General features: G+C 36.3%; 6 protein-coding genes, 1 long non-coding RNA gene and 1 pseudogene across 17 annotated transcripts in view; 5 read left to right on the top strand and 3 right to left on the bottom strand.

Annotated features, from left to right (window-relative positions):
• Positions 1 to 13,858: 13,858 nt before the first annotated feature.
• LOC121239981 lies at positions 13,859 to 36,837 on the bottom strand. Its single transcript, XR_005935423.1, has 3 exons — positions 36,706 to 36,837; positions 29,505 to 29,507; positions 13,859 to 13,869 (listed from the first exon to the last, which is right to left on the bottom strand). It is a non-coding gene; the product is annotated as an uncharacterized LOC121239981 (long non-coding RNA).
• On the top strand, positions 19,129 to 25,214 carry LOC121239977 (putative disease resistance RPP13-like protein 1). Of its 8 annotated transcripts, XR_005935422.1 has the most exons (5): positions 19,129 to 19,669; positions 23,664 to 23,726; positions 23,817 to 23,874; positions 24,119 to 24,269; positions 24,304 to 24,506. XR_005935422.1 is itself a non-coding variant. In XM_041137395.1 (4 exons), the coding sequence occupies exons 1-3, from the start codon at positions 19,352 to 19,354 to the stop codon at positions 24,266 to 24,268; spliced, it is 531 nt and encodes a 176-aa protein (XP_040993329.1). In that variant the 5' UTR covers positions 19,148 to 19,351; the 3' UTR covers position 24,269; positions 24,304 to 24,506. The 8 variants fall into 8 exon arrangements, 1 of the variants encoding a protein (XP_040993329.1); XR_005935421.1 differs by lacking the exons at positions 23,817 to 23,874; positions 24,304 to 24,506 and adding an exon at positions 21,632 to 23,133 and having other exon boundaries at positions 19,139 to 20,568; positions 23,328 to 23,726; positions 24,119 to 24,250; XM_041137395.1 differs by lacking the exon at positions 23,817 to 23,874 and having other exon boundaries at positions 19,148 to 19,669.
• LOC121239980 lies at positions 34,754 to 37,295 on the top strand. The gene is made up of 2 exons (XM_041137399.1): positions 34,754 to 35,228; positions 36,895 to 37,295. Exons 1-2 carry the CDS (start codon positions 34,883 to 34,885, stop codon positions 37,215 to 37,217), a joined length of 669 nt encoding a protein of 222 aa, XP_040993333.1. The 5' UTR covers positions 34,754 to 34,882; the 3' UTR covers positions 37,218 to 37,295.
• Positions 37,296 to 37,429: 134 nt separating this feature from the next.
• On the bottom strand, positions 37,430 to 42,591 carry LOC121239978 (protein EMSY-LIKE 3-like). 3 transcript variants are annotated; one of them, XM_041137396.1, is made up of 10 exons: positions 42,145 to 42,589; positions 40,270 to 40,475; positions 40,075 to 40,184; positions 39,729 to 39,969; positions 39,441 to 39,626; positions 39,291 to 39,359; positions 38,571 to 38,816; positions 38,423 to 38,491; positions 38,280 to 38,343; positions 37,430 to 37,818 (listed from the first exon to the last, which is right to left on the bottom strand). In XM_041137396.1, exons 1-10 carry the CDS (start codon positions 42,170 to 42,172, stop codon positions 37,694 to 37,696), a joined length of 1,344 nt encoding a protein of 447 aa, XP_040993330.1. In that variant the 5' UTR covers positions 42,173 to 42,589; the 3' UTR covers positions 37,430 to 37,693. The 3 variants fall into 3 exon arrangements, with proteins under 3 accessions (XP_040993330.1, XP_040993331.1, XP_040993332.1); XM_041137397.1 differs by having other exon boundaries at positions 37,430 to 37,815; positions 42,145 to 42,586; XM_041137398.1 differs by lacking the exon at positions 39,291 to 39,359 and having other exon boundaries at positions 42,145 to 42,591.
• Positions 42,592 to 48,945: 6,354 nt separating this feature from the next.
• On the top strand, positions 48,946 to 55,307 carry LOC121239281 (annotated as a pseudogene).
• A 482-nt stretch (positions 55,308 to 55,789) lies between these two features.
• On the bottom strand, positions 55,790 to 56,385 carry LOC121239883. The gene is made up of 2 exons (XM_041137239.1): positions 56,128 to 56,385; positions 55,790 to 56,000 (listed from the first exon to the last, which is right to left on the bottom strand). The coding sequence occupies exons 1-2, from the start codon at positions 56,368 to 56,370 to the stop codon at positions 55,791 to 55,793; spliced, it is 453 nt and encodes a 150-aa protein (XP_040993173.1). The 5' UTR covers positions 56,371 to 56,385; the 3' UTR covers position 55,790.
• Positions 56,386 to 56,531: 146 nt separating this feature from the next.
• Positions 56,532 to 58,818, top strand: LOC121239882 (octanoyltransferase LIP2, mitochondrial). Of its 2 annotated transcripts, none has more exons than XM_041137238.1 (2): positions 56,532 to 56,856; positions 57,528 to 58,818. In XM_041137238.1, exon 2 carries the CDS (start codon positions 57,531 to 57,533, stop codon positions 58,215 to 58,217), a length of 687 nt encoding a protein of 228 aa, XP_040993172.1. In that variant the 5' UTR covers positions 56,532 to 56,856; positions 57,528 to 57,530; the 3' UTR covers positions 58,218 to 58,818. The 2 variants fall into 2 exon arrangements, with proteins under 2 accessions (XP_040993172.1, XP_040993171.1); XM_041137237.1 differs by having other exon boundaries at positions 56,532 to 56,913.
• A 4,614-nt stretch (positions 58,819 to 63,432) lies between these two features.
• LOC121239207 (G-type lectin S-receptor-like serine/threonine-protein kinase RLK1) overlaps positions 63,433 to 65,498 on the top strand; it is a 2,724-nt gene continuing 658 nt past the window's right edge. The window contains 2 exon segments of the mRNA XM_041136371.1: positions 63,433 to 64,540; positions 64,543 to 65,498. The exon segment at positions 64,543 to 65,498 is cut by the window's right edge and continues 658 nt beyond it. Coding sequence (XP_040992305.1) covers positions 63,448 to 64,540; positions 64,543 to 65,498 — 2,049 coding nt within the window. The 5' untranslated portion in view covers positions 63,433 to 63,447.

Below are 65,498 nucleotides of genomic sequence, written 5' to 3'. Positions count from 1 at the left end.
GTTATCACTAAGATAAATAGAGTAGCCAGAGGTAGAACGGCGAGTGTCGGGACAACCAGCCCAATCAGCATCAGAGTAAGCAACGAGGGCACCAAAGGCAGCAGAAGGGTGAAAAGTAAGACAAAAGTGAAGTGTGCCCTTGACATAACGTAAGATGCGCTTGACAGCAAGAAAGTGATCTGTAGTAGGGGCTTGCAGAAACTGACTGATAGAGTTAACAACATGAGCAATGTCAGGGCGAGTGATAGTTAAGTATTGAAGGGCACCGACTAGAGATCTGTAGAGAGTGGGGTCCAAAAAAGCAGGACCATCGCCAGTTAGATGCTGAGAGACGACCATAGGAGTGTGAACAGGCTTGCTGTCAAGTAATTGTGCTCGAGTCAGAATATCCCGGGCATATTTCAGTTGACTGATGAAGAGACCATTAGTAGTGTAAGTAGCTTCCAGACCAATAAAGGAGCTGAGAGACCCCAAATCCTTGGTGGCAAACTCAGAATTAAGCTTATGAGTGAAGTTGTCAAGAAGAGAAGAGTTATTGCCATTAATGATAATATCATCAACATACAAGAGCAGATAGATAGTATCAGATTGCTGATGGAAGATAGAGAGAGAGGTATATGCACGGCTGCAAGAAAACCCAAGGGTGAGAAGAAAGGAATTGAAACGCTGAAACCAGGCACGAGGAGCTTGTTTAATGCCATAGAGAGCTTTCTTCAACTGACAAACATGATTCAGGTACCGAGGATTAATGTACCTAGGAGGCTGTTCCATATAGACATTTTCAGTGAGAGTGCCATTGAGAAAATCATTCTTCACATCAAGTTGGCGGAGGGGCCACCTGTTGGTGATAGCAAGAGAGAGCACAACACGAACAATAGTAGCCTTAATAACAAGACTGAAAGTGTCAGTGTAATCAAGACCAGGAACCTGAGTATAGCCTTTGGCCACAAGACGAGCCTTGAGGCGCTCAATGAATCCATCAGGCAGGTATTTGGTCTGAAACACCCATTTGGAACGGACAATATTGGTGTTGGCAGGTTGAGAGACCAAAACCGAGGTGCCATTATGTTGCAGAGCTTGAACTTCTTCATCCATGACAGCAAGCCATACAGGATTCTTAGTAGCAGACTTGAATCTTTTAGGCTCAGTAGAGGCAAGAAGAGCAGAGAGAAGTCTAGAGGATCCCAAAAAATGAGGTTCGTCGGATGACGAGTCTTGAAAATGCCAGCTTTAGCTTGTGTGAGCATAGGATGAGAACCCAACGGAGGAGCCGGAGCAGGAGTAACATTAGAATCAATATGAGGTGGTCGAGGCTCCTGAGGCGGTGAAGAGGGGCCTGCAAGAGAGTCAGTAACCTGCAAAGACTCGTCCATTGGGTCAACGCAAATAACACACGGGTTAGACCTAGATGGAGTAATATGCGGAGAATGGTGCAGAGGAGACAGTGGAGGTGGGTTGGTATTGAGCATGCTTGGTTCAAGGAAATTCGAAAAATGAAGAGTTGAAGGGGCTGAGCCTGAGAGCTATCTTTGGAGGAAAAGTGGTTTTCATCAAATTGGGCATGACGGGTAATATAAAGCTTGGAGGTAGTGGGATCAAGGCAGGGAAATCCTTTATGGGAAGGGCTGTATCATAGAAAAATGCAAGGGATGCTGCAAGGAGAAAATTTGTGAGACATATAAGCACACAAACAACGATAAACACGACAACCAAAAGGATGAAAATTCTCATAATTTAGTGAAAAACCATAGAGAAGCTCAAAGGGAGACATACCTCCAAGAAGCGGTGTGGGCAAATGGTTGATGATGTAGGCTTTAGTGCTGAAGGCATCAACCCAAAAATGAGGAGAAATATGGGAATGGAAAAGGATTGCCAGTCCTGTTTCGGTCACATGTCGGTGTTTTTGTTCAGCACGGCCATTTTGGGCGGGTGTATTTGGGCAATGGAGTTGATGATGAATACCCGAGGTGCTAAGGTGCACTTTGAAGTTATTGCTTGTAAACTCAGCACCACTATCACTTTAAAAAATTTTGATGCGGGTGGAATGTTGGTTTTTCACAAAATTTTGGAAGTGAATAAAAGGTCATAAAATTCAGATTTTAATTTCAAAGGATAAAGCTAAGTGAAACGAGAATTATCATCAATGAATAACACATAATAAATAAATCCTAAATTTGACTTGACTGGGAAGGACCCCAAATATCGCAATGAATAAGATCCAACACATGAGACGAACGAAGTTCATTACGAGAATAAGGCAAGCGATGATTTTTTACAATTTGACATGTGTCACATAATGATGGAGAAGACAATAATGAGGTAAGATAGAGATAACCCATTTTTATTTAAAGAAGAAATAATAGAGTGGCTCACATGTCCAAGACGAGTATGCCATAAGTCATATGAGGCATGAAGAACCTTATTTTTAAGAATAGAAATAAAAGCGGAATTTCGACACTCCAACACATATAAGCCGCCATCTCTTTTACCGGTTGCCACCACCCTTCCCGTTTGACGATTCTGGATAGAGAAAATGTTATTAGTAAATGTAACAGAGAGAGGAAAATCAGATGTTAATTTACTAATTGACATGATATTTTTGGTTAGACAAGGAACAACTAGGACATCCAACAAATTTAGTGTTGGGGTAGGAGAGATTGTACCAGTATGGTTAATGGGTAGGGATGCACCATTCCCTACAATTACACGATCCTTACCCATAAAATTACTTGCGTGATCCAAGTGGGAGAGGTTCGGTGTCATATGGGCTGAAGCCCTTATGTCCAGGTACTAATCATTGGGCTCCTGCCCATTAGGAAAATAGGAGGCGTTAAAGGCCTCAGCAAGATGGGCTGTGTTGCCAACAACATCTCCTCCCCGTGCATACCTTTGGTTACACTTGTCGGCATAGTGCCCTTCCTGCTGACAGATTTGGCAGCGCCGTGGACGGCGTCCCTGCCCTTTGTTGGAATGGCCATTGCCACGGTTGGAAGAGGATCCTCGTCCCTGTTGATGGCAATCAGGATTTCTGGAATTGGAGTGATGGTGGCCACGATTTGTGGTTGTGAAAGCGGCAAGTGATGAACCAGAAGATTCAAGGGACTTCTGGAAAAGGTTGAAACTTTCAGCCTTGGAGACTAGATCAGTAAAGGAAGGCAGGGGAGTTTGAGCCATTTGGGCGGTGAAAAAGCTAGTGAACTCCGAACCCAGTCCTCAGAGGAACCAGTGAACTTTATCAGTGCCATCGACAGGTCTTCCGATGGCGTGGAGTTGATTGCAAAGGGCCTTGAACGCCCGAGCATATTTGGTTACCGAACGCGTCCCACGTTTCATCAACTGTAAATCGTCATTGAGACGAATTTCTCTGGCTTTCGATATGTGACTGAAGGTATTTTCGAGGGCTAACCAGACTTCCCGTGAGGTGGAGAGGCCTAGAACCTCGGCCATGGCTTCCTCTGTGAGGGAGGAGAGCAATAGGCTCATGTGGCGCCCCGACTCCCACGTATAAAAAATACGGGAATCGTGACGTCAGGATGATGACAACACGGTCACACATCCCAACGAAATGTCCTCAAGTGTGTGCAACAAGCAAAAGTGCACAACAACAGTCGTAGCGGATAAATTAAGCAAGTCAACTAAATACTAGAATTTTTAATACAAATACATAATAAAAAGATTAAAAGAGTTATATAGTCATCCCAAATAAAATATAATACAAGTCTCAAACCATAAACGAGTGATCCCAATCACTCCTTGGGTGGAGTCGAATCCTCCGGCTCATCCTCATCCTCCTCTGCATCAAAATCTGTGTTACCATAGAACGGTACCGCAGGTAAGTATAAACAAACAATCACGAGATAAAGACATATTGATGCAACCAACATGCATGCATATGATGAAATATGCATTAAATCCAAAATATCATTTTCTCCGAAAATGGATATTTTCCAACACATACCAAAATTCCATTTTGGCCCAAAAATAATAATCCGTCATTTTTTCAGAAAATGACCCAAATTAATAACACATCATTTTCCAAAAAAATGAATCATATAAAAATCCTTTTATTCAACACACACTATTTTCTCAGAAAATAGCCTATCAATCCATTAACCATATGCACGTTCTGGCTTCGTAGGGACCATCCGCACGTTCTGGCTTCGTAGCGATGCCCAGTTCCGCACCCAGCGCGTTCGTGGCCAAGCATCCTCTAGCCTCCACCAACAGAGGGTCCACGGAGTCGGCACGAGACCATCTCGTCCGATCTCAATCCAGGGGACGTCACTCAGTATATTCCGCTCCCGAGTGACCAGAGGAGCTCCACAGAGATAATACCTCATCTCGGCTTGGGGTCGTGATACACACGCACCCAAAAATCCTTTTAACACAAGAAAACCCAGTTTTCAATCAACACATGAACATGAATGCATTTACATGAAAACCCAGTTTCATTTATAAACATGATCATGCATGCAAATATGCCATGTACATGAACAACGCCATAACCAATAACCAACAACTCACAATGCAAACCAAAAACACAACAACTCCGTCCACAATCCATCCGACCCCCGAAATCCTCGGACTCAGTCTAACATAACCAACCGGATTACAATAATATGAGTTGGTGAAAAAATATATTTAAATCACGATAGTTCTTTGGAAAAATACTTACAGTGCTATATAATAATTTTCGAAGGATCATGGAGGTGCAAAAGGTGGCGACACAGCAAGGTAACAGTGTAAAATACACTGTGGCTGTGGGTTTTAAAAACCCTCTTTTGAACGGAGACAAACCAAGACCCGAAATTGATAGGGTAGAGTTTAGAGATGTCGGTGAAGCTAGTGGTGGTGGTGGTTTGCCGTGGGTGGCGGTGTAGGAGGCGGTTTTAGGTCAAAAATGCCCAAAATGGAAATGGAGTTAGATGTACTTCACCGGTGACGGATCAGGGTTAAGGATGGGTGCTTTAGGTTGCTAAGAGGTCGAGGATGATGTGGTGAAGAAATGGTGGCCGGAGGTGGCACGACGGCGGCGCGCGAGCTCAAGAGGTGCTGCGGCTTGGTGAAGGGTGTGGGAGGAGCTGGGGATGGAGGAGGGTGGTCGCCGGCCGGTGGGGAAGCGAACGGCAGGGGCGGTGCGGCACACGACGGCGGGCGGCGGTGGCTGGGTGGAGAAGGAGAAATCGCACGGGGAAGAGGGAAGGGAGGCTATCGCGCGCTGGGGGGAAAAGCAGGGGAAAGAAAGGAAAGAAAAGGGGAAGAAAGAAAAGAAAGGGAAAAGAAAAAGAGAAAAAGAAAAGTGAGGGAAAGAAATGAGGTCCAATCCTCACATCTTGGGTTACAAAAATGATCCAACGAAAATGATTTCAAAACAGTAAGTTAAATAAAATAATTTAAACGTAATGATAAAATGAAGATAAAATAATTAAATCCAACAATCAATTAATTTAAAATAAAGATAAATTTAAATGCATCACAATAATAAATATTAAGAAAACATAACAAATTAATTTTCACAATTTAAAGATCATAAAATAAACCATTTAAAATATTCGATAATTTTAAAACAAGAGAATAAATTTTTGAATTAATAAAAATAATCTTTCAATAAAATACACTAAAATACGGGATGTTACAGCTCAAGAGTCGCTGGTCAGTATTCTTCCATGCCAAGTGTTTGATGCTTGGCGTCTGAGAGCCAATAGGGTCAAACCGTGGAGGGAGTGCAAGAGTTCCATCCACACGTCCGGGTAGTTCTTGGCTTTCAAGGAGAGGAAGAAGCTGACTCTTCCATAGGAGATAATTGGAGGAGGATAGTTTGTTGGTTACCATGTGAATCATGGTGTTGAAAGGGAAAAGGGTGGGTGAGGTGTTTTCGGCAGCCATTGAAGCAATGGGGATCGATGGAGGTTAATCCAAGAGGGCTACTGATACCATGTGAATGTTTGAGCAAAGTCACCACCTCAATCGTAGTGAGTATTTCTTCTATATATATTGTCAATTAGAATAATTACAAATCAAAGGTATAAAGACTCATTACAATAGAAATGGAAAGAATTGATTTGTACAAATAATCTCCTAAGATTAAGGACAATAGATCAAGCTAAGGATTACGTTGGTAACGTATCCTTGACACATGATTCATTTCACACCAAACATTACAAATGTTTTTCAGACCAGATGGCTTGTGCAATACATTCTGGGAAAGATCCCACCACACACAAATATCATCTATATTCCAAGCAAATTTTGCTAATTTATGGGCAGCCTCATTGCCCTCACGAATAGTATGTTGGATAGTGCAGCTGTGAAACATCTTCATTAGATCCTAATTAATCTCCATTATGAGGTTTCCTAAGAGAGATATAGAGCATCGTGCAGCTTTTATAGCATTAACTATCAATAAAGAATCACTTTGTAGAATAAGATCATCTTAGATTCCTTGATGAGCACAAAATTTCAGGCCTCTAAATATTGCCAAAAGTTCAATATCAGTAGGATCATTCACTTCATTTTCTCTCTTACTTGCTGCCATAAATATTATTTCTAAGATTTAGTACACATGCAAAGCAGCTAATTTAATCGACCAATCTCGATGGGGATCTCACCACTTATATTAATTATTTGCGAGGCATATATATATATATATATATATATATATATATTGATGGGATCCAGTTGGAGATCGATCGAGAGAATTGTATTGAAGGTTCCTTGGGAATTTACCTGAAATTAATGATCGAGATTTTCGGACAAGTCTAATTAATATAGACGAGTACTTCTCTTGGAAGGCTGGCTGGTTGACATGAACCAACCTGGAATTGAGCCAGTACTGATAATTTGTTGGAGATATATTTTTCAAAATAATTAATTATATATTATATTTATTATTTAAATTTTTTGGGATTTATTTTGGAAGTCATACTAGAAAGATTATAAACTTATGCTTGGGGTTATTTAATAAATAATTGGCCGTCCACATACGTAATTAACGTACATGATAAGCCAGTGATGGATGCATGGATTAGTGGAAGTGATACCCACCCACTTTTGACCCACATGATGACATTAATTAATTGACTTTTTAATTTTACTTATTAAGAAGGATCATCTGCAGCTAGCGCCATCCCATGCCATTGGGTGGTGGAGCTGCATGGCGGTTCCCGGCCCACTCCTCCTCAGCGCTCGGATTCTGGAACAAAATGGAAGGATTAATGGCTATTTCCTCCTAGCTAGTACTTAATTGTATTTGGTCTTGTAAAAACTTCCAAACCATTGATCTCGATCTCATGCATGCTGCATGTACTTCAACTCTCAAACAAGAAAAGGAGTATAATATCTTTTATTCCATATATATATATATTGATCTGATCACTCCCAAACAAATCAAATTTTCCTGTTTTATATGCTTCTCTTTGGTTAAAGTCAAATTTTCTTTCTCCTCCGCTATTATAAACCTTTATAAAATCCAAATTAACGCATAGCTATAGCTAGGTCACTTGACTGGCAATATATATATATATATATACATAAAAAATAATCGTTAATCAAATATTAATAATATATCCGCAGCTAATTATCTCAGGAAAAATAAAGCAATCAAATGAATCATTTAATGGATTGACTATTAATCCTCGATCGGAACTAGTGATTTTCTGCATTAATCCATTTTATATATAGACTAATCTCACTACAAGGAAATTGTTTATTTGTGATTAGTTATTTGCTGTTAAAATAAGTCTATTCACGTCATAAAAAGTCATTCTCATTACAAATAACTTGTCATAAATATTCATTTTCCTTGTAGCTAGTATTCAACTCGTAACAAACAATAGTAATAATTCACAAAGTAAAAATTCGATACCTTAGTATAATTAAAACATTCATGATTGAGGAAGTCGGGATTTATAAGGGTAATAATTAATGAAGAGATCAATAGAAGTTGACGAAGAGTTCTCCAAATTTCTTAGAACAGTAGTACTGCCATTAATTGAATTGATGCTAAATCAACAACAAAACCTAAAGAGACAAATTAAAATTATTTATCAAAGAAGAAGACCTCTGCATCATGCATACAGGCCTAGTTTGCTTTTAGAGGTGAAACATAAAATTTTAAAAACTTTTTTAAGTTTTGTACGGTCAAATACTTTTTGAAAACAAATACCAATTTTTTTATTTTAATTTAATTTTATTCTATCTCATTTTATTTCTTATTATTTATATCACTATTCATTAACTATCCTATACATAGAAAAAGCTGCCAATGGAGCCCGTCCTTTCTCACTCTCGGGTTCATCTTATGGTAGTAAATACCGTTTATGAGTGGATCTCAGTGATAATCATTAGTAGGTCCCAACAGCAGATACTCATTTCTCTCTCGCGTGTTCATCTTTTGACAACATATATACACAAAAAGCTGCCAGTGGATCCTAATTTTTCAAATTCTATTTCATAAAATAATAATAAGAAAACACAATTATTAGTTTTTCAAATACGATTTCATAAAATATTAATAAAAAACACACAATTATTAGTGAGTCCCAATTTTTCTTCTTCATCAAATACAACAAAAAAATTCAAAATATTTTCATCTCATTTTTATAAACAAACACACACATTTTAACAAAACTATCTCAACTCACATATTTCAACACTATTCACACATATTTTAAAAAATATTATTTCACCTCATCTCATCTACGAAAACAAACGAGGCCTAATTCGCACACTACGAATTATAGCATTGATCTGTCCTTTTGCAATCTCGCTAAAGATAAAGTTTTTTTTTTTTTTTTTTGATATGAAATCTGAAAATTCATTAATCAAAAGAGTTTATAGACATTTATCAAGCCAAATAGTCTGGATAACATTCATTCCACATGGAGATGTCCTCCATGTTCCAAGCATAACGAGCAAGAATATGAGCCGCCCGATTACCTTCTCGATAGACATGTTGAAACTTGCATTCCACAAACACTCTAAGCAACTTTCGTATTTCACTCAATAATGGGTCCAACCTTGCATCAGAAGGAACTTCATATTGAGTACTTGCATAACCATCAAGCAATCTGATTCCAGAATCAAACTGTGAATTCCCATACTAGCACAGAGTTGTAAGGCATGAAAAATAGCCAGCGATTGAACAACTTCAGCATTAATCACTTCCAATTCTACCATGCTTGCTGCCAACAACACCTTACCTTTTTCATTTCTGAGCATCATCCCCACCCCAACCTTATGAAGGTCACCGAAAACAGCACCATCCACATTAAGTTTCAACCAACCCGAAGGTGGGGGCTTCCAGTCATAGAACTCTCGAACTTTCCTCCTGGACAATTGCTTCAGATCCGTATAAGATTGCATAACAGATAGTGCATGATCAATAACATGTTGTACTGCAGGACATTTCTGATCATGAACCATTTGATTTCTTCTCCACCAAACTCCCCAAGCGATAGCAAAGAAAGTCACTAGCTCTTCCTCCTTTCCCTGATTTAAAATTGCCAAGGCTACTTGCTGCACTGGTAAGTTAACTTCTAACTGTTGAATGAGAGGAAAATAAGAAAGCCAGCTTGAATAAATATTAGGACAATATAATAAAGCATGAGAAATGTCCTTGGATTGTTGATTGCAAAAACAACAGGATCCTTCGATATTGATGTGCTTTTTAAGAAGATTTTGTTGGGAAGGAAGAATCTCCTTGCATGCCCGCCAAGCAAAGACCTTTATCTTATTAGGAACTCTCATTTTCCACAAGGCCTTCCACAAAGATTGTTGCTGTCTGTCATTGAGCATTCCCCTCTGCCACCCTGAGATTGTAACATAAAAAATCTGTAGCAGCTTTTCACACTGAAATTTCCACTCCTTTCATGGGACCAAATCCTCTTATCAAATTGCTCATTTGGATAGATCATTACTTTCAAAATATCTGTAACCAAGCTTGGATTGAAGAGAGCTCGAAGCTGAACTAAATCCCAACCTTACGAAACTGGATCAATTAACCTATCAACAAAGGCATCTCTATACTCATCCGAAATTAAAATAGCTTCCTTCATCAAAGATTCATGGCCTGGAATCCAAGGATCCCTCTAGAGCTTAGCAAGTCTACCATCTCCTATCCTCCATGACCACCATTGACTCATCAACTTCTTTGCCTCCCAAATGCCTCGCCAGGTAAAAGAAGGCCTCTTACCTAATCCAGCATCTAAGAACATTCCTTGAGGGAAGTATTTTGCCTTGAATACCTTATGGATCAAAGAATTTGTCTTCTGCATAATCCTCCACGCTTGTTTAGCTAGTAAAGACAGGTTGAATACATGTAGATCCTTGAATCCGAGTCCCCCTTTCCCTTTCTGATCACACATTTTTTTCTAGCTCATCCAATGGATTCTCTTTTCATCTTTCTTTTGACCCCACCAAAACATTGCCATCATTGATTCCAATTCTGAACATAGACTAATTGGGAGGAGAAAACAGCTCATAGAATAAGTTGGGAGTGAAAGTGCTACTGCCTTGATTAGTACGTCCTTACCACATTGAGATAACATATTCTCTTTCCAACCTTGAAACTTTTTCCAGACCTTTTGTTTCAACTCAGAGAAAACCTTTGATTTTGAGTGACCAATAACAGGCGGAAGACCCAAATACTTCCTATAACTTTGCACCTCAGAGACACCCAAAATTGCTGTAACTCTTCCTAACTGTCCATTGTAACATTGCCACTAAAAATCATTGCAGTTTTCTCCATGTTAATTTTCTAACCAGATACATGTTCATACTTTTTCAGCAAAGCTTGAATCTTTAAATTTTCACCCACATCTGTTTTATAGAAAATGATGCTATCATCCGCAAATAATAAGTGATTAATGCAATGGGCATTTCTACAAATCTTAATACTTGAGATCTCATGTTGACTGGCTGCATCTTTCAAAAGAGCAATTAAACCTTCAGTAACTAGTAGAAAAAGATAAGGGGACAATGGATCCCCTTGTCTAATCCCCCTACTTGGCAAAATATAACCCTTAGGCTTCCCATTAACTAAGACAGAAAAAGATGCAGACTGAATACAATTCATAATCAACTCAATCAACCGATCCTCAAACCCCAATATGCTCATAACTTCCTTCAAAAATCCCCATTCTACCCGGTCATAAGCTTTACTTATATCGAGTTTGAGGGACATAAAGCCTTTTTTACCAGTTCTCTTCAGTTTCAAAAAATGGACTAACTCATAAGCTATTAAAACATTGTCAGTAATGAGTTGTCCAAGGACAAAAGCACACTGAGAATCTGAGATGATACATGGCAATATCATCTTAATCCTATTAGCAATGACCTTTGAAATTAATTTATAAATTACATTGCAAAGACTAATAGGTCGAAAATAAGCCACCATCACAGGGGACTTCTTCTTGGGAATCAAAGAAATAGAAGTGTGATTCATAGAGGCGGGAATAATACCAGAATTCAAGACTTCCAGAATAGCACAAGACACTGACTTACCTAGGATATGCCAATAATGTTGAAAGAACAAAGGTGCCATGCCATCGGGTCTTGGTGCTGATGCTGATTCCATCTGCTTCAAAGCGGCAAACACCTCAGCTTCCGTATAAGGCTTGCTCAAATCAGCATTCATCTCCTCAGTTACTCTGCCAGCCAAGGACACCAAAAAATCACAATTTCCTTGTTGCGTTGTTGCTGAAAACATACTCTTGAAATAATCAACAATCAATTGATCTCTGAGTTCACCTTCCTTCCATTCACCCGCCTCATTCTGTAACTTTCCAATTGAGTTCTTTTTCAGTCTGTGATTAGCCTTAGTATGGAAAAATTTTGAATTATGATCTCCTTCTCTCAACCACAAGGCTTTAGCTCGCTGCCTCCACATAATCTCCTCCCTCTCTAATCATTTATGAACCTCCTCCCTAGCAAATTGCAATTCCTCGCTTCTCAGCCCCATCGGATCACAATCTTGCAACAACTTGAATCAATCTTTAACCTTCTGTAATTGTCTTTGGACATTACCAAAATCTGCATGATTCCACACTTGAAGCCTTTTACCACATCGCCCAATCCTTACCATCAAATCTTCCATTGTAGTGCTTTCATTAGCAAAATTCCATGTAGTCTCCACAATGTTATCACAACCTGGCTTCAAATCTAAATAATCGATCATTCCTCTTCTCAGCTTGCGCACCTTCAGTTTCCAACAAAATCGGGGTATGATCTGAATAAGCCACAAATCCATGAATAACTTCAGCTTGTGGAAATAAATTCCACTATTGAGGATTACCAAAGAATCTATCCAGCCGTTCACTTACTCTAGAACCAGCCTCCCTCCCATTACACCATGTAAATTTAGGACCCTTAAAACCAATATTTCTCAGTAAACAATCATCAACAGTTTTCCAGAAAGCTTCCATCTGACTCTGCATTCGTTCTCTTCCTCCCAATTTCTCATGATTAAATAGAACTTCATTAAAATCCCCAAAAATCAGCCACCCCTCATCCTCATTTCTTCTTAACGAGTGAATTAGATCCCAGGATCTATTTCTTTATCTAGAATTAGGATGACCATAAAATCCAGTATTGAAAAACTTTAAAGCTCTACACCCCTCCGCTTTCACACAAGCATCAATATGAGATTTCGAATAACTCAAAATCGATAAATTAACATCCCTCCCCCATAACATTGCAAGTCCCCCACTTTTTCCTTCACTATCAACCGCTAAACAATTTACAAAACCAAACATAAATTTGCATCTCTCAAAATCGCGTACCTTCAAACGTGTTTCCTGAAGAAACACTATATCGGGAACTTCCTTCTTGATGAGATCCCGAAGGATCCGAATGCCTCGTGGGTTCTCAAGTCCACGGGCATTCCAGCTGAGGCATTTCATGGCTCTCAGCGGTGCTGGGATCCAGCCACCGTCGATGAACAATTGTGAGATTTTTCCGCGTCTTCATTTAGAGGAGGGGACACCACCTTCCTCCGTGAAGCTCGAGTCTCAACTTCCTTCTCAACCAACAGCTCTTTCCGTTTGCGGGTTGAAGACCTCCGCTGTGGGGAGACTAAAACAGGAGTCTGTTGTGTGTTCAAGAGGGATAACCTTTTCCATTTATGACCCTCAAGTAAGTTGGGTTTAATAAGCTTTTGTCCAACCAGGCATTTTTGGGCTTCCTTATTTGTGATTACTGGGCCATCAACTTGGCCTTTGGTCCCCGTGTCGAAATCTTCTTCTAAATTTACGAAGCCCATTTGAACACCATTTGGCAACTCCGAAATTCCCTCATCCACCTTCATCAATTCTTGCGAAACATTTGCATCAGTTTCCTTATCACCTCATTTCTCACGTTCAACCATCTTTGCTGGAATCTCGGAATTCAACGGCTGCGTGTCTTGTAAAACCGTCTCCTTTAATGTCGTTGTATCTCCAAAAATAGCTCCATGATTCTCGCCTTGAGCTATGTTGGAAGCACCTTCCTTCCTCGTGGATTCCACCAGGCAAATCACTGGATTACTACTAGCAACCTCTGGTTGCCTCTCCCGACGAGCCCAACGATTCAGTATATGAACACCAGCATGCAACCAAACTACCATAAGGGATCTCTTCTGACCCATAACTACTTTGGTGTCCCTGCCTTTTTCCACACTCCAAATGGACATAGTTCAAGAGTCCACAACAATAACAAAAGTTGGGTCATCGTTCATAAGAAAAACGAGTCCACATAGGATCCGCAAGACCAATATTCACCATCTCTCCATGTAACAAAGGTTTGGAAATATCAATGGAAACCCGTACACCCAAAAACTCCCCCCAAGCCATTTCACCTTTCTCAATGTCCACTTCAATGATCCTTCCAATCGTACTCCCAATCAGATTTCCAACATACTCATTTCTTGCTATAAGTGGCAGGTCATGCAACCTGACCCAGAAATGCACCTCTGAGAACTTGATCTGATGGACTTGTTGATGGCTTTCTACTTCTTTGACCAACACCAAGTGTTTATCAAAGGACTAGGGCCCATCTTTAAGCACACGACTCTTATCACGTTCATCCTCAAATTCGATTAGCATGAGCACCGAATTCAACTCCCTAAATTGGATATCCCTCATTGGTCTCCAAGCTCTTTTCATCATAGATTTGAAAGCCTTCTGGTTGCAGTGACGTTCAGTAAAGAGTTTGACCAGCAGGCATTTCCCACCACAAAGAACACCATCTTGAAGCCTCTAGACATCTACTTGAATCTCTTCAGACTCCGTCGCCGTGAGAGATAACTTCTTGTGCATATCTTCCAGATTCACCTCCATTATAACTGATATCACCCACCCAACTACACAAACCAAGGTAGAAAAGAAAAAGACACAGTGCCTGTACTACGCCAGGAAAGAAAACCTTTACACAGAGAAACCCTAGGAGAGGGAACTTGTTAGGCTAAACTGATAATATCATCACCAAAGATAAAGTTAGTGTCACATAGAGTCCATCTTTTTTTTTTTTTTTTGATAAAAAACATACTGTATTCATTAATAACGGACATTACAACTTGACCTGAAACATACATTACAAGCCAATTTCAAACAATAATAGCTCCCTAGTCCACACTGTGACTGACATGGTCTAGTCTAAGTTGTAAACCTCTCCAAACTTAAAGCATGAGAGACAACAGAACTCTGTCCAAGATGGAGTTAACCAAGCCCCTACTCAGTCGGAGTAGGGTGCACCAAACCTCACTCTCCATCTAAGACGGAGTTGAGGAAACACACTTCGGACAAAAGTCCAAGAGACTATGTATTTTTTGATTTTTTATTTTTCTAAAAAACGAAAGACATTGTAGAAATTAAAAATATATGAGAAAATAATGAATTCCATCTTGGAAAGATATAAATCTGCATTTACAACTTTGGATGAAAAAAATACATAAAAACAGCAGTTGTGATGGCGCTGAGGGCCATGCGCCACCCTGAAAGTATGGAGGATAGTCAGATCTGAAGTCGCCGGTAGCCCTGGACCCAAAAAGGCCATGCATGGCAGCCAAATGGCGATCTGAGTGGTGGCGTGTGGGATACACGTGCTCTCTTTGGGCCGCGCGTGTGTCTCACGTGCCGCTCCATTTGGCAAAATTTTCGCCCGTCTGAAGGATCAGTGCCTTGGGGAGCCCGTGGTGGGGTGCGCAGTGGTCACCGGACGCCGGAGAGTAGCAGATCAGCCTTCCTCCATACTTTGCCCTGAAAAACACCTAGAAAAAGAGAAATAAAATGAGAAAAACTAGAAAGAAAAGGAAGGAGAGAAGATGGAGGGAGATCAGAGAAGGGAGGGAGCTCCCCTTATGATGTTTCTGATTTGAAGGTTTCTAGAGAGAAGGATGAGCCTCTTTCTGTAAAAACTAGGGCCGGCATCTCTGGTGAAGTTCATAGAGTCCATCTTTTAAGTTATCTAGGAATCCAAAAGATGCAACTCTCCAATTATTGTTCAAAGCCAAAGGACCGTACACACTCCCCAAAATCCTCATGTAATGAAACCATGCATGGAACAGTAAGTCCAATATCTTTCTTGACTTCAATGTACTTGTCTTTGTCGTTGCCGATGGTAGTACGGCCACATTCATCGTTTTGATCTAGACCCTTTTGTTTGGTAACGGAGCGGACAACATGTCTTGCTATATTATGTTAGGGAGACAGTACTGCAATTGTTGCTGGAGACGAGACTACCTAACGCAGTTTGGTATATCCAAAGCACACCAAAAAGCAAAACTAGTTGTCAAATCAAAAGCAACCGAGTTTTCTTTATGAAATAGCCAAGTTTGATTGTCGTTCTAGTTGGAACTGTAGGACAATTGTTTGTAAAAAGTACACTCTTAGCTAGAAAGCACACTCAAAGGCGTAATTAATAGTTATATTTATCAAGTTTGGCTTTTAAGAATTCAGTTCTAAACAATACATATTTAAAACTTGTTTTGAGCATCAATGCATGCACCAGTACTCAATACATACTCCAATATTATAAAAAAAAAAAGGCCTAAATTCTGCTCCATTGTATCCTTGAACCAAAGGTACTTGTCCAATTGGACATATTTGAGTTGTAGCCATATTTCTTGGGAGAAATCCTAGATAATCGTGTCTTGAAAGTTCATACTTGCATGAGGACATGATTTCCTCTTGGTTATAATATCCTCTAATATTCCAAATTAGATTCCAAAAATTGTAGTGATTCAAAGAAAGTGAAGATAATATATATAGTTTGTTTAGTACTATATAAAAAATAAAAAAATAAAACGTTGATGTTTGAAGGCTACCGGATATAGTGATGAAGGGTAAAGATTACAAGGGCAATTAATTAGCACTTGCAAAATGAGATATAATATAAAAATCCTATTTCATTTAATAGTGATTATTAATAGCATAAAATTTCTTAAAATGAAATCAACTGAAATGAAAAGAGGAAAAGTAAAGTGCAAGGGTTAGTACCTATATGGATGACATGGAAAAAATGGATTGGAACTATCGGGTCCACTAACTTACATATATAGATGAAGTTACACTTGACCAAATTTCGTGTTTGACAATCACTAAATTAAGATCATTATATTATAAAGAACATATATAAATTTAAAGTGTGTTGAGACTTGTAATTGTAAATGTTCATTTTCTTGTCGAGGTTGACCATTTTTATGTCTTGTCTTTCTTTTAGCACAAGGGGCAGGGCCAGCTCTTCCATTGGCCCCTAATGGAAGAAGGCTCCTAAAAAATATATATATAAAGTAAATTTTTTAAAAAAAATTATATATCCAATAAAAATTTTTAATTAACTCAATGAGAATGAGAATATAAATAAAATTAAATAGATATTGTATCAAGAATTTTTAATTAATTATGAAACACAAAGTTCTACACTTCTCAAACTTCCTGTAATTGCATGAAACATTGCTTTCCAAAGAATTCCATATGATTCTACCATCTTTAGGCTTCCCATATATTGACACTACATATTCATGAAACAAATCTCTTTAGCGACGCTCTTTGACAAAAGCTCATTGAAACTTTTCATATTGCTTTTGAAACTTCAAAAAATTTAGTATATATATTTGTTGCTTGTATCAACAGAGGTGTTGCAATCTTAACTTATGGCAACTTTTGCCTGAAATTGTACTCTGCGTTTAACATTGAGTAACCTTTCAAGATGCATGAAGAAACAATATTATGATTTGATTATAAATAATCCTTCAGGTTAGAATTCAAACTTTCACTCAATTGTGTGGAAATCATTCATGCAAAAATGACATCTTTGCATATGCTTTTGCCCATTTTTCTTCCAATTCAAACAAAAGTTGTAGCAAGAATTGTCACTGCATTGTACTTACTGGTTCTTCTTCTTCATGCAAGCAAGTGGTTAAGGAGAAAAAACAATGGATTTTTATGAGCATATGTCAAAACAAAGTGTTCTGAATGCGTTCAGTGGCCGGCATATAATGGGTTGTTACATGACTTTTTACATTTTCGCACCACAAAAAAAGAAAAAAAAAATATTTTGCACGACATTCATTTGGTTAAAAAATTGTGATTATTGGCCATTGAATTTTAATCGGAGATGTCGTTTTACTTTTATGACAGGAGACAAGTCGGACCACTTATTTTTTATCTACAGTAGAGACATTCTATCTTCCTAATTTTTGGCCTAGCGTATAAAAATCTTCAACTCAACCTATTGTACTTTTGATGAGTTCTTTAAGTCATTATTCCTACATTATACATTTATTAAAGAAAAAATAAAAATATTAAAAATAAAATAGATGTGTGATATAGGATTATATATATTAAATAATCTTTATCGTTAATGACAGTGCAATGGAGAATGCCTTTCTGCAAAGACGCGTGGATGGAATTGTCTAGTCATGGTTAGGTAAGACCATATTGCATGTACCAACGGTAAATGGCAAGTTGAAAGGTGGACGACAAGTGTTATATTTATGCATGTATGTGTATATACGTCAATAATTATTATACACTATAAGAAAAATAAATTTTTATAATCATTTAATTGCAGTAAAAAGATCAGTTGTAATAAAAATAGACTCATTTTAACTATAAATAATCATTTCGTTAGAATTAACTAGTCACAAATAAATAATTTTCTTGTAATGACAAATCGTTTCGGTGGAGTTTGGTTTACATCTTGTTTAAATTTCACTATATACGTCAAGTTTAAAAAATGAATAATAGATAAGATTGCTATAAGTAGAAAAATAATTTTATTTTTTTATTAAATTTTTTAAAAAAATAATATTTATAATCATAGAGTGTACAAACATCACATATTTTTTTAAAAAAAGAGTAAATATGAGACTTGTATAAAAATAAATTAAATTTTTAATAGTAAAACTCACTCTTTAAAAAAAAAAATGAGTATCCAACGCTTATACATCTATAATTGTTTCTTATTGTAAATAAAAAAAAAATCTATAACTATATTTAAAATTATTGATCTTTTAATCTTATTCATTTACTTTTAAGTAACAGTTACAAAGATGGAGGTCTGCTGGAAGGGTTTTACTTGAAAAAGTCGATTATATCAAATTTAGTTGTAAAATACAAGGCACGGTTTTATGTGGCAAAGGATTCTCTGAGGACATCATGGTATCATATGACTTCGACTAGGTTTTTTCTTTCATATTCCTTCATCCAATTTACAATGAGCGGAACATTTTACGGCCCCTTTGAAGAAGAATTGAGGAGGAATTTATGTTGAAACTGCTAAGTCATATCTTGAAAAGTCAGTTACAAAGATGGAGTCAGAAAATTGCATCAGTGCTTTCAACCTTGAGGACAAATACATGCCAAATTACAATGATGGAATGGGACACACCAGGCCATATGCTGTGTTAGACATTGAAAATCAAAAGTAATGTGGTGGTAGACAGCCCTGACCCCACAACGCCAAAACCACAAACTGGGTTTCGTCTAATTGTTAGGAAGTCAAGTTTGGTATGCTGTAAAGTAACATTACAAACAAAGAAAGAAAGATGTAATTAGCCCTTCCCTCTTGTCGTTATTATGATTCCTCTACTTTCTTTGTTGTTTGATTCCTTTGTTGAGTCACGTGGCAAGGGTCCACAAAGAAATGAGATGATCTCCACCGACACAACGCCTCTCATTCCAAGTAATAATACTTTAGCCGTGTAGGTCCATCACTTCCCTCTATGCGCTTTCCTGTATGGCCAATATAGACCAGTATTTTACCACACCGTATAAGCATAGAACAGACCATACCATCTGACTTTGCTCTGCTCTTTTCGATCTCTTCCTTCTTTCGTTTCCTTTGATTTCTGCTATTTCAACTCAACCCAGAAAATATGGCCGAGGTTGCAGGCCTACTTCTCTCCCCCTTCCTCCAAGTACTCTTCGAAAGAGTTGCTTCCCGCGAGTTCGTTGACTTCTTTCGAAGCCGAAAACTTGACAGTGGACTCTTAAAGAGGTTGGAGATAGTGTTGCTGTCTGCGCATGCGGTGCTCGAAGATGCAGAGGAATTGCAATTTACAAAGGATGCGGTGAAAAAGTGGCTTGATGAGCTGAAAGATGCCGTCTATGATGCAGAAGATATCCTTGATGAGATTCATACCGAAGTCTTGCGATGCAAGTTGGATGCTGAATTTCAAACTACTTCAACTAAGGTACTAAAAACCATCTCTACTTCTCTTGATCCTTTTGTCAGGGAGATAGAACTAAAGATAAAAGGTGTACTCGAGACATTGGATCATCTAGTACAACAGAAAGATGCTATAGGTTTGAAAGAAGGTGTTGGAGGGAAATCAACCGGAAGATTGCCCACTACTTCTTTGGTTACAGAATCTGATATTTTTGGCAGGACTGATGATAAGGAGGCAATAATTAATTTGTTGCTGTCAGATAACGTAAGTGGCAATTTTGAGTGGTGTGTTATTGCTATTATTGGTATGGGGGGACTTGGGAAGACAACCCTTGCTCAACTTGTTTATAATGACAACAGGATGGAGAGGCCGCATTTTGATCTTAAAGTGTGGGTTTGTGTTTCGGATGATTTTGATGTGTTGAAAATGACGAAAACAATGTTAGAGAAACTTGGATTGTCAACTAACATTGATGGTAAGAGTCTAGATTGGCTTCAAGTTACACTACAACAAAATCTGACTGGAAAGAAATTTCTTCTTGTTTTAGATGATGTTTGGAATAAGGATTATTCACAATGGAAGACCTTAAGCAACCCCTTTAATTCATGTGCAAAAGGAAGTAGGGTGATTGTAACCACACGAGAGGAACGTGTTGCATCAAGTATGCGCTCTACTACAACTACTAAAATTTACCAGCTAAAACATTTACAAGAAGAGGATTGTTGGTCACTATTTTCAAAACGTGCATTTCATTCTGGCAACTCTGATGCTCATCCGAAGTTGGAAGTAATTGGTAGACAGATTGTGAAAAGGTGTGGAGGCCTACCCTTGGCAGTCGAGAAAATTGGAGCTCTCTTGTGCTCTGAACTGGATGTTACCGAGTGGAATAAGATACTGGGGAGCGAAATATGGGACTTGCCGAGTGATATTATTCCTGCTCTAAGATTAAGCTACAAATATTTGCCCTTACATCTTAAGCGTTGCTTTGCTTACTGTTCAATATTTCCTAAAGACCGTTATTTCGAAAAAGAATATTTAATCTTATTGTGGATGGCAGAAGGTTTGTTGCCACAAGTGAAAGGCAAAACGATGGAACAAATTGGTGACGATTACTTCGTTGATCTTGTATCAAGATCATTGTTCCAACAATCAAGTATAACATCTTTGTTCGGAATGCATGATCTTGTCAATGACTTAGCAAGATTTGTGTCAGGACAATTTACCTTCATACTAGAGGGTGAAAATTCTCTTGAAATTGAGAATAAGACACGCCATTTGTCATTTGCCAAAATAACGGTTGATACTACTAAGAAGTTTGGGGCGCTTTATGAGGCTAAGGGGTTGCGTACTTTCCTACCTATACATTCTTACAATGAAATCTTACGTAAAGAACACGTGCATGATTTGCAGCCAATGCTACGATGCTTACGAGTTCTTAAGTTATCTAATTCTAAAATTTTGACCGAATTGCCTGATTCAATTGGCAAAATGAAACATCTACGGCATTTGGATGTTTCTTGGACTCCAATTAAGAAACTACCTGATTCCATATGCAAGTTGTGCAATTTGCAGACCTTGAAAATATCGTGGTGTATGAGTCTTGCTGTATTGCCAAGAGATATTTATAAACTCATTAGTTTGCGTCATCTTGATTTTAGTGATTGCACATATATAAAGGAGCTGCCAGTACGATTGGGTAATTTGCGTCATCTTCAAACTTTGACTGAATTTATTGTTAGTAAACAAAGTAGAGGTGGCATAGAAGAGTTGGGGGAACTTGCAAATCTTGGAGGAAAGCTCTGTATTTCGAATCTCCAAAATGTTGTATCTCCTAAACATGCTTTGGCTGCCAGGTTGAAAGATAAAGAGTATCTGGAGGAGTTGAAGTTGGAATGGAATGACGAAAATAATATTTCAGAAAGTCAAAGGGCGGTATTGGACAATCTCCAACTCCATGCAAACTTGAAAAGTCTCTCGATCATCGGCTATGGAGGTAAAAGTTTTCCAGATTGGATCGGACATCACTCATTTTCTAATATAGCATCTCTCCATCTAATTAATTGCAAGTATTGCTCTGTCTTGCCACCACTCGGACAGCTACCTTCTCTGCAGTCCCTTTCTATTGTTCAGTTTGATGGAATCGATGCAGTGGGTCGAGACTTTTATGGCAATTGTTCTTCTTCAATGAAACCATTTGGAGCCTTGAAAGTTTTGAATTTTAGAGACATGTCGAAGTTGGAGAAATGGATTGCTTTTGGTGCCGAAAATGAAGGTGGAGCTTTTACTCATCTTGAACAGCTTGAGATTGTTAACTGCCCCAAGTTAACAGGAGAGTTGCCCATCCATCCTTCTTCTTTATCCAGACTTGTGATAGTAAAATGTCCGTTGTTGGTGACTTCACTTCCAAGTGTTACTACTCTACGTCAACTCAAAATTGGAGGGTTTGATGCGCTAGAGTCCATACCGGAGAGATTGATGGACTTCAACAGTAGTTGTCTTGAGGAGTTAGAAATTAGTGGTTGCCACTCCCTTACATCTCTGTCCAATGCTGGTCTACCTTCTACATTAAAACTCCTTGAGATCAAAGATTGTAGCAAGTTAGAGCTTCCAATGCACGGGAACTATTCATCCCTTGAAACATTGCGGCTTCAAAATAGTTGTGATTCTCTGCAGTCCTTTCCATTAGACTTATTTCCAAATCTGGAATCCATCAAACTAATTGGATGTAGGAATCTGAATTCTGTTAATGTTTCACAAGAACATGAGATTGATTTATTGGCCTTGTTATCAATAAAAATAAAAGATTGCCCTAATTTCGTTTCATTTCCGAATGGAGGATTGCGTGCCCCAAAACTTTCGACGTTTCAAGTCGTCAATTGTCAGAGTCTGACGTCACTACCTGACAAGATGCACATACTCCATCCGTCTCTTCGAGAATTGTATTTAGAGAAGTGTCCAGAAGTTGAGTCATTCCCTGAAGGAGGCTTGCCTTCCAAACTAGGTTATATTTCCATCATAGACTGTGACAAACTCTTCGCCAATAGAAGGGATTGGGGATTGCAAAATCTGCCCTCCATCCGATTTATTTCTATCAAAGGCAATTGTAAAGACGTGGATTCCTTTCCGGAGGCGGGGTTACTTCCCCCTAATTTGTTCGCTCTTTCCATCGATAATTTTCCAAATATGAAATCTTTGGACTATGAGGCCCTTCGACACCTCACCTCTCTTGATACTTTGAGGATCACTTCCTGCCCTAAGTTGAAGTTTATGCATGAAGAAGGGTTGCCTGCCTTCATTCCTACTCTATTTATCAACGAATGTGCTTTGTTGGAGAAACAGTTGCAAAGCAGAAAAGGAAAAGCATGGCGTAAGATTGCTCACATCCCCTCATTTATATTAATGGCGAATTGATTTGACCAAACTACAAGTCTAGAAAGAGTGCCCAATTTCAATTATATGATCTACGACACATATGGACGAGGACAAAGGTATGTGCAGCTTTAATCAGCTAATTCCTCACTATGATTTTCCATTCCTGTTTACGGTTTGCTTTAAAACTATCTCGAGTGAAACAGAATGCTTTTCCGATTGTTCCTAATTCTCCCTCGAATTGATTATTTCAGAAACAATTATTGAAGTTTGTGGAGTCTCTATCATGCCACCACAAGATATTAATGTCAAGTTTGTTCCGGTGATACGTGTTTCTACACATCTCCTTTCGGATGCTCTTCCTTAATTCCTTTCGAGGTTTTTTAATAGAGAAACGCTTTATGTGCTTCGAATCAAATTGTTGTGTCCCATATCCATTCCCAAGCTCATCTGAAGCTCTCCTGCAATGCTCTGCTTTGCATCAGCAGTATCTGAAGCTCTGGCTTGTAGTTGCAACAAAATCTTGGAAAGGCTTGGTGATTGTGCAACTTCTTTTGTAGCTTCTCTTGTTCTTATGTAACCTTGTTTTTGACCAACCACTACATTTGATTGTTACTTGTTCCAATCAAGACTCTTGCCATTTGTACAGGATCTACCTATGCATGCCATGCCAAGAAACAGGGCTACTTTTCAGTCGACATGGGGTGATCAGGTACATTAATTGTACATTTGTTTTCTGCTTTTGTTATGTTTGGAAATTCTCATATGGTTTTACATCTAACATTAAACATCACGAATTTAGATTTCGACAAGATTTAAAATTCATTCGCAAGCTGAGTTAAGAGGAAAAGCAAGGCAAGTTGGAATATATTATCCATCATATAACTTCTCTATAATTATTGAAACAGTTATAAATTATGTTTCTGCAATGCTTTCCTTTAAGTTTTAGCATCTCTACCAATTGGGTGACATTTACTCTTCCTCTTCCTCCTACCAAAAATCCACGAAAAAAGTTTGTTCATGTTTTTAGTATGTTTGATTGAATGAGTAATTAAATAACTACCTAATATTTGGTTGGAGCTAATGATTTAGTGGATCTTGCAGCAAACAATGAAAGAAAGAAGGCTTCCATCAAGATGGCTTGGTTATCGAAATGATTACTTTAGGAGTCATGGAAACATTATTGTTGGGACATTTGGGGAGATGATTAATGTGAGAAACAACATGATTTCCAAAGTCGGACACATGTGGTAATGTTTAAGAGCCAGCGCTGCTATTGTTGGTCCTATCCCATCTTCTTCAGGCTTGCATGCTCATGGACATGGCTAGGAATCTTGCATCAGCTGCTTCTATACCATTCTCATTACTCGGTTGATATTTGTAAATTGTAATCTTTGATAAGGAGAGGCTAGATTTCTCTAACTTTTGCAGCCAATTAGATTTCTCTAAGTTTTCTTATAATTAAGCTGGTTTGGTAAAATTTGAACTCAAATGAAATGTTCCGTCCTCTTTAAAAAAAAAAAAATCAAATGAAGGGAAAGCTTTTCTTAAGGTCAATTAAAGAAGAGTTTGGACAGACTAAAAAACTAATTTCTTGCTTCACTCACACTTGTAACTATCTATCCTTTTTGTGTAGCAGGCCACAAAGATTTACATCCTTGGAAAAAATGATTCATCTGAATCGATGTGAGAAAACTACATTGCATTTTAAAAATAACACATAGAATAGAGTAGGTGATAATATCGCAACTATGTGGAAGCAAAGTCCAAATAAAAAGAATAATGCAGCCACACAATAATCCATCGAACTACTTGGGTGTAGGAATCTAAGTCTGTTAATGGAAGATTGCGTGCCCAAAAACTTGGTCTATTTCATATCATCAATCGTTAAGAGTCTAATGTTACTACCAGACAAGATGCACGTACTCTATTCGTGACTCCGTCTATTTGGTGGGTGCGTTCATAGGAGTGTCCAGAAGTAGTCATTCCCTGAAGGAGGCTTGCATTCCAACCTAGCTTACATTTTCATCATAGATTGTGACAAACTCTTCTAGCAAGAGTCCCCAATTATATGATCTACACCACAGATGGACGACGACAATGGTATATGCAGCTTTAACAATATTCTTTCTTCCCAATTATCTAATTCCTCAAGATGATTTTCCATTCCTATTTAAGGTTTGCTTTAACACTATCTCGAGTGAAACAAAATGTTTTTCCGATTGCTCCCAATTCTCCCTCGAATTGATATTTTAGAAACAATTATTGAAGTAATTTGTTGAGTCTTTCTCATGCCACAGCAAGATATTAATGTGAAGTTCGTATAAAGCTGCAGGTTTGTTCTGGGGATACATTTTTCTACACATCTTCTTTTGGATCATATTCTTCCTTAATTCCGTAAGGTCGGGGTTTTTTTAACACGGTAAGCTGAATTCCATTGGCGATAATTGGCGTTATGTGCTTCAAATCAAATTGTCTATCGTCGTTTGCTTCTCTAACACCCGGGACTAGTACCAAGCCTGCATTCTACAAATTTTTAGATTTATACGTATGAGAAATCCACTTGAGATTAATGAGTAATTTTGGAATAGATTACAGGCCCAAATTTATTTTAGCATATATCGAATTTTTATTGGATTTGCTAATTAAGTTAAAATTATTAAATATTTTTAGATTAGGTGGAATCCTTTTAAGGGCTTAGAAATTTGTGAGACAAGTTGGATTATTATAGAAGTTGAGTCGAGACCCATTAGTATTGATCAAATACCTGACCCATGGAAATATTGTTAAACTAAAAAGATTATTAGGACTACGCTAACTAGTCCAACCCATTTATTAATTCCATACACTATCTAAGTTGTGGGCCTAAATGCTAGTCCAACCCATTTCAGACCTCACGCCATCCATGCCATGCACGTCTCTTCTTCTCTAGGTCACACAACATGGCCGCAGCTCGATCGTGCTATTCCTTGGACCACCGTATGTAAGTCCCTCTCTCTCACCACGTTCTCTCTCTCAGTGTCATGCCGCTGCGCTGACCACCTTCAACCGCCACCCAAACCTTGCTCCGTCGCACACTTTCTTCTCTCTCAATATGGAACTCTACTCTCTATGGCACAGATTGGTCCGGAGAGTTTGTAATTGCAGAAGTTTTATTTTTAAATTGCAGCCCCTTCCAAAGAGCCTATACATGTTTTGTTCAATTCCTAGAATACCCTTGTCATTAGGCTGGTTCTACGTTGGCCACGATTGTTCTTTATATATTAAACTCACTTTGTGTGGGCTTTGTTTTACATACAAGAATTTATAAAGAACATAAATAAGGATTTAAATTTTATTATTTGGTATTAAATTATATTTAATAAATTGAATTTTAGAAGCAAATAATAAGTGTTTAGTTTTATTTTGAACACTTTATAAGTCTATTTTATTAAACAAAATCGTTGCTAGTACTTATATTAAGTGAATATCGATTTATTTGAAAAATGATTATTAAATATACGAGAATCTTACATTTTTAGGAAAAAAATAAGTTACCCTAGTATTTTAGGCTTTAATATCAAAATACGTGTCTAGTTATGGATTAAGTATGTTACGTATCTATTTTATAGGAGGTGATTAATAGTCGTTCAACACGGTTGTGGAAAAATTCAGAGAAGATAGATTGTTCAAGTAAGCAGGATTCATATGCTAAACTTTACATAAAACGATTGGACTGAGGTTGATTTTATAAAAAAAAAAAAAAATATGCATATTTTGTTATAAAAAGAAAAACTTGAAAACAACCTTGATCATTTTATCTGTATAAAAGAAAAAAATATTTTCTATCATGACTGATATAGACATGAGCTATTTTTGACATTTTATTTCTTAACTGTGCAACAAGGAGCGAATATGAAAATTTGTGCATAATTATATGACTATGATCTGATTCTGTTGTGTTCTGAATATGTTATGTACTTTGATACGATATGATGTGACCTTTGAAAACTTCTAGTATGACATTTTATTTATGTTCCGTTCTAACCTTACCACGGGTGTAGAACTGTGGTCTCTGTTCGAGTTGGTACTAACTTTTTTGTTTTCGGAGCACCCACTTTAGAAGTAAAGTGATTTTCTGCATGGTGTTTCTTATGTGCATACTCGGGACTCCGAGAATAATAAGAGAAAGATTTCACATTCTGTTTCTGCTCGATTGACCGTCGGAGTTTGCACAACCCTACCACGGCGGTTAAACATGGAATTATGTTCTGGTGTAATGTTTCAGTTATGCTATGCCAAAAACATTTTGAATACGAATCTTTCTGAACTTTTACTCCGATATTTTTGATAACATGTTCTGATTCTGTATTTTGAAAATATAAATATTTTGTTCTGTATTCTAAATTCCGTAAATGCTCATGTTTACATATTAGTATATGTTCTCTACTTACTAAGTTGTTGATAACTCACCCCTTATCTACACAATATTTTTCAGATAATTTTAATAGTTCAATTGGAAATTAAGAGTATGAAGTATTAGCAAGATTTGATGATCGTAGAGGAATATGTGCCAAAGGGTACAAATAATTATTAGAGTCCTATTTAGTAGTTTTTTTTTCTATTATTTTAGGTATTTTGATACATGGATATTTTTTAGTCTTTATGGAATTCTTAATTTGTTATTTTGAGATATTTATTTGAGTGTCCCTGTGGAAGAACATATATATTCGTATTGAACAAATAAGTTTATAGTTTATGAAATCTTTAGAATATATATAATTGTATTATGGAAGATGATTTTTAGTAATAAGAACTAATTTCTTGGATCTCCTGGACCAGGGCATTACAGCTTCTCTCTTAAAAAGAGTCCAGTCCTTTTGTCATTGGACACAGACTTTCATAATAAATTTCCCGTAACTTTAACCAGCTGTTGGTAGAACAGAGAGACGGAGACAAGCAAGTGAATGATTGGCCTCGCCTTGGGTAGTAACTTCTTTGCAATATATTTTTTATGACTCAAAGATTATTTTTTTTTATCAATCCTTGGCTTGATTTTTATTTCAAAATTGCATAAGTTTCTCACATATGATATAATCAAACCCTTCAAAATTCAATATTCCTAACAAAATATGAAGCATAAACACCCATCCATCCCTTTTAAATTTTCAGCCAAGATATATCTTTGCTACCATTGACTTTAGAAATGCATGTACGTTATGAGCTGCATGTTGCATGTCGGCCTTCTTCATATAGTAGGCTGGTTAGCATTGGTGAACAACTTTTAAGCTATACATATGCTCACTAAACAGGTAGCTTAAGCGCTTTAACACTTTTAAGCCATACAGGGTTTTAGGGCTGAGCAGCTGCTAAAATTTTAAAATAAAACAATATTGAAATAAAAATAAAAAGGGAGAAAAAATCTCAGAAAAGGGAACAAAGGTGAATCTCAGAAAATCCCAAGTATACATAAGCATGGCGATGAATCAGCCTTTGAGCAAAGCACAAGTTCATCATAATAGTACCAATGGAGAATCTCTCTATGCAGCTAGCATGTGAACTCATTCACCAAAAATCGACAGGAAATCACTCCACCCATCCGACACAGAGAATCTTTCTACCTGGTCAATGCGTGGAACACCTCCACCAACACATAATAAAGGACACCCCACTTGATCAACAAGAGATTCTCTCTACATGTGATATCAAATGTAGCCAATATGGAAACGTACCATCCTAGTCATCATGGGAAATCCCTCTACTTGTATGAAACTCGTGACAAAATGCAGTTGGAATGGTATGAGGATTCCTCAACCCGATCCCATGATTTATTGAATGCCCTGGAAGCTCATCATTTTTAATCACATCATCTCACATCACATCTTAAAATCACAACTTAAAGATAACCAATAAATATAATGGAGAAAGGATACACTTTCATGTAAGAAAGATGCGAGAGACAAATGCAAATATTGAACATTCTCACAAACATTTACCTCACTTTTCTAGTATAGTTGTAAAAGTGAGCCTACCTAATAGTATTTCTAATACTATGCACCGGTGCCGATTCCTCAATTGTGAAGCTCCTAAGTTCCTTGATTCCTTAAAGACTTTGAATAAAAGAAACATAAATACTTTATGATCTCAAAAGTGAGATATTGACTCTTGTCCAATGCTTTTTATACGGCGAGACTGTCAATTACAATCATGAAGTTCTTCTTACCTCTGTCTTGCTTAAATGAGAGACTTTCGATCTTGGCCGTCCATTTGCCCTCTGGACTTGAAGAATCGTAGAGGCCAAGTGACTAATGTGACAAAGTGTGCACGTCCCTGTAGCTTGCATTGGGTTCAATCATGTAGTCCTTCCCTTAGTGAAAGTCTCCCATGTGACATTGATCTATACCTCTAAGGCCAAACGATATATCCTTCAGTCCGTATTCCTTTTTCCCCAAGCATATTCCAGATATGATGTCTCTGATAGAGCATCGGCCGTAGGTACGACACTTGTTACCCTCTAAGCACCTTTGAGTTATCTCAGAAAGCTTTACAGCTCTACATCGAGCTTATCCTCACACTTTGATCACCTTTGTATGATTAGCACATCCTTTGTTCGCCTGGTGTCAGGTAAACCTTCCTTCGTCGCCTTGTGATGTATTGTATCTGCCAGGCTCACTACAACGTGTTGTTCATCTTATTTTTTGCTTGGCTGCATGTTGCCCGCCGGTTGCCTCTTTGTTGCCAGTATTTTGCTCGCGAGAAGGGATCCCTTCCCTGGGCTAGGTTTGGAGCAATCCTCACACATAGGTTCCGAGCCGACTTCAACTCCAATAAAACGGATAAGAGTCAATGCGAAGTTGGATTTGGACTTTTTTTCTACATATTTAGTCCATTTTTAAACAAGACTTCACATATAAAGATCATTTTTTGTGGGCTTTCAAGTTTCAAGTTTACTAAAAACATTTAAGAAAGAAACGAATTTTAGATATGAAAAAAAATATATATAACTAAGAGTATTTCATATGCCATGCTAACCTGAAAAAAAAAAGAAAGAAAAAGAAATTAAAAATATACAATAAGCCCTTTAGACTATTCTCGATACTCTATCATTCATAATTTCATATTAGAATCTTAGACTCTCAAATGAACTAAAAACAATAAAATGATTGTTAAACCATCTAGTCAGGGCCCAAGCTAACAATCAAGGCCCAGTAATAACCAACATGTAAGAGCAATCATGAGTCATATTGGTCCAATAGCAATGTCCATCATCCAATCATACCACTATTGAGTAAATTACAAATAAGAAACATAACCAACCACGAAAATACAAGCCAAATATTGTTCCCAACTATAACACCAACCAACAATACTAAAACACCACAAATTGAAATCAATTACATGACCAACATGATAAAAACAAATATTAGCCAACCTTTCTTGTTCCCATTCCAAGTTATACCTGAAAAAATGTAGTTACACAATTTCACTAATGCATGTCAAACCTCAATCATCTTCATGTAGTATACTCATCATATTGGTAGTTAATTCTACATTAAGATATTAAAATATAATAATTTAGTATCACAAAATGACAAAATTAAGATATATAACAAAAATTAATTAAAAAAATATAAATATATTAGCTGAGTCTAACTTGTGTGAGTGGGCTTTAACCAATTTTGTGTACACACAAGAGCCTTTACAATTCAAGAAGACAAAGAACTCCAAAGCAGATTCAGGACACAGCCTCATGTGTGAAATGTTGACTTAGATGATACAGTGGTGATCAAAATGGTCAAAATATCTCTTGCTATTAGAGTAAGAACAAGATATTTGTTAACCCTCCACCACATTAATATATCGAAACTCTCCGTAGGAATCTCATCATCCTCTAACAAATACAAACTCCAACTAAAAAAGAAAAATCTGACTATGACTCCCAAATTGCAGAGTCGAAATTAGATTTTCAAATTTTTGCACAACATTAGCTTTATGCTGACAGCACCAAACTAAGGGCATGTTTAGAAATTAGAGTATCTCATAATTTCTTGAATGACAGTGAAATGGTTTAAGTGAAGAAGTTTTATTGAATTTTGGGAAACGAGAGAGAACAAGTTGAAAAAGAATATTGTAAAATTAAAAAAAAAATGTACCACAATTTTTAATATTATTCTTGTTTTAAATTTTATAAAAGTTGTATTGATTTTTATGTTTGAATCATGCACACACTTTGGAGACAAAGTGGTTTCTGTTCTACTTGGCTAATTGCAAATATGCAAAACCCTGCTACGGGGGTAAACACGGTACATATTTCTATTTTTTACGTTGTTTTAATTATGTTTATGCCTAATGTATTTTGTCTATATTATTATTGTAATGAAATGCTTCTAAATACCATTGTTATTTCTTGGACTTTTTTGGTCTCATTTTGTATTTGGCTCATGTTTATATATTTTTTTTAAAAGAAGAATATCAAATCTTATTCATCTTAAATGAGTGCAGCTTGGATACAAGGAAGAATATCAAATCTTATTCTATACTAGTATAAGTTTGCTGCTTATTAAGTTGTTGATAAATCAGTTATTTATCTCCACTATTTTTTTAATGACTTTAATTGTTATGAGAGTTGAAATAGGTGGTATGTGATTGGATTATAAGAGAAAAGTAAGTTAAGTGCCAGGTGGCATAAATGGATTACTCTTAATTAGGAAGGATTTTTGCTAATGTTTAGTTTATTTTATTTGAAAGAATTCCGAGACATTTGATTATGGAGGATATTGTATTTAAGCTCACCCCCGTGCGTGACAGAGTATTAGCAAATAAGTAACTTGACAAAATTTTGATGGTTGAATATGGGCAAATCGTGTTGGGTAAAAAATATAGAGTAATATTAGATATAGTTTTAGAGTATGTAAGTCATGCGTACTTCCTTTAAATAAAAGTTAAGTCTACCATTAAAAAATCATTTTTTTTTATGCGAATCTCAATTAATCTACCTATTTTTTTTAAAGAGAGTGCGTAAGACTTTCACATCCTAAGACTGCAATATCATTTCTTTAAAATGTAATATGATGAATAATAAAACAAGAAGACCAATAGTAAAACAAGAAGAGGCAAAGAGATAGAAAAGCTTAAGGGTGGCAATATATGACATGATCTGTGAATCAGACATGAACACAATACCAAATAAGCTAGTTTGGATTTGATATAAATGAGTTTGGATCAAGACGGATTAAATTGATAAGACATGATTAATAAACAGTTCAATTGTGTTAACCCGCGAAACCCACAATCAACCTGTATAACACGAATAAGTTCTATTTTTAAATTTTATAAATGTTTAGTTTTATATGTCTTTTTTTGTTGTTGGGAATATGTGATATTAATAGTATTTGACTATATTATATCTCAAACTATTAAGCTTTTTTTGTTAAAATCTAATCATCTTCATTCCATTTCGTTCAAAATCCCAGCCAGTTCTAGCTTATTCCGGCCAAAATCTGCATTCCAGAACATGTTCCGTTTCCGACTGCTTTGATGGTAATTTTGTAATTTTCTTAAGTTTGGATGATATTTTTGTAAATTTCAAATCTAGATGACATTCTTGTAATTTTAAAATCTATAAGACATTTATATAATTTTAATTTCTTTGAATCTTTAAATATGTCCCTTCTCTCTCTCTATCTCTCTCTCTCTGATTATTATTAACAATTTCTCAACTCTTTATTTATTTATGTTTTTTTTTTTTTTTTTTTGGCGTGTCTCAACCCAAGTTTTTTAATTTTTTTTAATTATCTTTTAACATCAATATCTCTACCATTTTTGTTTAATGTTTTCAATTTATATTCATTTTATAAATTTTAAAGTCTTCCATATAGACACACACATACATACACATGTATTTATTTTATTAATTATCACTTTAAATATATATAGCTAATTCCAAGACAGTATACTAGAACGTATTAATATCGAAATATTTCGTCCAAATGCTTAAATTAGAATGATTATCGAAACAGGATTTAAAACATTACTTAAGGTTGATACTAGACATGACATAGAGCAAAATTCATCAAATTAAAGGACCAAGACACAACCAAAAGAGACTTCTTCTAGATGGGGGCATAACCTCAACTTCATCTTTAGTCTCTCTTCTCCTCTACTTACATTCTCATCTCTATAATTTACGGTAAATTGAGACAAGTAAGTTTGTACAAACACAAAATGTGGTGGATTTCGCCTCCAAAAGACTCATGGATGTAGGCCTTAGAATTGAACCACATAAATCTTGTTGCCTCGCTCTCTTTTTATATTTTCTACACTTTATTACTGTAAAACTTGTGGATGAGCATTCCAAGCACTATAACCATCATTGAGCACCATGGTGGGTCATTCGACCTACTATTAGCATCTAGTCTTGACAAAAAAATGCATCAACAGTGTTTAAAAGCACAATATGTAATTTTGATAATTCAATATATATAAGAGAAATGTTATTCTTCATTCTAAATTTATCAAAGTCAATCGCGTTTCTTATGTGGCACATTTCAAGTGATTAATATATAAATGTTTGACTCACATTACTATTTAAAATGTGCCACAACGACAAGTCTACATGATTGGAGATGATTAAATTAGGATGAAGAGTAGATTACTCTATATATAAAACACCATATGGAACCATATTTTTTGCTTATATCAAATTGAGGATTGATGGAAAAAAAAAAAAAAAATTCTTTCTTTCTTTATAAATCTTTTCTTAAGCATAATGTTGATTTTGCCCAAAGAATTGCCCAAAAGGGGAAGAACCTTTGCCCAAAAAGACATCAAGGGAGATAATGTTCTCACTTGAACTATTGGTATTTTTTTTTTTTTTTTTCCTTGTAGACTAGCGTTGATTTATATTTATAAGAGCACACATACATATATGTGGTATACTCAACCATAATATATTAATAATAGACTTGGTATAATTAATTAGCTATAAATTTCGATTGTTTCAGATGCAACAGTTATTTTTTATTGGATTAAAATTATTTAATAGAAAGACCAAAGGCATACCTTTAGTTCATTGAATTTTGCAAAAACGAAAAGAAAAATAAAAGAATATGCATGCACTTTCCCCTGGGTATATAGTTCCTTTAATTATATACAGTGATATGCGAAAATATTATTTATATAATTTTAAAATATCTAAATTTTATATATAAAAAATACGGCACTTTACATTTTTATAGTACGCCTTGCGTAAAGAAGCCGAGATCTTATGGTTAGATGATTTTAAGTTTTTCGTACATAGAATAAGATAAGATGAGATAGATTGAAATTAAAGTTAAAAATTGAATAGAATATTATTATAATATATTTTTTTAATATTGTTTTTATTTTAAAATTTTAAAATATTAAATTATTTCTTTTATTTTGTATGTGAATATAAAAAATTATAATGAATATATGAGATAAGATAAGATCAATTAAAAGAAATTGTGAAAAAATTGAGCGTGGGCACAATATTGAACATTCTTAAAAAATATTAGGTTGCGTTTGAATGTTGAATTGAATTGAGTTGAATTGAGTTAAATTGATATAAAAGTTGAAAATTAAATAAAATATTGATATAATATTATTATTATTTTAAAATTTTAAAATATTAAAATATTTATTATATTTTATATTAAAATTAAAAAAAATAATAATGACTAGATAAAAAGAATTGAAATGGACTTGATCCAACCTGACCCTTTCGATTATCACGACCCAAGTCATCGCTTATGGCGGTGTTGTCCAACTCCAACCTAACCAACATTTAACTCCCCTCCTCTCTTTCCCTAACACACGCAGGCATCACAAAGCCATTGCTGATTCCATCTACTTCTCTTTCCCTGCAATATGTCAAACTGTGCTGTAGAGTCTACCACTGTTGAAACCAGTGATGGAGTCAAGCTCCGGACGAGACTCTTCAAACCGTTGGAAGAAATTAAGGATGAATTGGTGGTTGTTCTTGTTCACCCATACTCAGTCCTTGGTGGTTGTCAAGGCCTCTTGAAAGGAATAGCAGCTGGGCTGGCTGAAAAAGGTTACAGATCGGTGACCTTTGACATGAGAGGAGCTGGGAAGTCAAGTGGAAGGGCTTCTCTCACTGGGTTTGCGGAAATCATTGATGTTATTGCTGTCTGCAAGTGGGTCTCTGAGAATCTCTCCGTTGGCAGGATTTTGTTGGTAGGCTCTTCTGCAGGTATGATTTTTTTTCCTTTATTTTTAACAATTTATATAGATCAAGATTTATTTCCCACTTCATGGGTTGGAAAAGCTTGATGGTTGTTATCTTTGGAAGTGAATGGATTGCTTTACTCAATTTACTGGTTTGATGGATTATTTCTAGATCTGTGAATTGGATATTTCATTTTGGAAAATGATAAAGTTACTACTAAATAACATTTGTTGAAATCAATTGGTTGTACTGGTTCTGGTGTAATTTGTTGGGTCAATTTCATATAATTTTCATGCTGACTGTGTCGTATGTTGATTTTATGTGTTTTATAAAGTGGTTTTTCCCTAACCTCTGCTTCTTGTTAATATGAATTTCCTTTAAAGATCTGTGATTTTCTTTGTTTTATAAACTAGGAAATTGTGCCTGTTGGCGTGCTGATGATCTACTTCAATTGATGGTGTTAAAGGTGAAACAAAAGAATTATCAAAGGTTTCTTGCAACCATGATATGCACATAAAAACGTACACGAATATGGATTAGGTTTAAGTTCGACCTTTTGCGACCTTCTGCCAGTGTGACAATACTCGGTAACTTTTCATTGCATCCATATTTTTCCCAACCCACTATTGAACGACAATATCTCTATATTTCCAAATATCAAGACGATCCAAAGTTTACAAAAAAAACCCCATCAAGACAATGTTTGGAACTATGGTTTTCCCATATTTTAACTTTGCTGAACATATGAGTTTCAGACTGCAAAGTGAATGGCACCAGTTGAGGTGAAATTCACATGATAAGCGTATAGAAGACATTTGAATCCAAGGTACTTGGCAATGACTATTAAGAGGTATACTGGGGTATTACTTGAACCCAACTTTCTGGATTTTGCTAAAGATTTTTGCTAACAAGCCTATGTGTTAACGCCATTTTTTGTGGGACCCATTACAGCTTTAAAAAGTTAAAACAACAATCATTTTTTAGCATAATTGATTTGGAAGGCTTTCACACCAACAATATGTTGGGTGTGTTAAAAATTAGGCATGTAAATATATTTTTTCTTTGCTAAATGTGAGATTCTGTGTTAAGAGTTCCCATCAATGCATAAAATGTGCAACCATTACATAAGCACTTTGTTTACAGGCTGACTTGTGTTTTGCTTAGACAATTTTCAGATTACAGGTTGGATATGCCCTTACTAGACATCACAATTAAAGCATTAAATTGCTATAGAATGTTAATGGACGTAACTTTTATCCGTTCAATTCAGAGTTATGCTCATAACACATATTGGATTACTGGTAACCTCTTAATTTGGCTATGAAAAATTCTTGGTAGTTCTTATAAACAAAAGTAAAACAGTTTTTCTCTGTTTACATGTTTCTATGACCTTTAATAATATTTATGATATTTCCCTCCAATACCTGTCTGTTAATGTTAGACGACTGAGGAGATGAACTGCTACTTTAATCCTTGTCTTTAGAGCACGGTAGTGATTTACTGAAATGTGAATTTTGTCTGATGCTAAATGCGAGGAAATCTTTATTCTCTCATAGACAACATCTGAACTCTGAAAGCATCCATATACTTAAAAGTTACAATACCATCCTTCATCAAACCTGTTGTAATACACAAACTCATCCATGATGCTTTTTTTCTTTATTTTCTTATATTGCCTTGTCTGCTGCAGGAGCACCAATTTCAGGATCTGCAGTTGATCAGATTGAACAAGTTGTGGGCTATGTGAGTCTAGGGTACCCTTTTGGTATGATTGCCTCAATTCTTTTCGGGCGACACCAGAACGCCATCCTGAAGTCCCCAAAGCCTAAACTCTTTGTCATGGGAACGCGGGATGGGTTTACTAGCGTGAAGCAGCTGAACAAGAAGTTGAGCTCTGCTGCAGGGCGTGTTGAAACACATTTGATAGAAGGGGTAAGCCATTTCCAAATGGAAGGGCCTGCTTACGATGCGCAGATGGTGAATCTTATCCTTGAATTTGTTGCTTCATTGTAGTAATTTGAACCAGTTCTCGGACTTGTGATTGGGATTTATCTCTGTATTGAATGTATATGCATGCTGATCTTTCACCTCTGTTTACTTGCAGGATTAGATTGTTCTTTTGGATTCCATGAGCCATCCCAGTGAAAAATTGGTCAGCTGTCCATAGAACTTGGCCCGTTAACCATTGTTATTGCCAAATAATATGAGAGAGAGAGAGAGAGAGAGAGAGGCAACCACGAGAATAGTATGCATTTGTCAAAATAATCTTTACAAGGTCAAGTCTTCTAGTTAAATGTTTTGCATCAGCATTTTCCCTGCTAAACTTACACATACATTAAAACCAAGCCTATTTTTCTAACCACAGAGACCCCTAGGCTCTAGCCAAACTAAACACTAGGGTGATCGTAACATTAGAGAAAAACATACTACAGGCACACATTCAGTATGTCGGCGCCTTCTTGACGATCATGTATGCAACTTTACTCTTTCTAGCCATTTTTATCCTCATGTGAACCTTCAACTACTCTACGCTCGCCTATTTCGTCGTATTGCCGCTTCCTCCATCCTTCTTGATCCACTGGTCGTCCCTGTGAGAATGGGTTTTCTCCATCTGCTTGGAAGCCAAAGGAGAAAGAGAAAAGTATTCCTTGCATCATTAATACAAACATCAAAAGTTTTTGTTGCGTCCCAGAAACAAAAATGCACGTGAATGCCAATTCTAGGGAGTGTCACTGGCAAGATGTATGATGTGAAAATAGGGTCAATATCTTGAATGGTCTTTTTGTATTTGACCCCAGGTCGGAAAAAAATTACCACCTTAGAAATTTAGACCGTCAGAAAACAGCATGAACTCTTATGTTCGAACCATATAAGACGCTCACTTCAGTCCCATTTTCGACACTCAAGTTTTGGGGGCAAAAATGAATTGACGATTAATTAACAAAATAATACAGGGAGCAGCATCGTCAGATCTAAATATACAAAAAGTAAAATAAATAGATACAACAGAAGGCAGCACTACTTTAATTAACTTGATCTACTATATAACATTGTTATCTGTCAATTAGTTATTACCACTTTCACCGTCAGATGCATCTTCAAGCCTTTCAATTGCATCCACCAGGGCTTGTTCATGCTCCTGCAGTTCAAAGAACACATCACTATTGTCGGAATGAAAGAACATGCAAGATAAATTGTAGAAGATGCTTGGTTCTTACTTTCAGCACTTTTTTAGCTTTCTCGATTTCCATGGGATCAGGATGACTGGCACCAAAAACTTTTTCCACCTGTTTAAATTTTACAGAAATTAGGGAAAAGCAAGTCACCATACTTACAGTTAATTCTAACAATCAATTGCTTTCATACCTCCTTGATAAGAGTATCTGTGTGAACTATTTCAATATCACCCATTGCCTTCTTCCCAATTCCATTTTGTGACAAGGAAAACTCTTTCTTCGATTGACCCTTTGACATTCCTCTACCTCTTCCTGCGCCGGTAACTGCACCACCACGTGCCATGGATTTCTTAACCCCCCGGCCTGGTCCAGGATGACCAATCTTATGAGAAACTCCAGGATCCTCACCTTCCCACTTGATATCTTCAGGCGATATCTAGCATTTATAGATTAACAAGGAAAAAATATCAAGAAAAAATTCTCATTCGTGAACTAACAGGAAGTCAAAAACATTGCAAACACGTCAGCCACAAAATTCTCTTCTAAACTTTTCAAGTCTTTTCCACACATCCATTCCCCACCACTAGCAACGTAAATCGTTCGAAAATGAGTCATAATTTGATGTTTAATTTTTCTTTTGATAAGTAAGAGTAATTAATTCCCCACCACTGCCATTTGATGTTTAATTAATAAACTAACCCTATGAAAACCACAGCTTGGCTTCATAATGCAAGCTTCAAACTAAACCTTTGTGAATGGGATAAAGAACAAAAGGCACTGTGGGAATAACTATAGTCATCAGCATTCAAGAATCTTCAATTTTCAGCACATATAGGATATATATTGCATAGAAAATATAATGATTTAAAATAGATCATCTATTGAGGCTCTAACATGCCAAGGCATTTACCTCTTTGAGATTGACCCACTCCCAAGTTTCATCTGTTGTATTAATATCATACACCAGGGCATGTCGGCCCTATTAAACATTTTGAAATTAGTAAGCTTAATGGAGGCCCATCAATTTTTAAATAATGTATGGTCAACAGTAAAAACGCACCTCAATACGGTTGTAGTCAGTTATTACTGCCTCATAAAAGTGGTTATCTTCAGGCCACCTTGTCCAGACTTTTCTTCCAATTAGTGGATCATAGGTTGTGGGTTCAGCAGGTTCATTGGTCGCAAAGGCACCCGAAGAAGCACGATTACCAATCTGGGCCCTTCCTGTGAGACCAGTAGAAGGATACTGCATGGGCATCATCGAGGATGCAGCAGGCAATGTTCCCAGTCAAAAGCAATAGAGGAAAATGACAACAAAACAGATAATATTGAAGACCTTCTTACGTACTGATTTTGGCTTCTTGCTCCTTGATCCTGGAGGAGGAGGACCTCGTCTCAAGGCTGATGAAGATGGTTGCCCAGATGGATGCATCGCAGGAGATGGTGCACCAAGGGACAAGGAAGCCACAGATTGTGATGTTTTCTGTTTCTTGCGTGATGCTGAAACTGTGGGACTAGGTACGGGCTCGTGAACAGGCTGAACAGCATTGAGCATGCCAGATGGGGGCCCTCTTGCCTTCCTCCATTCCCTACAGAACGATTCATTGCACTTCCCATTAAAATAAAAGCCTAACTACAAGTCAGCACAGGCTGGACAAAAGCTAATCAGCAGAATATGTCCAACATATTCGGACCTTATCCTCCTAATGATATCATCAGCATTAACCCTGGATAGAAGCTCTCTGTGTTCCTCATCTGATACTCTGAGCTCCTTTCTAAGTTCTGTAATTAAGCTTTCCTTGTCCTAAATAATTGATAACACAAAAGCTTAAAAAACAACAGTACAGGGTAAACTACACAAACGAGTACAGAAGATATGAACACCTTACCCAAGTGATCGCATCAGATTGAGCTTTGAATGCCCGAAGGACTGAACAATATGCTTCTTGCTCAATCTGGTGGATCTGGGTTTCCATATCGCCGTGCATCCTAGGTAATGGAGCAGAACCAACAACTGCAGATCTTCCATTTCCAGCTGTGTGGCCTGCTCTTTGGAATCTATTTTGATGTGAAGGAGGAAGGTCATCATCTGTTCCTGTAGTTGTTTCAAATAAAGCTGGCTCATTAGATGAACACCTTTCTAGGATGTGGTAGATAAATATTCCAAGAAGTGTGCTAGGTTCATAAAAGTGAAATTCACAAATTGCTTTGGCTAAATGTGATATGTTAGTTTACTTCACATGAAAAAAAAAAAAAAAAAACTTTACAATCTGATTTACCACAACAAGCCACATCAGTTTGAGAGTCTACTTTTATGAGATATTTTTGCGAACCAAAAATTTCTCTTCTCAAAATTTTCCATAGAAAAGAAGAAAGGTAAAATATCCTTCAATTGGGTTCACAATGTATATGGACTCAGAAAACTGGCACATAATTTGGCTTCTGATGCACCAACAGCAATGCCATCATTTTCACAGGGAAACAAGATAATAAATTAATACAGGTTATATCAGTAGGCCACAACCCCTAGGGTTTGGCTCAAGTGGCAAGGCCCTCGGTCTTTATGGTATGCTCCCTCCAGGTCTAAGGTTTGAACCCTCTTGGGTGCAAACAATTTCTAGAAGTCATTGGGCTGGAGAGATTTCCTCTTGAAATACCCAAGGTGCACTTGAGGAAAACTCCTTGCCAAGAGCCTTTGCCCCCCGGGGTTAGTTGGGACTTTGTTTCCGTACACCCGGCGCCAAAAAAAAAAAAAAAAGAAAGGAGGCCAGTTCTGCTTTCTGTTCATCAGGTTACTATAGTAAAAAAAAAATACATTATCCTCCGAGCAGACAAAAGAGGGGACAGAGAGAGAGAGAGAGAGAGAGAGACAGAGACAGAGAGATTTCATGCCATGTAGAACTTTAAATTGTAAAATTATAACCAAAACACTCGTCCTACCTCTACCCATAAACCAATCAAAAACAGTAAGTTCGATTAAACTCATCAAAATCCCAATAGGAACCTAAAAATGAACACCTAAATACCTTTAAAAACCACAAAAAAAAACTCAAATTAATGCAGTCCCGAGTACAATTACAGAGTTTGTGAATAGTTACTTATCAAAAAAAAAAATTAGAGAGTTTATTACCATCACTTTTCTGCAAATATGTCAAAAAAAAGACCCAGAATTCACTTCAAACAGACATTGAAACTGCTAATAATCATAGATTGCTTCAGGAACCTTACAAAAACAATTGAAGAAAAACAGGTTCATAAGCAACTATTTACGACAGAACATGAGCTTGGTTTCAAAAGATTCATAAAACAACAAACAGACACCAAAAGTCGAAATTTTAAATAAATCGATTCCTTAGAAGGAAGATTATACAACTGAAAAAAAAAAAAAAAAACTTCAATGTAACAATACATTAAGCTAAAGCCTATTCAATTCATCATAGCTCCTTCAAAATGCAATTTTTTTAAGTCAAGACAGCGATACTCCACGAAAATTGTACCTCATCTTACTAAAAACAGAAGAAAACCAAAACTTTCTTCAATACACAATCCACAACAATTCAGGCAAAGTGAACCGACTTTCAACCTTTCAGAGGTTAAAATAAAACCAAATGACAAAACCATAAACGAGGAGCAATTGCACAGCTAACATGAAAGAACCCAAAAATTATCAACACCCATCTCTGATTCACCGAAATTAACCTATCAAAAACCCTAGAAACCCAGAAAATAGGTTGAAAAACATAAGATCTTTGAAGTAAGCTCACCACTGCTATCAGATAGCTCGAATTCCATGAATCCGCCAAATCAAGTTTGACCAAAAGAAAACCTATCGAACCCAACGTCAGAACCAGCTTCGAAACCCCGATTATTCGGTCAAATCTATCGAGACCGCCAGTCGCTCCTAGCCGAAACAGGTCGTACGAAAATGACTGAGACGAATTGGTGGAAAACTTGGTCCGATTTGGAAGCAGAATTCGGTCCCGGAAACTCCAGGGAAGTTGAATTTGTGGTGCAGTGGGTGATAGAACGCGATCGAATTGTTTAACAGGGAGTGTGGTTTGGTTGGGTAAATTTCTTAAGAGTTTTGGGGCCAAGTTAAAAATCGAAATAATTGTGGGGCTAAATTGGGTAGAAATCTTGACAAGTGGGGGCTTTGAGAGAGAAAGAGACAGAGGGAGTGCGGACTTGAGTTTGATGTTTATGGCGTCGCGCCCTAACTTTTTTACAGTTAATAATGGAGCCTGAGTTCCGCGGCAGCTAAATACTGTGATCGAGTGTGTTTCCTCATACGACAAGTCGTGTGTTTGTCTGTTATTCTGCCTTGTCTTTCTCGTTTTCTTTTTTTGGCCTTTTTGTTGAGTTTACAAAAGGATCGGAAAAGGAAAAGGCCGAAGGGTATCCAAATGAATAAATATAGAGAGAGCAATCATTCTGTATACATGATATGATATTATCTAGATTATACATCTCTCAAATTTAAAAAGAAAGTAGAGAATTAAAAGTAATTATGTAGTGAGTGTAAAGTATACACTGTTATAGTAGCTTCTCTCTAGCATTACTCAGTACGTAAATATCTTGCAATTATTATGAAAAAAATGAATAAATATGATATTTACATAAAAAAAGATTAATTTTTTAATAGTAAATCATATTTTTTTTCAAAGCTACTACATGAAGTTTGCGCATTTCATAACTATATATAGCATTACTCTTTTAAGAATTGGTGTGTGTTGTAGATTTGTATTGGACTATACAATACATCATGTGCTGCTATTAACAAATTATTTATGGATAATGCTAAATATAATTTTAAGTTGTATAAATACATACACTCTCTTTAAAAAGAAGTAGAGTTCACCTTTAAAAAAATATTTATCGTGTGAGCTCTAGAATTTTTTATTTAAAAAAAATAATACGAAGCTTACGCATTCTAAAATTATAAATATAATTTGACGTTATAATTAATTAGATTAATTCAAGTCTTGTAAATATATATTTTTTAAATGAAATCTTGAATAAAGTACAAAGTGACCGGAAAAATATAGAAATACGGACTCTTTTTGTAACTTTGTTTTTAAGAAACTAGCGATATATGGAAGGATTCTCCTTCTTCATTATCCAAGTACTGATATTAGTATGGTTGAGCCTCTTGAGCATATATAAAAGCTTTTCCAAACTGATGTCACTCAACCCACAATCTCAAGATTTTCATTACTGCATACGTCAACATGATGATCTCTCCTATAGGATTTATACGCCCTAATTTATAAGCTCTTACTGATATTGGCCTCTCAAGCATTCATTATGGAATTTATTCACATTGATAGCTAAAATCATCTCTCACTTTGCAGTGTCCACCAATCCACGTATCGGTATCGACGTTAAATGCATGTATAAGATTATCACATGTCACGTGATGGACCACAGACGTGGTACTAGAAGATGTTGATCTGTATAATCAGCTCTCGTCTGTTTTGACAATCAGTAATGTTTCTTATTTCTCATGTATTCTTGATCTTAGATTGAGACATTCATAAATCTGGAATCAAGCGTTGGACATGCAAATTATGATACAAAAAGATGTTGGCTTTAATTGGTTAAATCAAAGTACTATATCAAGTATTTCAATTAGAGATTGCAATTATGAAAAGTGATCACATGCAATCAACTATTGTGGCGTACGTGTTTGATCGAGGTATCCACTCTCTCCATCTCAAGATTTATTAGTTTGAGAAAGTAAGAACATAGCTAGATAATTATAAAGCGCGCAAATGAGTGATTATATATATGAACTAGCTTATGAATCTCATGTGTGGCAACGAGGGATTTTATAGATCGGCTCTCCAAGAACTTGGGTTGGAGAATTGATTGAAGCAACGCTTGTTGCATGCTTGGCGCATACAATGCAAAAATCATAAAACTTATAATATATATATATATATATATTATATATATATATATATAATGGGGTGTGAAACCTTGTGGGAGGAGGGGAGGAAAGAAAATGAAGAGGAAAGGAAGCTTTTGGTGATGGATTTAGAAGTTGAGAGGAGTATAGAGGTATTGTGAAAGAAGAAGAAAAGGAGTCTGATTTCAAAGCCTATTTCTCGATATCAAAGTCATTTGCAATTATATGAATTTACTTTAAATATATTTTAACCACAAAGAGATTATATAAAAGTAAGCCTACAAAGTGACATGACTTGAAGTAGTATGTTAAATTATAAAAGTATTTTTATTGTAAAGTAAATCTAACGTATCATATATATAAAGCCATATTAGTTAATGAGTTTACTTTTGTCGAATTTCTTTGTGACTATAACAGTTTTCAATTCAGATTGATATACATTTTCTTTAAAAACAAAGATAGTTAAAAATATAAAAATAAACTCTCTTTAGAATTGAAAATCGAAACCGACCAACCAGAGTTTTGAACACCCTCCCGAAAACAATTGAACCGGCCGGACTTGTTTCGATCGGTTCATCAGTTTGGAGGGTCGGTTTAGGCTTTTTTGGGATCTTTTTTGGACCTTTTTTTAATCCTATGTCTAGATTATTTTGGGGCGCCCCAATTAAAATTTGATGTAGTGGCATTTTAAAGCCCATTTTTAATATTTAAATTTCATTTTAGTTTTTAAAGGCCATTTGTAATGTTAGGTTAAAAAAATAAATTAGAAATATTAAAATAGGAAGTACATACTACTACAGTAGATAACTAAAAATAAATAAAAATAACTCCACTAGATGTTTAATACACATTACAATTAAAAATAAGTTGTCCTAAGCACAAATTCAATTAGAAAACATAAGGTAAAGAATCCGGTTCTTGATTCTTCACTCTTGTTGCTTCAGCCTTCAATCTCCAATAGTTGTAATGTTTGATAGTGCGCTCAACTCTATATAGAAACATAAATAAGATTAAAACATCAAATATTAGTAAATTTGAATGATGAAAAATACTAAAATTTAACTATAAAAGCATATCAATATTGAATGAATATAAAAACATTACCTGATTCCACCAAGAAGCTCTCTCATATCCATGGACCCTCAAATATCAATTAGTGTCTATGGGTTTTTCAACCAATTTTGAATACAAATAAGAGCCTCAACGGTTCTCGGAGCCAATGAACTCCGAAAATGATGAAGCACACAACATTTCTTACTAAATGTTGACTCGTATACAACTATGGAAACATGCATAATCAACAAGTCTCATACAATCATCGTAAGTATAGGATAGTTAGCTTCATGAAGTTTCCACCAAATCAACAAGTCAAAAGAAGGGGTCTGGACCTCACAACTATCTAATAAATACTGATTCACTTCTGTTTTGCTAGCAGTAGATCCCAAAGTGGTTGATGCTTGATCCCACTCATTGTACTATCGTGTCTCAGCATCACTATCACCATCATCCATGACTGTAGATGTTGGAGATGCCTTATGTTCTTGGCTAGTCGTGGTAGAATCGAGCATAACATTGTACTCTTCATACAAATCCACTAATAACTATCTCACACTAGATACCAACTCTTCAGCCCAAGTCTCATCATAAATTCTCTTTAAGTGAAAACCAAGAAGCCTTAACTTTCTACATGGATCAAGTACAACTATAATCAATATTAACAAATTTAGCCTATCTAATGACGACCCCAATAATTATCATATTTCCTTTTCATTCTTTTGACCATGCTAATAAAACAATGATTATTACTTTGGCTCAATCTAATAAACTCTTTTTGGAGTTGATAAATATCTTGAAAAATTGTGTTGGCCGTGACATATGAAAACCCAAAAAATCTGTTAGTTGCACCATAAAACTTTTCTAAAATCCTTACAAACACCCACACTGTTTCCCACTCATCAACTCTACGAGGCTCCATGTGTCCATTATCAAAGTAAGAGAGGAAATTGTAATCCTTGCTCTTCATTTGCTTGGAAGCCTTCTCAAACTTCTCAACTACTGCCAATATTATATATGTTGAGTTCCATCGAGTTGGTACATCAAATGACAACATTTTCTTACAATGAATTTTCTCTTTCTCTGCACATCTCTTAAATTTATCTAATCTTGCAGGAGAGAAACACACATATCTAACCACATTTTGAACCCTTGTAATTGCATCACTACACACCCTCAAACCCTAATTTACAATAAGGTTTAAAATATGAACACAATATCTCATATGCATATATTTTCCCTCTCACATTCCCTATAAAAAACTTTCTTAAATATTCAATTGTGAGATCATTTGAGTTTGCATTATCAACAGTTACAATAAATATCATTTCAACGTCCAAATCAATATGGCACTATTCAACATACATTCCAATAGTATCCCCCGATGATTATGGATAAATAAAAATTAATGATTTTTTTTTTTGTGTAATTTACAATACCTATCAATGAAATATGCAGTTAGACACATAATTATGATTTTGTACTGATGTTCATATATCGGTAGTTAATGAAATCCTCATGCCATTATCATTAAACAACTTTTTGAACTTTCCCTTTTCTATTGTAAATAACTTCATACAATCTCTTGCAACCATAATGCAATATGACACTTTAAACCGAGGTTCAAGAGACCAACACATCTTCTTGAACCCTTGCCCTTCAACTACTCTAAATGACAACTCATCTATAATTACCATTTCTACAATCGTCAACCTTACAGCCTATTCACTATACTTGTGAGTCACAAGGGTCCTCATTGTACTACCAACACTATCTTCAACACCCTATTCAGGTGTTGCCTGACTTGCTAATATTTTTGGGTACCTATCTAGTGACCCATGTTTGTGAGGGTTTTTGGGACATGCATGCAAATGGTTTTGTTTGGTTGAAGTCTCATTCCTCTTTGAGCAGCAAGCGTACATCTTGTCATAATAATTACATTTAGTCTTACGCTTATCCATGGGACAACCCTCCACATTCTTAAAATAGTCCCAAACAAATGACGCATCATTCCCCTTCCATTTTTTAAAAAGTGGACAAGTACTATGGGTAGGGGCACTAGGGGTCATGATGTTTGGGTGTCTCTCAAATCATCTCCCAAATTAATAGTTTGCAACATGGCATCACAAGTAGACTCTAAAATCTAGATTTTAATTAACTCATATTTCTACAATTTATATCAAAATAATTTCACAACAAAATCACAACATATTCAATGAACAATAATCTAATTTTTATTTTATTTCATGCAAAGCAGAAGACATCTATTATATAATAGCTAGTTTGTAACATGACAAACATCACAAGTCTAAAAATCTAAAAATCTAGATTCTGGCTCACTCATCTTTCCACAATTTACATCAAAACAGCATTAAAACACAACAATAACATACTCAATTAACAATAATCTAATTTTTAAATTTTTTTCATGCAAAAAAAACAAAAATACAAAAATAATCACAAAACATAAAAAAAAAAAAAAAAAGAAAAACAAATCAGAAAACAGAAAACCACAAATCACAATTACACAACATCTAATTTGCAACATAGCATCACAAGTAGACTCTAAAATCTAGATTTTAATTAACTAATCTTTCCACAATTTACATCAAAATAATTTCACAACAAAATCACAACATATTCAATAAACAATAATCTAATTTTTAATTTTTTTCATGCAAAGCAGAAGACATTTATTACACAGTAGCTAGTTTATAACATGACAAACATCACAAGTCTAAGACTTTAAAAATCTAGATTCTGGCTCACTCATCTTTCTACAATTTACATCAAAACAACATTAAAACACAATTACAACATACTCAATTAACAATAATCTAATTTTTAAATTTTTTTCATGCAAAAAAATACACTAAACCAAATATGTAGCTCACTCAAAGTTTCCAGGTTACTGTTCATGGTCCTAAATATTTGTTTTAAAAGTCCCAAATATTTGTTTTAAAAGGAGAGGATAGAGTAAGAGAGCTCACGAGGGAGAGAGGGACGACCAGACCGAAATAGGTGCCGGCAGAGGGAAATCAGATTGCAATTGCGGCATGAGAGAGAGATGGACCTGCGGAGGGAGAGGCTACGGCGTGAGAGAGAATTGAAGAAGAGAAGAAGGGGGAGAGATGTTTACACAAAAGTAAATTCACAAACTGATGTGATTTTATGTGATTCGTTAGATTTACTTTAGAATAAAAATAACTTTACAATCTGACGTATCGTATCAAGCTATGTTAGTTTGTGGATTTATTTTTATGTAATTTTTTTGTGGCTAAAATATTTATTTTAGTCTTAACCCAAGATGATGTCGTTTAACTCGGCATTGTTTTATATAAGAATAATATATATCGGTTTACCGATTTTAACACTATTCACATCGGAATCGAACTTATCGATACAGGTTTCCAACATTTTAGACTGCCGGCGTATCAGTTCTCCGTCAATTTCGATCGGTTCCGGCAGTTACTGTCCTCACCTAACTCTCTTTATGTATGATTTATATTCTTTAGTCACAGTCACATAATGTATCTATCAAATGTAAATTGAAGAAAAGAGGATTGACTATTCAGACCGCAAACCACGTCTTGGACGACTAAAAAAAAATGCTATTCATCAATGTAAAAAATGCTGCTGCGGCTTTTCCATTTCTACCCTAAGCCTCTTCTTGTCTCTCAACGCTCTTCCCTTTCCCTTTCCCTTTCGCTTTTCTCCCTCTCCGCCCTCTGCCTTCGTTGTTCTTCAGAATCCCCAGCATCCCTTACATGCCACGTCAGCTCCAGAACCGGTGTTAGTGTTGTTGTTTCCATGGACTCGACCTCGCCCTGTCGATCGACTCTGTGGCGAACGATTTGAAGAACCAGAACCTCGGGAGCGATGATGGGAATGATAGGAAGAGGCTCGGGTTGAATCTTGAAGATCTGAACTGGGACCACTCCTTTGTCAGAGAATTGCCTGGTGACCCGAGAACCGATAACATGCCACGAGAGGTCGCCCTTCTTTTTTGTTATTTGTTGTAAAATTTTATGTATGATCTGCTTGGTTTCTGAGAAAATAAATGGAAAGAAGGTAAAGGAAAATCTTGAGACTTTGTTGTTACTCTTTTAGGAATGGAGTTTTTATATTTATTGTTTCGAAATTAAATTTTAATACTTGCAAGTTAAACCCTTGGCTCAAGCGGTAAAGGCCTTGGCCTAAATGGTATGGTCCCTCAGGTTTAGGGTTCAAATTCTCTTGGGGCAAACAATTTCTAAGGACGACCCGGGAACTTTCCTTTAAATTACCTCAGTGGACTTGCGGAAACTCCTTGTCGATGCTCCTAGAAATAGTCGGAACATTATTCTCGAACACCCGGTGCCAATTTAAAAAAAAAAAAAACTTGCTAGTCATAAAAAAGTAAAGAAAATGAAAACTGAAGTATATGAGATAGTTACAAGTATTTTTTTACATGAAAGAACGATAAGGTAAAATAATAGGTAATAGAAAGTTGAAATCTTTTATTAAAGATTAGTGGTGTGTGATTTGATTTTGACGGACTTGTTTATTCAATGTGTCGTGCATTTTGGTTTTTAGGTATTGCATGCTTGTTATACTAAAGTGTTGCCGTCAGCTGAAGTGGAGAGCCCTCAACTTGTTGCCTGGTCAGAATCGGTTTCTGAGTTGCTAGATTTGGATCCTCAGGAGTGAGTTTGGTTTATTCTTTTTTTCCTTTTGGATCCTCGCATATCAGATTTGCATTGACGTGTTCTTTAAGACGATGGATAAATCTATTTGAAAGTAGGAATGTGTTTGGAAGCATCTTTTAGGAAGAAAGGCTTTGATAGTCATTTCAAAGTTGATGAGCAGCTCTTGACAACTTTTAAATGCCTTGACTTCTCTTCACAGAAAGAACATGGTTCTTGTTTACTTTCAGAATGTCTTGCATGCGGTAGTAACTTGATACTACAATTGAATCAGTTACCATACTCGACTATTATTCTTCAAAGTTGTATGGTAAACACATTGTTGTTAGTTTGACTTATGGGTGTGATACATTGCGTGCTATACTATCATTACAATCTAATAACTGTTTGGGCTTAGTAATTTGCATAATAAAACCTGCTTATTCATTGGTTATCTCATTCAAGTCCTGCTATGAGCTTTATTTTGCTACAATTGTTGATCCCTTATTAATTTCATGTGTTAGTACTTCATTTTTGTAAATTTTGCAGAGGTATAGTTGTTTTCAACATGCGATAGGCATAGCGTATTCCATTGGACTAACAATGGAATCTTCTTCTGGAGTTTCAGATTTGAAAGGCCAGATATCCCTCCTTTATTTTTCGGGGCATCAATACTGGTGGGAGCGTAAGTGCTTTTATCTTATGTTTTTTTCACAAGCATTTCATTCAAGCCCTCGATGACTTTCATCCAATGCTGGTTTAATCTTCTATCATACAGATTGCCCTATGCTCAATGCTATGGAGGACATCAATTTGGCATGTGGGCTGGACAGCTGGGTGATGGTCGGGCAATAACACTTGGAGAGATAATCAATTCGAGGTCTGAAAGATGGGAACTGCAGCTTAAGGGAGCTGGGAAGACTCCTTACAGTCGGGCTGCAGATGGCCTTGCAGTTCTCCGTAGTAGCATCAGGGAATTCCTTTACAGTGAAGCAATGCATTGTCTAGGAATTCCAACGACTCGTGCCCTGTGTCTTGTCACAATAGGAAAACATGTGACACGAGACATGTTTTATGAGTAACTTTCAACATTATGTAAATTGTGAAGAATATCTGTAATGTATGCCTTCATGTGTTTCACCTCATGTTATAATTATCAAGTTTTCCTTATGTTAGTGCATAACCCTCTTTGATTTTTTTCTTATTTTTTTATTTTTGAGAATGGGACATAGATTTATTTTTCTATGGGAGATCTAGGAACCAGAATTTAAATATTAGAACACTTATTATGAAATCAATAGATTCACTTCAAGATCTTGAACACTTGAAATTTAAACTTCCTCTTTTCCCCACGTCTATCTTCTTTTGATTTTCAGATTTTTAGTACTTCAATTGCTAGCTGTACTGAATTTTAATATTTCTAAATATACCATGAGAAAGGGGGATTCTAGGGCTTATAATAAATTTTGCCTGAATCACAATTTAATGTGGTAACACTTATTCTTGGTTTTTGAAACTCCTGATTACTTCTTTGTATAAAAGTAGGTTAACATGTAGAACTAATTTTATGTCTTGATTTGCAGTGGCAATCCGAAGGAAGAACCTGGGGCAATTGTTTGCAGAGTTGCCCAATCCTTCCTACGCTTTGGATCATACCAAATACATTCCTCTAGAGGGAAAAAGGACCTTGGCATCGTTCGTGCTTTGGCTGACTATGCAATCAGGCACCATTTTCCTCATATAGAAAACATGAATAGAAGTGAGAGTTTATCTTTCAGCACAGGCAACGAGGATCATTCAGTTGTGGATCTAACATCAAACAAGTATGCAAGTAATAAATTTTTGTTTTAGGGTAATGGTAAGTGTGCAAGATGATAACTCTAGTCCTCATGCAAATCACATTATAAAATTCATATTGTGGGGTGATGATTAGTTCAATATCCAAGTCTAGAAGGTTTTCAAGTTGTTAATTTCTGATCTACTAAACTCTTGTGGTCGTATCTTAAGGCTAAATTAACACTTGCTCACTAGAATATTTTCTAGAACAACCCTTCAATTGATTTTAAATTCAGATACCTATTTTGGATGGTTGGTGGTGTCGAACTCTTGTAGCTACTCCCAAACAGCTTACCTGACCCTGTCAATGACATTGTAGCTTCATATGTTGGTACTGGAAAGTGATTGAGCAGGGCTTACATCATCAATGTCAACCTAACTGTTGGGGTTCAATTATGATTCAAGGTTGACCTTTCAATGCACGTATTCTTTTTTATCCAATGGACTTCAATCTTTCCTTAATGGAGATTTTTGGGTCTGGTGACAAATAGCTTTGGTTGTTTGGCTTTCAAGAATTCATTCTTAAGTAATTATGGTTCTTAATAAAATTGTCTTATATAAAAAAAAAAAAAGTAATTATGGTTTTGATGGAGACTTGATATCTGGTTGTGGAGTCCACATATGTCTAATTGCTTCAGTCAAATATGAGGTCCTCTTCATATAACGTAGTCAATTTTATGATACATGGGAGTAGGACTCAATATATTGACACTGTTTGTATACATTTCTGATTGGAAGACACATGGTATTGGTGTAGTTATGGTCTATAATGCAGAAACAATATGAGTTTTACTTTATGCTGACAAATGTTGGTCTTCATGTATCCTGAATTTGCTGTTTCTTATATGGTCTATGCCATCTTGGTTGAAGAAAAAATTATATATGATAGGTGATGACTTTGACTATTTCTTCTTTTTGTCCAATGGTGGATCCTAACCAGCTTGGGCAGTGGAGGTTGCTGAGCGTACTACTACCTTGATTGCGAGCTGGCAGGGGGTTGGTTTTACACATGGTGTGCTGAATACTGACAATATGAGCATTTTGGGTCTCAGCATTGATTATGGTCCTTTTGGATTTTTGGATGCTTTTGATCCAAGTTACACACCGAATAGAACAGATCTTCCTGATAGAAGATACCGTTTTGCAAATTAGCTTGATATGGGACTATGGAATGTTGGAAAGTTCACATCAACTCTATCGACTGGCAAGTTGATAAATGATAAAAAGGCAAACTATGCCATGGAAAGGTAGTTGTGTTTTATAAACCTTTTTCTTAAATTCGAGTAGCTTTCCTTGGTGGTTAATGGATGATTTTGTCTTTTTTTTTTTTTACAGATATGGAACCAAATTTATGGATGAGTATCAAGCTATAATGACTAAAAAACTTGGCCTCCCGAAGTACAATAAACAATTGATCAGTAAACTTCTAAATAATATGGTTGTTGATAAAGTAGATTACACAAATTTCTTTAGGGTTCTTTCAAATATTAAAGCTGATCCCAGCATTCCTGAAGAAGAGTTGTTGGTACCGCTGAAGGCTGTTTTGTTAGATATTGGCAAGGAGTGGAAGGAGGCATGGATAATCTGGGTGAAATCTTACATTGAGGAGGTATGTTGATGAATTTTTGAGTTTGTATTTTATTCCATAAAATCGCAATCATTTTATAAATTTCGCGTGGTACACACATCACGTGCCCTTTCTTTGATTCTTCATTTGGTTTCTGTGATTGTATATATTACTGAAAAAAGACAATATATTATTTTCTGCTGTACATGTTGGCTTTGATGCAGCAGTTAGTTTGAGATCTTTAAATATGCATCCTATAATTTTCATGAAATGGATTTAGATAATTTTTTTGTGTCCATTTCTATGATGGTACACTAATTAATAAATCTTGGGAGTTGAAATATCTAAAAAAAATTTAATCTTTTGACTGGAACCAAAATGAGTCTTCTGCATTACCTTGAGATGACTGCTATTATATTTATTGTAATTTCTAGAAGACACTTCTTAGTATAGTTTGACAATTAATCTTTTCCTTTTTTTTTTTTTTTGGGAGAGGGGGGGGGGGGGTGGGGATGGGATGAGAATAGAGGATGGAACTACTTTATGGTCTACCAAAAAAAAAAATATCAATAGGGGAGACTGCAATGCTTTCATAATGTAATCTATCTCTAGATAACCCTAAAAAAAAGGTGATCTCTAGATACAGGAAGTAAATGTTTCAGGTATCAGCAATTCCAATAGTCTTGTCTTAATATACAATTTTGTTTTTTGGAACTCTTTGATTATGATTGGAGGCACCCCAGTGTCTAGGGTGTATCTCCCCAAGAATCTAGTTAGCTTCCCCGCTTCCCCTCAAAGAGTTCTTCAACCAAGAAGCTTGACCGTCATTACATAGTTCTTGTCTTGCAAGGCATGCTCCCAGGAGTGTCTTGGGCCTTTTATTTATCGTATCATCATCATCATCATTATTTTTATTTTCTTATGCTATCTTAGACTTCCTGTTTCGTATGAAATTAATCACAGATGTATCCAAACTTGTTTTGTGAATTCATGCATCATTAGTTTGTTATAAATGTAACCACATATATTCAGATCTTTCAGGAATGGGCTGTGCATGATTGTTAAACAAACAAAAGTGTTTATTTCATTTGTTTTGGGGTGACTTATAAAAAAAAAAAAAAAACTTTCAAAATATGTGGGTTGCCACAGAGGTGGAAGAACATAGTTGCAAATATAAAAGCTCTGCAACTACCATTCCAATTTCGATCATTGCCTATATATCCTTGGAACTCCTACGTAGCATTATGTTTTACGAACTATAGGATGTAGGTTGTGGTGCTACTTGCTTCCCATTACTTCTGTCCTGGAAATAAGTTACCATAACATTTCTCAATTTTAGCAGTAGAAATCTCGTCTCAAGAATACTGTTTACAATTTCTTCCCCATACTATTGTATACCTTTAAAAAATAGCATGAACTGTAAATTACTTTCATTATTCTCAAAGAACTCTCTTTTAACTTCCACAGCTGGCCGCTAGTGGCATCTCAGATGAGGAAAGGAAGGCGAAGATGGATGGAGTAAACCCAAAATATGTACTCAGGAACTATCTATGCCAGAGTGCCATTGATGCAGCTGAAATTGGTGATTTTGGAGAGGTCCGAAGGCTTCTTAAATTAATGGAGCGGCCATAAGATGAGCAACCAGGAATGGAAAAATATGCTCGCTTGCCCCCTGCTTGGGCTTATAGGCCTGGTGTTGGCATGCTTTCTTGTTCCTCATGAGTTGCCTGTGTTGCTCGTAATATCATCATATAGGTACCAAGAAAAGAGTAACTTTTTTTTGCCCATTTCCTTTTTTGCTATTTAGATGAATTCTTGTATATGATAGTAAAAAAGTCAGTCTCCCACAATAGATTGAGGAAGTTGTATACCCTTGAAAAATTCCTTTGTTTCATCTCATGTGTTGGTTTAGTGAAGGGAGTATTAATTTGATCGTACTTCCAAAGTCACAAAGAATAAAAAAGGTCAATGAAAAGTTTCATACACCGATTTGAGTTTAATGAAAACTAATCATATGCTATAGTTTTGTAAAGCCAGTAATCTCAGAGAAACAGGAATACCATTTTGATAGTATTAATGAAAATTTTATTTTATTTTTTATTCATTACAGTATCCAAAGAAGGAAATATATAATTGAGCTCGATCGTCATTTACGTTCTCCTCATCTCTTCATTAAAGTAAGAGCTGTTTTGATTATATTAAATTAAATTATTTTATTTCATCTTATATAATTATTATAAATTTTTTAAAATTTTATATAAAATATAATAAATAATTTCTACTCTTCTTCTCTTCTTTTTTATTTTATTTTTATTTTATTTTTATTTTTATTTTTTTTAAAAAGATGGATAAAGAGAAGGGAAAAATTTCAAACCATTGACGTTACGGTATAATCACATTTATTCTACCTTCTCTCTTCTCCCCGAAGCTCTCCCTCGAACCCATCTTCGTCTCCTTCAACAGAGGCCATCTTCGTGTTTCATCTCCTTCCTCAGATTTCATCTTTGTCTCCTTCAACAGAGGCCATCTACGTCTTACATCTCCTACAACAGAGGCCATCGTCGTCTCCTTCAACAGATTTGAAGCCTCATTTCAAAACCCAAGGGGGAGAAAGAGAAGAGAGATATATTCTATTCTAAAAGAGGGGAGAGAAAAAAGTTGAGAGAGGGTTTTACCTAAACCAGTGTTGGAATTAATAGGTAGTGTGCTGAAGGTGGCAGCAGGGATTGAAAGTTGAAGAAAGGGAATCATGACCACGGTCACTACGGAAAGGCTTATCCTTGTAAATCTTGTTCCAGCAAGCCTCCCTTAGGGACTGATTATGCTGGTGTCCTCTCCATTTGATCTTCAACACAATCGTAGTCTTACCAGAATTATCAAGCCCACTGCAAAGACGAATTATTAAGCCTCGTAGTCTTACATCTCCTTCGAACCTCTCTCCCCTGTCCTCTGTAGAACCCATCTCCGTAAGTTGTTTATTTTTTTATTCTACATATAAAGTTATTTATGTTGTGATATATTGTATTGGAGGAATGCAGACAATCGGCGGGAGGGAGTGAAAGAGGAGAGAAAAAGAGTGACGGAGTGTGGGGGAGTCTGTCCCGGGGAGAGCAGGTGACGGGTTGGGGGGAGGGAGGGAGGGAGGGAGAGGGGAAAGAGCTGTAAAAAAAAAAAAATCACCTGTGTTCGATTGTAAAATATAGTTTGCTGTAACGCCTACGCGGCAGCTTGTAATTTGCGGGTGTAAAGTGAAGAGAAACACCCGACCGGCCTGAAGGCTCTCCCGAGTGAGAGAAATAGAGAGTGCCGGGGAGGAGGGGGAGACCAACTTTTCTGACGGGGCAAGGTGCCACGTATGGGATGATGATTGATGGGTAACAGGCGGTGGATAGATTTTGCTTTATAGGAACCAAAACGGCGCGTTTTCTTGGAATGCGTTGTCCTACAGGTTCGGAGCAGTTCATGAGCTTCTTCTCTTATCTTTTATCTGAAGCCTGTGATTTTTGTAGGTTTTAATCTGTTTCTTGGTCAAGTTTTTTTTTTTCTTTCTTTGCCTTGCATTTGCTTTCGATTTCTGATATCTATATCTATACAGATCAGTTCTCTTTTTTCTTTGAATATTTATGGCTTGTTAACTTCCGAACCTACATTGATAAGTGCGTGTATAAATATAGATAAAGATTATGCATTGTTTCTCATGAATCTATCATCCTTCAATAACCATCTAGATTGATCTTGATACTTCGGCCGGTGTTTTTTTTATGAAACTTTTTTATGAGCCCCCTAACTGTTTGACGAAAAGCCTTCTGGAGTTGAACATTCATGTGAGGACCGAGATTTTTTTTTTTTTTTTTTTGCACGCGAGATTCAGTGGGCTAATGGTCGGGATGCCTGTGTTTGAGCCGTGAAAGATGCTATTCTGACAATATAACGTGTAATATGTATCTGTGTATGTACACATTACCTATTAAAAAGATGTACATAAGTATTTACGTGTTTATAAATTTATAAGAAAGATTTTTTTTTATTGGCACCGGTTGTCTGAGAACAAAGTCCTGACTAATCCCGATATATGATTGCAAAACAAATATTTGGGATTGAATGTTTCATGATGTGCAGGAAATGAGGGTTTCACGAAGCCTTGAGGTCTGGAAAATGGGCACCATTAACTATTTGGATGCACTAAGGGTGCAGGAACAGCTGGTCTCTAATAGAAAAGCTCATAAAATTCCGGATACTCTGTTGTCCCTGCAACATCCACCTACATATACCCTTGGTAAACGACGAACTGATCACAATTTATTGATCCCTGAGTCTGACCTTAAAAAGATGGGAGCTGAACTTCACTACACACAAAGAGGAGGAGATATCACATTTCATGGTCCACATCAAGCCATTTTGTATCCCATTATTTCTCTTCGGGATATTGGACTTGGTGCTCGTAATTATGTGGAGAAGCTTGAGTTAACTATGATTGAACTGGCATCTCTTTACGGTGTGAAAGCTTGTGCTGGGCAAGCAGGCGAAACTGGTGTTTGGGTTGGAGAGAGAAAGATTGGTGCTATTGGGGTTCGAATTTCATTTGGAATCACCTCTCATGGGTTGGCCTTCAACATCGATCCTGATTTGAACTATTTTAAGCATATTGTACCTTGTGGGATTGCCGATAAAGAAGTTACGTCTTTGAGAAAGGAGACAGATTTGGTGCTTCCTGCTGAAGGAGTAGTTCATGAGCAGTTAATTTCTTGTTTTGCAAGACAGTTTGGTTATAGCAATCTTCTTTGGAAGGAGAATGGATTAATTTCGTAGAAAGGAAGGAGAAAACTGAAGGTCATGCTATTGTCTACCACAATCAGTCTATGGAAGCGCTATTGCACTCTATTTCAATTTATTTATTGAAATGTACTACAGAAAATGTTGATTTCTTTTTTGATGTTTTTAAAATGTGTTAGCGTTGATTCCAGTTTATGTATGGGAAAAACTAATGAAATTCGGGTATTACAAGATCTTGTAAACTTGTCAGAAAAGCAAAAAAGTCCCAAGTTTTTGTAATATCTGTGGCTGTTACCACTTTCCTGATGTGGACTTGGAGCCGTCAAAACAGTCACAACAGCTTTGCAAGGGGATGAAAGATGAGCTTGATGGAGAAATGGTTGCTTTGGGCAATGAACGGGGACATTAAGGAGAGAGCCTCAACATCGGCAATGGTAGGGAACCCCGAACGAGCAATACATTCAAGTAAAGGATCAGTTTTGCATGGGTTGTCCAGGGCTTGGTGGAATTTTTCGTTGTTTCTGACTTCCAACTTTATTTTATCTCATCAATATTTGAAGGTTTCTATGCATTCTTTTGTAAGAGAAGAGACTATTGAATCGTGTTGTGAGAATACAAAATGGAACTGTTTTGTCAATATTACAGATTGTATCCCATCTTTTTTCCCTCTCATGGAAAGGTATCCTATCTGGATTGTTTTTGTAGCATCTCTACTCTTTTTCCCCCGGCTTCTTGAGCATCTTAGCTGAGAGCAGCATGTTGACTGGAAAACTGTCGTCTTTTCTTTCGTTTGATGGATCATTCGTGTAAAGGGGTTGGAAAGTCGGCATAGTTTGTCTTCCAACTCCTGCTGACATAGATCACATGTTTCTCGCAATGAGCAGAATCTTCAATCCACATGCACTTTTGAAACGGTTTTGAGCAAAATCTTTTTTCGTATATAACAAGAAGAGTCCTTTGACTAGATCTCATATTCTTCAATCTTCATGTCTAATCTCCTTCCATTGAAGGAGATAGATTCTTATTATAAACAAAAAAAGAACTCTCAATCCCAAGTGAATAAAATAGAAGTGACAAAATTTTGGATTGGCACGTTGAGGAATGAATCAAATCCTACTATTTTGAGAAATTAACAAATTCTATGTTCTTTGAAGGTTGCTGATGGGGTTTTGGCAGGTGGGTACATCATACTTCTTTTAAAATTTATGCTAGTTGCTCAAATCCATGTTCTGCATTCAACTGATGTAGGTGCCAACGAGGCCTTGCGTTGAAGAAAAGCAAGCAAGATGAAATTCCATGGAAGTAAATACTTGGTCACTTTAAACATGGACTAAAGTCATTCATGAGCCTTGTATCACCTGAAAGAACTCCAAACACAAGCCACTGTAGTGGTTCATAAAGAATTTCAGAATATTACAACTTGAATGTAGAATGTGGAAAGGAAGGTCAGTTTTCCAGAAGATGGTTGGGTATTTCATGTTACGCAAATCAGGGTTACCCAGCTAACTTTAGCTGTTTTTGTTGCACTAATCAGAGATACAAATGAAGTTAGTGATTAAATACAACATGGAAGGACAGAAAATGATGTAGCTGATTTGGTCTCATGTGATAAGCACATGAGGCATCTTGTAAAATATTGAATGCTTGCAGAGAATTCAGAGAAATTATGTACTCAATTCAGAATCACATGACAAGCTGCTTCCAACCTCTAACCTACAAAAAAACAAAGAGTGAAATTGGTAAAAGTATCGGTAAACTGAAATTTTATTTATCGTTCTAGATTTTATTCATCTCCAGACACGCTTACTTATACAAAACATTTAAATTAAATCTCTTGATAAAGAAATGTCTGTAGTATCCTTACTCTGCTTACTGTTGAGCCGCCTGTAAAGAGTGTACTTTTATACTACATTTTAGTTTCTTTAACCCTAAACAGAGTCAGGTCTGGAAATACTAAGTTCTCTACAAATAACCTTGGTTGGTTATCCAAAATAGGAGATCAATCATCAGACCCACACGTCTGATATTGTCAGAGTATTTAAGTACCAAGTGAAAATATAGTTACTGCCAGATGATTTTTTATGCTTTCCTAGGCATAAAGCAGAAGCTATATTAAACAAGCATGAAATGCCTTCTTTGAAGGATCTGCAGATTAGCATCGAATTCCTATCTTCTCATCTTTTCTAGTCACTTTCTTTCCAGCCAAATACAGTCATGGGAAGCATTCAGAGAGCTTTGTTTAGTCTCTTTCCCTTAATCTGCCTACTTATCATCACGTGTTCTTTACCTTCAATCCAACATGAGATGAAAATATGTCCAAGAAACAGAAATCAACCAAGGAGACTACTAGTTTCAATCACCTCGTTTTCTGCAAATTCAAACGAGTTTAATAAAACTATGGAAGATCCCAAGAAATCTGCTGAGGCCAGCCTGCGGAAGGCACCACCAAGCAAGTCAAATCCTTCCCAGAACAAGTAACCTCAAGATCGTTTTGTTGAAGAGGTCTCCACAAGAAAGAGAAATCAAACTCTGTCCTCTTTCACATTTTTGCAGTTTCTTTGCTTTAAACTGTTTGATGGTAGGAAAATTTCGATCTCTGTAACGCTTAATTCGATTCATCTGTTTTTAATTCTCTTGCTCCAATTCCATGTATCTGTTCTTACATTTGTACAATTCTTTGAATTAGTAGCATATTGAGGATGTGAGCGGAAAGTCATGTGTTCACTGAATCTAGAAGAAAATGTTAGGAAGAGCTAGCATTATTTTGTTCAAAAGATTACCATCTTTTTGTTGGTTATTGATGCTGAAGCCGATTGTTCTAGGTAGGTTATAAATCATTATGCTTACAAGTTACATAGATTCTTATACTCTCCTTACCACATTATATCCATTCATTATTACTTTTCTCAGTATTCAATTTTACTTTCTGCAGAGAAATGTAAAGATTGTTCTAGCCTCTTGGAGTTCTTTGTGTATGTATCAGTTCTCTAAAAAAATATATGCTTCCTCAGACTTCTACTGTTCTACATGTGGCCTCATGTGTGATGAGCATGGAAGGAGTGATTATTAGTACTTTTAATATGTTATTTTCAGACACCATGTATACCTTCTGAACTTTGAACCTTTTAGTTTGAGGTAGAAGAGAACCTTTACAGCCACACAGGATGTATTACTACCCTTTCTCTCTGTCCCCCTCACTCACACTTGCAGAATTCAACTTGAAATAATAGAGCATCTTTCTAATTCAGACTCCTAAAAGTATAGAAAACACAAACTAAAGCATGTCATCTTTCAGAAGTACCTCAGTCCTATTAATGATCAAACATTAAAATCCAAAAGCTAACAATCATTAATATCTTTATTAGTTGCCAACAGTTTCAGCACAGAACTTATATACATTTATACTCATAACAAATTATGTAAAAGTTGTGACCATTGATAGTTACCTTTGGGATCTATAATCCTTCAATCTCTAAACCTTAATTTACCTAAGGAAGATTATGCTGCCCAGTGCATCAAAAATATCATCTGATTAATCTTTTGCTAAATCATGTGTGATTTTGATGTACTGGACGACATAATCATCCGTACTAAACGGGTGAATTCAAGGTTAGATCCCAATTAATTGGCCAAAGAATGGTTGTGCAGAGACTCGTAGTGTTGGTAGTGATGGCCACCAGCTGAACTAGTGTTCAATGTGGTAGATATAGAAGCCACAGAATAAACGACCTTTATATAAGACTTGGTGCTGTAATAGTACATTTCATGCACATCCAATGAAATGGGTGCATGCAATTCTTATATGAAGAATTAGCATGAAATAACAAGGCAGTACTTCACAAGAAGTTATGGTCTCTACACCCTCCTTATTCCCATCATCCTTCATGCTCTTTGCCTTTTTACAAACCACACACAGAGAACCAAATCATTCAACTGCCAAAAAATGAAAAACCAATAGAATGAGAAAGGTAAAATTAAGGCCACTTCAATCAATCAAAAATATGGAGTCTATATGCATTTTATATATTTATATTAACTTTTTATGATCAGTTATGAAATTAATGGAGTAAATATGTCAAGAATTGCCATTGTTTCTTTTTCCCAATAAGCTATTAAATTGGGTTCAAAGCGATTTAATAATCTCATCAGTAATTATGATTTCAAGAGTAATTTCCATAGTTTTCCTTTCAGATTACTCCTCAACTATTGAATATATATATATATAATATTTATTTTTTTTAAAGCTTGAGTAGACACTCTAAAGTCTATACTATAGATGGGCTATGACTCATTGCATGGGTGATGATTAATGACAGTACTTTCTGATATATACATGATTCTGAAATGCAATATTAATTAATTTAATTATAGTCTAATTGTATATATCCCTAAGGTAATATTTTAGCTGATTGCTATGATCGGGAAGATTGTGGACTATTTGTGGGTTAGGAATTATTCAATCATAGGGGAAAAAGATAAAAAAAATCTTCAAATAAATGTTTTAAAATTGTCACAGAGTGCAGGGCGCCGCTGCCCCCACTCCTACTTCAAAAAAAAAAAAAAAAAAAATACTAACATTGACCTTTCTTTTCTTTTAGTCATGCTAATTAACTTACTTAAGTAATCAATTATATGTTAATTAAAAATTTATCTCAACTTATTTTATTTTATTATTATAATTTTTTTAAATTTTTATATAAAATATAATAAATAATTTAATTTTTTTAAATTTTAAAAATATAAATAATATTAAAAAATAATATTTTATTTAACTCATCTAATACTATCTCAACTCTTTTCTAAATCTAAACAGAACTGATAAAAGCTTCTAAAAAAATATCGATGAATCGTATCCTGTACGTTAATATTTAATAATATTTTATTTAATTTTTAATTTTTATCTCACCTAATTTATATAACCAAACGATTCGTTATTCCGTTCGTTAGCAGGCTGAGACAATTTCCTGCAATATTTTAACGATGACTTGCAAAAAATCATTTATAATTTAACTTGTTAGCAAGCCAAATATATATATTTTTTAATTTTACTTTTCACATTCGTGCATTATTGATGCAACAGCCCTCGCAGTCTAAGCAGCAGGAAAATTCATGCAAGGACTAGGCCCACTAGACTTTAAATTTGACATATGGAGAAACTTCCAATGGTTTTGTGACAAATGTGAGTACGTAACAGCTGAAATAGACTTCCAATGGAATGGTTCAAAAGTTATCTGAAACCAAGACCTTATTACGTGGTCCATCATCCATGGTTGAAGCTAAGGTTGACAGAAGAAATCTTAAATGCTTCACCAACAACAGTACCTTTGCTAGCCACAAGGCTGTTAAAATCTGTGTGTCTTGCTCATTTTTGTTAATGGCAATTGCAATGGCTTTTCTTCCTCCTTGTCTTCTTGTTTCCTTGCTAATTCTGCTACCGATTTCTACTGTTGCTCAAAGTAATGGTAACATTACTGCTGGAGATTCTATCATTGCAGCTGCCAATAGCTCTTCATGGCTATCTCCTTCTCGTGAGTTTGCCTTTGGATTTCGTCCACACAATGATAAGGATTTCTTCCTACTTTCCATCTGGTTTGATAAGATACCAGACAAGACCATAGTTTGGTATGCAAATGGAGATAAGCCTGCACCATCGGGATCAAAAGTGGCTCTTACTGCTGACCGTGGCCTAGTACTTACTGACCCTCAAGGCCAACTGTTATGGAGCTCTCAGACCATTATTGGTACTGTAGCTTCTGGAGTTATGACCGACGCAGGGAACTTTGTGCTTGAAGATAGAGAATTTAATAAGGCATGGGAGAGTTTCAATAGTCCCACCGATACGTTGTTGCCTACACAAAATCTGGACAGAAATGGGGTGCTTTCATCTCGACAATCAGAGACCAACTTTTCCAAAGGAAGGTTTCAGCTGCGTTTGCAACAAGATGGAAATCTTGTGCTTTATACCATAAACCTGCCGACCGACTACGCTAATGCACCATACTATGCTAGTGGGACTACTTCCTCCAATGATCCTCCATCAAGTCCCGGTCGAGAATTGGTCTTCAACGAATCAGGCTACATGTTCATTTTGAGAGGGAATGACCAACAATTCCCTCTAACACAGGGACAACAGGAAGAATCAAGTTCTGATTTCTACTTCAGAGCAACTCTTAACTTTGATGGAGTTTTTACCCAATATTCTCACCCAAAAGCTTCCAACAGCAACAGAAGCTGGAGTTCTCTCTGGTCTCAACCAGAAAATATCTGTGTTTCCAGTCGTGTTGAAGCAGGTATTGGCGTTTGCGGGTATAACAGTATCTGCACTCTGAAAGCAGATCGAAGACCGATGTGTCAATGCCCCCTGGATACTCCTTACTCGATCCAGATGACCGGTACGGTAGCTGCAAACCGGACTTCATACAAGGCTGTGAAGAAGACAGGCTAGGCCGCCCTGGAGAAGATCTTTATACTTGGGTAGACCTAACAAATACAGATTGGCCAACCTCTGACTACGTGCTGTTGACGCCTTATTCTGAAGATCGGTGCAGACAATCTTGCCTGGAAGACTGTATGTGTGCTGTTGCCATTTTCAGATTAGGTGATACCTGTTGGAAGAAGAAGCTACCTCTATCAAATGGGAGAGTGGACAGTAACCTTAACGGGGGGAAGGCTCTCATCAAAATCAGGAAAAATAATTCCACCCTGCCGGTGCCGGATCCTCGTTTTGATCAGGATCCAGAACTAAAGAAGAAGAATCAGGATACTTTGATCCTCATTGGATCAGTGCTTCTTGGTGGTTCTGTCTTTGTTAACTTAATATTAATTTTAGCAGTTTGTCTAGGTTTCTCCTTCATTTACCACAACAAGCTACAAAAAATAATCGCAAATGCCAGTAGTGTGCAATTGAATTTGCGTTGTTTTACTTACAAAGAGCTTGAAGAAGCCACAGATGGATTTAAGGAAGAATTGGGAAAGGGGGCTTTTGGTGTTGTTTACAAAGGAACAATACAAATGGGTTCTAGGGTTCATGTGGCAGTCAAGAAGTTAAATAATTCGTTCCAAGATAGTGAGAGAGAGTTCAGGACAGAAGTGAGTGTGATTGGCCAAACATATCACAAGAACCTGGTTCGATTGCTTGGATTTTGCGATGAGGGCCAACAACGGCTGCTGGTATACGAATTCTTGAGCAATGGCACTTTAGCAGGTTTTCTTTTCGGAGACCTGAAACCCAGTTGGAATCGAAGAATCGAAATTGCTATTGGGATTGCAAGAGGACTCTTGTATTTACATGAGGAGTGCAGCAGCCCGATCATCCAT

This window comes from Juglans microcarpa x Juglans regia, chromosome 7D, assembly GCF_004785595.1.
Source record: "Juglans microcarpa x Juglans regia isolate MS1-56 chromosome 7D, Jm3101_v1.0, whole genome shotgun sequence".
Classification (NCBI taxonomy): Eukaryota; Viridiplantae; Streptophyta; class Magnoliopsida; order Fagales; family Juglandaceae; genus Juglans; species Juglans microcarpa x Juglans regia.
This window is presented reverse-complemented; position numbering and strand designations above follow the sequence as displayed.

Excerpts from the sequence above, each read along its gene's own strand:
- LOC121239977 (XM_041137395.1), top strand. The coding sequence starts at position 19,352 with ATGGCCGAGGTTGCAGGCCTACTTCTCTCCCCCTTCCTCCAAGTACTC. Across the intron at positions 19,670-23,663 it reads TTCAAACTACTTCAACTAAG|GATCTACCTATGCATGCCAT; the intron begins GTACTAAAAACC and ends CCATTTGTACAG. Across the intron at positions 23,727-24,118 it reads AGTCGACATGGGGTGATCAG|CAAACAATGAAAGAAAGAAG; the intron begins GTACATTAATTG and ends TGGATCTTGCAG.
- LOC121239980 (XM_041137399.1), top strand. The coding sequence starts at position 34,883 with ATGTCAAACTGTGCTGTAGAGTCTACCACTGTTGAAACCAGTGATGGA. Across the intron at positions 35,229-36,894 it reads GTTGGTAGGCTCTTCTGCAG|GAGCACCAATTTCAGGATCT; the intron begins GTATGATTTTTT and ends TGTCTGCTGCAG.
- LOC121239978 (XM_041137396.1), bottom strand. The coding sequence starts at position 42,172 with ATGGAATTCGAGCTATCTGATAGCAGTG. Across the intron at positions 40,476-42,144 it reads CGAGCTATCTGATAGCAGTG|GAACAGATGATGACCTTCCT; the intron begins GTGAGCTTACTT and ends AAACAACTACAG. Across the intron at positions 39,970-40,074 it reads GATATCATTAGGAGGATAAG|GGAATGGAGGAAGGCAAGAG; the intron begins GTCCGAATATGT and ends ATCGTTCTGTAG.
- LOC121239883 (XM_041137239.1), bottom strand. The coding sequence starts at position 56,370 with ATGGGTTCTACAGAGGACAGGGGAGAGAGGTTCGAAGGAGATGTAAGA. Across the intron at positions 56,001-56,127 it reads CTTCAACTTTCAATCCCTGC|AATGAGGCTTCAAATCTGTT; the intron begins TGCCACCTTCAG and ends CTTGGGTTTTGA.
- LOC121239882 (XM_041137238.1), top strand. The coding sequence starts at position 57,531 with ATGAGGGTTTCACGAAGCCTTGAGGTCTGGAAAATGGGCACCATTAAC.